The 70564-nt window shown below is 48.9% G+C and overlaps 2 protein-coding genes and 1 non-coding gene across 5 annotated transcripts in view; 1 reads left to right on the forward strand and 2 right to left on the reverse strand.

The window, feature by feature from the left end:
* Nucleotides 1-14486: 14486 nt before the first annotated feature.
* Nucleotides 14487-54534, reverse strand: CHRDL2 (chordin like 2). 3 transcript variants are annotated; one of them, XM_032259067.1, is made up of 12 exons: nt 53910-54534; nt 35295-35407; nt 30002-30095; nt 27812-27954; nt 25559-25652; nt 23766-23821; nt 22889-23057; nt 21400-21594; nt 20738-20911; nt 19516-19570; nt 15263-15355; nt 14487-14647 (listed from the first exon to the last, which is right to left on the reverse strand). In XM_032259067.1, exons 1-12 carry the CDS (start codon nt 53989-53991, stop codon nt 14557-14559), a joined length of 1359 nt encoding a protein of 452 aa, XP_032114958.1. In that variant the 5' UTR covers nt 53992-54534; the 3' UTR covers nt 14487-14556. The 3 variants fall into 3 exon arrangements, with proteins under 3 accessions (XP_032114958.1, XP_032114959.1, XP_032114960.1); XM_032259068.1 differs by lacking the exon at nt 19516-19570; XM_032259069.1 differs by lacking the exons at nt 19516-19570; nt 53910-54534 and having other exon boundaries at nt 35295-35429.
* LOC116537130 lies at nt 33298-33360 on the reverse strand. The gene has a single exon (XR_004262971.1). It is a non-coding gene; the product is annotated as a small nucleolar RNA SNORD43 (small nucleolar RNA).
* A 15765-nt stretch (nt 54535-70299) lies between the features above and the next one.
* The window catches only part of RNF169 (ring finger protein 169), a 99770-nt gene continuing 99505 nt past the window's right edge, over nt 70300-70564 (forward strand). Inside the window, exon 1 of the mRNA XM_032259070.1 lies at nt 70300-70564. This exon is cut by the window's right edge and continues 278 nt beyond it. Coding sequence (XP_032114961.1) covers nt 70341-70564 — 224 coding nt within the window. The 5' untranslated portion in view covers nt 70300-70340.

The following is a 70564-nucleotide window of genomic DNA, read 5'->3' on the forward strand; positions in this document are numbered from 1 at the left end:
GGTATGGGGGCATGGTTGGAGTGGATGCGCAGGCTCCACCTTGAATGAACCCACCGCAGAGAATTCACCATGATGCCAGAAAGAGGAGAAAGGAACACAGGTCCTCACCGAGAGTGAGCCTGGGGTGTCTACAGAAAGAATACAGATGGGCACTTCCCAGGGGTGGTTGTGAGGGCCCAGCACAGACGGGTGCCCTTGAGGGAGGTCAGCGACTTCACATCTACTGACCGCTATGGCCCTCCCCTCCACAGACCCCGATGGAGCCTGTGTGAGGGCCCGGAGGAAAACGACAGCTCTTGCCTTATTTTCCCACTCCAGGAGTGGGCATTTGTGGCCCCTGAGGGATAGGGAGGACTACTAGAAGCTATCCAATAGGGAGCAGCAGGGCTTCCCCATGAGCTCTGCGAGGGCAGGGGTCTACCTAGGTAATGTGTCCAGGGCTGTCACCGAGCCCAACCAAAAACAAGGCGCTGCAGCAAAATTGCGTGTTTCTGGTCCCGGGGCCTCCAGTGCCCTCTCAGCTCTCCTCTGTGGTGGCATCCGGACAGGAGGCTTCCAGGAGCACATGACTGGCCTCCTACAGGCCTGTCCCCACTGACCCAAAGGCAACCCGAGGCCTCCTGAGGCAGCATGGGGAGACTTCGGGCCCAACTTTGCTGATGACAAAGTTAGTAACTTCCCTGATCCTCAGGTTTCTCCGTATAAGCTGAAACTGTTCCATTCTGTGAATCTATGTGAATGCACAGCAGAGCTCTGTGCACACAAGCAGGTGTTGCCATTAGCCTGGAAAGCAGCGGCCTGCCTGTCCAGTTCAGCTTTGTGGGCCCAGTATGTGGCACATAATAGGTGCTCAGTAAAGCTTTTCTCAATAAACTAACAATGGAAAAGGAGCATTCTGAGAATCATTAATAATGGTCATTCCATCAGCCAGCGGAGAGGGAGACCCAGGACCTGGTAGAAATGGCATGAGGCCAGCAGACCCCTGAGAAGGGACCTGGGGAAAGGCTCAATAATCTGGGCCTCAGTTTTTGCATGTGTCCAATAAAAGGGTTGGACAAGGGGAGCTTTCGGGTTCCTTCCTGGCTCTGAGGATTTGCTGGGGGTGACCATATGCCCACCCCCACCTGGGTCCATAATGATCATGGCACAACTCTCCTGGCTCTGCCCTCCTCCCGCAGGCTTTCCTTCTTCATTTTGGGTTATTTTCATTTGCAGGAATTTAAATGCTGCTTTGGTCTCTTTCGTACATTTGTGTCCTGCCCTCCACCCATTTTGAGAGCTCCCTGTGGGCAGTGCCACCTCCTCAATCCACCTTATCTCCAAGACTGTCTTCCTCCTGGCATCACACATCCTCCCTCTCCTCCTCATCAGTTTGGGACAAGCCCCATCTTCATGAGGGTCTCTCCCCTGGATCCCACCCAAGGCTGTGGCTGCCCTGTCCCCTGGGGGAAGAGGGCAGAGTGACATGTCTGCTGACAGACTGATGGCCCACACTCCAAGGGGAGCAGGCCAGCAGCCGCAAAGGTGCAGTCTGTGCCAGGTGGGTCTTGCCAGCCAGAGCTATTTTTAGAAGCCATGTTTGAAAATTTTGTGTTAATAGTGTCTCTGTCCAAGCTCTGGCTCCCAGGGCTTAGGGACGGAGAGAGCCTTGGAGAAACCCTCCCTCCTGCCTTGTTCTCCTCCTCACAGGTGGCTGGGATCAGTGGGGGCCTCCTATGCAGGTCAAAGCCCTCCTAGCCAGCCATCTGCAGAGACAGGGCAAATGGGGGTTGGGGGTCTAGGTCAAGGGAGGAAGAGAGACACAGAGCTGAGACTACCAGAGGACCAGTCTTGGAAGGGAGGCAGGACCCCTAGCCACAGGACACTGTCGGTGCCATGTTACTGGATGGGCACTGTCAGATGCTTTGTCAGTTACTTCCTTAGGCAGTGAGCTGGGGCCCCCCTCAGGCTTCTGTATTTCTCTGACCATGCCCATTCTCATCCCAAGACCTCCAGCCAGGCCTTGACTGAGCTCTGATCTGGAGGCACTAGAGGAAACACTCCCCCACTGCATCTTCCTGGGCCCGTTTATGAAGGGAGGGACCTGGTGGCAGAGAGGGGAGCAAGCTAATACAGTCCCATCCTCAGGGCTCTGGGCCTGGCAGAAAGGGCCAACGCCGTGAGTGCACCATTACCACCGTGATGGGTATGAAGAAGTGATGGGTGCTGGGAGGGTATAACTTGCTGAGCAGAGAACTGAAGGATGAGTAATCCAGTGAAAAGTGAGTGGAAGAGAGAACCACAGGGCGGGTGCAAGTGAAAAGGCCACTAAGATTTGGTGATTCAATGACTGTAGAAGGCAGGAGATCCTTCCCACGGGGGCTCCCAAAGAGGAAGTTCCCATCTTTTCTTGGTTCCCACCCATCCACACAGACCTGCTCCTCTGCCAGCACTAGCGATACTCGGACCCCACCCTCAATGTTCATGCAGCCCAGAAAAGGCAGTGCCACTCCTGCACACTGAGGGACCCTAACAACCCGGGCTAGAAGGCAGCTCAGAGAACCCCCACTGGTTCAGTCTAAGGCTCGGCTTCAATAACCCCGCGCTGGGAGCTCACTCTCAGCGGGCAGCTTGATAGGCAGTGAGCGGGCTCTGAGCAGGAACATTCTCCCCGCGACACCCACCTCCTGTGGCCCAGCTGCCCCGAACTCTGCTCTCCCTCTGCTGCACTCTAGGCCTTGCTCTTTCCTTTAAACCGTGAGAACTTGGGCAAGGTGTTCAACCTCCCTGGGCCTCTTCTGTAAAATGGGGATATTAATAGAGCCGGGAGGATGACATACAACCAAGTGGGAAATGTCCCAACCCAGGCCCTGGAATACAGCAAGCGCCCAACAAGCGTTCATTCCTAGAGACACCGCCATTATCCTGTGAGAGAAGGGGAAGCTGAGGCCCGAGTGGGCAGGGCCTTGCCGAGGGTGGCCCCGGGGAGCGAGCGCGGCTGGGCGGGGGCCGTGGCCTCAGGGGCCCTCCCCGGGCTGGGCACCCCCTCGCCGCCCGGGCACCGCTCTCGGCCGCGCTTTACGAGCGAAAACAAACACGGCCCACAAGCAGCCCCTGTGCGACGCGGCCCCGCGCCCGCCAGCGCCGCCGCCTCCCGGTCAAAGCCGGCTTTGTGCCCGCCCCGCCGCCCCCGCGGCCCAGGCGATTTTAATTAGCGTCTGGGTCTGCGCCGGGAGGTGGGAATCAAAGCCCCCGTTCTTCCAGCGCCCCCACCGCGGCCCCCGCCTCCCGGATCCCCGCGGCTCCGCGCACCCCTGCTGGCAGCCGCGGGAAGTGGAGCTCTCCAGGGCGGCTGTCTCGAGTTCGAATCTCGCCTTTTACAGCGGAGGAACCTGGGGCAAGTTACTGACGCTCTGGGCCTCCGTTTTCCGTTATTAATAGCATTCGCCCGAGCCAGGCCTTAGAGCGTTGCTGAGAGATTTACATAAGAAACCGAAGCTCAGCAGGTATGCTAGCTCTGGGGCAAGGGACAGAAAGCCTTTCTAGGGGACAGTGGGCTGCGTCTTAGGTGAGGTTGAGGAGGGGTCCCCCGGAGCACAGGAAAAGGCAGCCCAGGCAAAGGGAACGGGGGAGAAAACTCAGGTGCGTTGCCTTCTCTAGACCCGGGAGCTCAGGTGGGGGAGGCGAACTTCCACCTGTGTGAGGTGGAGCCACGGGAGGAGTTTCAGCTGGGCCGTGGAAGGCCAGCTTTGCTCTTTGGAAAGTTCACTTGCGCTGCTGTGTGAAGGAGGGGTCGAAGGGCTGAGGCTGGAGGCAGTGACTTGATGAGGCCTGTGTTGGGCTGAGGCACCCCCAGAGAAAGGGGCAGGACGGAGAGACCCTCAGAGGTAGGGCTACATCATGGGCAGCGTCCTCCCACTGGGGTTTGGGCCTTACACCCTTGAGGGCTTCCTGAAGGATAGACTGGCCCTGGGTCACAGGGTGCTGGTTTCAAAAGGCCAATTGATGGCCCCGCCTCACATCTGCTGAATCGGAACCCTTGGGTTTAGGGCCCTGGAATCCACAGCCCCCTGCTGATTCTGTTACAAGAATGAGGGTGGATGAGCCTTAATCTGTAGGAACCGTATAATCGCTGGTCCCCATGCCCCCAGCACCAGGACTGAAGTGCGACGTTTGTTCCTACCACTGAGCCTCGTTACCCTCACAGGGCTCTGTGTCTCCCAATGAGCCTCAGTTTCCTCAGTCATAACATGGCCATGGCCTCACATCAACCCTCTCCCCTATGGATATGGGAGACTCTCAGGTGCCCTTGAGGGGGAAATGCCATCAGAGGCAGGAAGACCCTAAACAGTCCTGTCTTCCACACATTGCATTCACCCTCAGAAAGGCATTTTTGTGCATGACTGCTGGGTTCAGCACCCTTTGAGAGCTCCCTGTGGGCAGAGGAGGGGGGTCACTGGAGTGTGGCTCCCCACTGTCTTCAGAATAAAGCTCTGACCCCTCAGCCTGGTGTTCCAAACTGGGACCTGGCTACATTTCCAGCCTCCTTTCTCAGTGCCCCCAAAACTACCCTCCACCCCTGTTCAATCCCAAACACCCATGCTTTCCTGCTGCTTTGCCTTTGCCTAACCTGTCCCCTCCTTGGAAATATACTTTCTCCCTTCACTCTCCCCCATTTTCAAATAGCCATATGTTGTTATTTCTTTATGACCATGTCCCACCCTGCCCCAGTAGGGGTGCTGTTTGTCTCTTGTAAACTCCTTCTGTACTCTCTACTACTCTGTTAAAGCACTGACTGCCTTCTACACTGGTTAAGATCTTGGGTTTTGGGTGGATCACGAGGTCAAGAGATCGAGACCATCCTGGTCAACATGGTGAAACCCCGTCTCTACTAAAAATACAAAAAATTAGCTGGGCATGGTGGCGCGTGCTTGTAATCCCAGCTACTCAGGAGGCTGAGGCAGGAGAATTGCCTGAACCCAGGAGGCGGAGGTTGCGGTGAGCCGAGATCGTGCCATTGCACTCCAGCCTGGGTAACAAGAGCGAAACTCTGTCTCAAAAAAAAAAAAAAAAAAAAAAAAAGATCTTGGGGTTTGGATGTGAGGGCAATCTGGCTGTGACCTCTGTCACCTTAATGATCACAGGGTTGATTTGGCTGGTCTGGCTGGCTAGGTGGGTGTCCCCTTCCTCCCTCACCTCTCCAGTGCATGCCTCCTGAAGCTGCATACTTGGTCAAAGAGGATGACCTTCCTGATAGAGGAGGACTATTATTCTGTCCAGGGTATATGAGGAGCTATGCTCCCCTGTTAGAACCTCCAAACAAGCTCTCAAGATCTTGGGTTTGGAGATTTATAAACCTCATTTGTGGCCCTGACTTCATTACTGTGTGACCTTGGAAAAGTTCCTTAACCTCTCTGAGCTTCCATTTCCTCCTTGTGATTTTCAAGGAAATTTGGGGACATAAGGAACGGAACATACTTGGAGCAGTGTTTGGGCAGTGCAGAGTAACAGTTAAGAGTGCAAGCTCTTTCTTGAAAGGGGAAATGGGTGAAAAAAAAAAAAAGTGCAGGATCTGACCTACAGTGCATGGATTTGAAACCATACTCCACCTCACTCATTAGCAGTATGATCTTGGGTAGAATCACTAAACCCTTCTTTGCCTCCATTTCCTCAACTGTACAATTTGGATAATAATAGCGTGGCAGACAGATCCTAGTCTGGCACACATAATGTTCACACCCTATATTATCCCTGTTTTTGAATGTGAGCAAGACCTGTGATTTGCTTCTGACCACTGGAATATGGCAAAGTAGATGTAATTAAGGTTCTAAATTATTAGATTCTGAGTTACTCAAAAGGGAGATTATGCTGAGTGGGGCTGATTTAGTCAGGTGAAATTCCTTAAAAGAGGAACCAGACCCTCCCTGGAGTCAGAGGCTCTCTCTGAGTTCTGATTTTGAATAAGGAAGCTGTTATACTGCAAGAAGGCCTGTGAGAAGGCCACGTGGCAAAGCTGTGGGTCACCTCTAGGAACTGAGAGTGGCCCCTGGCTGTCAGCCAGCAAGAATACCAGGGCTTCAATCCTGCAACTGCAAGGAGGTGAATTTTTCCAACAACTTAAGGGAGTTTGGAAGTGGATCTTTCCCCAGTCAACCTTCTGATGAGACCACAGTCCTGACTGATGGACTGTAGGCTGGTGAGACCCCAAAGCTGAGAACTGTCTGTGCCCAGGCTTCTGACCTACAGAAGCTGTGAGACAATAAATATGCTAAATTTGTGGTAATTTGTTACTCAGCATACAAAACTAATACAAACAATATCCACCTTATAGGGTTCTAATGAAGATTAAATGAGGTCACGGAGGTGAATAAAGCCTTGGCCTGGTGCCTGGCTCATGGGAGATGCTCAGTAATCAGTAGTAATTAGCTGCCAATGCTATTATGTTTAGGATGTAGCACTTTACAAAGATACAGTTTTAATCATCAGCTTATTAGCATGTTTTAAAAAATGGTAGATTTTGTAGGCAGGAAACCTACATCTGAAGCATAGCAAAAGTGCTTTGAGATCTTGACCTTGCTGGACCTGTGTCTGTTAGAATGCAGCAGGCTGCAAGTACAGAAAACCTGACTAACAGTGGCTGTCTTAGATTGGGATTCCTAGAAACAGAGGTTGAGATGAGGAGTCATGTGAAAGTGATGTGTTAGGAGGTGTTTCCAAGACAAACCAGTATTAGGGGAGTGGAGAAGTGGGAAGGGAAGAAGGCAAGGCAAGGGTGTGATTCAGGCCAAGTCCCACAAAGGGGAGCTTGGCTCAAACTTGTAGAGGAGCTCCGGGGACCATGCAATCACTCCTCAGAGTCATCCACATCGGTGCAAGGGAGCTGGAGGATTGGCACCTCCATATCATCTCTCTGAGCTAAGGGCCACCTGGGGTGGAGTGGGGGTGGACATTCTCAGACTATTCTGGTTTTCCGTGCTTGCTGGCAAAGTGGGCTTGGACAGCCTGAGGGCAGCCCTCTGACAAAGAGAAGCAGGTGCTGGCTGTTGGGAATAAACGCTCACTGGAGCTGGTGTGCATGGCAATGGTAAAAGGATAACAGGCATTGTGTGTGGGTAACTGGCAGCGCTGCTACAGTGGCATAAACTGGAAGGACATCTGTTGTTTTCTTAACAAGAAATGTGGAGGTATGTGGTCCCCAGACTGGTTGAGTGTAGGTCATCAAGGTCATTGAGGACTCAGCTCAGGACAGCCTTCCTCAGCATCCTGGCTTTTATCATTCTCAGGTCTCAGGATTGTAAGATGGCTGCTGCAGCACCAGGGCTCATGCCCTTAACTGGTAGCACCTGAGGCAGGAAGAAAAGGGAGGGCAGCAGCAAAAAAGCTTTCTCTTCACATGACTCTCCCCTACAGCAGGAAAATCTTTCCTGCTCACTCCACCAGCCCTGGGTCATGTCACCAGCCCCAGACTAGTCAGCGACAAAAGACAGTTGGATTGCTAAGGCTGACTTAGGTCAGTCATGGTTCACTTCAAGTGCTGAGCACCCATCCGTATGGGGTTCTGTTAGCAAAGAGGAGGTGGGGGAATGGCTGCTGAATGGGCAGCCAATAGTGTCTGCCACTGGGCATCAGTTTTCCACATCTGAGAATTATACCTGCCTCTGAGATTTGTGGTGAGGATTTAATGAGATCACGTGCGTGTGAAAGGCCTTTATCACCTGCGAAGCACAACAATGCTGATTTTAATTGCTATTGAAATCCATGCCCTTCCTTCCCCTTTGCACTGTCAGGGGCCGTGTGTGACTCATCGTGGCTTCGTGGCTTCGTTGATTCTGTCTTCTAAATAGCTGGCAATCCCACCCACTTCTTTCCTCTCCGTTGCCACACCCTAGTCTAGATTGCCACCATCTCTGTCACTGGTAGCTGCAATAGCTTATTAATACTAACCAATTGCCCTGCTTCCATTCTTGACTCCTTCCAAGTCCTTCTCCCACAGAAACCTCAGGGATCTTTGTAAAACACAAATCTGTTTGAGTCACTCCCCCGCTGGAAATCATTCCAGGCTCAAAAATAGGTGAGATATTCAAAATAACTACTGGTTTGGAATAGGCCCTGGGCAATCAGCATAGGCCCTGGCGTTGCCAGCCCTGCCAGCCTGTCCTTCCTGATATCAGCCCTGTTCTGGTGGCCCTAGAGAAGCAGCTCTGCTGCCTCTGCAGGCTTCTCTCTAGAGCCCGTGCCCCTCACCCCCACCTCCTGCACTACCCACTTCCACTGCCCAATACTACTCTCTTGCCAGGCCAGACTTCTTGCTGTTTTCCAGATGTCTGACATACAGTAGGTGCTCAGTTAATGGTTGTTGAGCTGTGGGATGATTACTGCTACCACTGTTACTCCCATTACCACTGTTACCACTACCATTACTGCCTCTACCACCACCAGTGCCACGCCTCCCATTTGCAGGGCCCAGGCAAGAATGCAAATGGAGGCTACATATCATAATATGTAATAGATCACATGTGATATGACATGTAGTCTCCGTTTGTATCCTTGCCTGTCACTACTCTTGCATGTTGCCAGGCTTCTGACCTCACTGTTTCCTAGGCCTGAAACACAGCTTCTCCACTTTCCCTGAATAATTCCTTAAGGTCTCTATTTGGATGTCCCCTCATCCAGGAAACTTCCTCTGACACCTCTCTCCCCGCCCCCTGGCCGTGGTTTCTCTCAGCCCCCCTGCACCTTCTTCTGAGTGTTTGTCACTCTCTGTTGTCATGGTTTGCATCTCTCTTTCCCTCTCCAGACTGGAGGCTTTTGAGGACGCAGTTGGACGCAGAGGACAGTTACATCCCCTGTGCTGGTAGTAGTAGGTAGTGATGGTGGTGAAGGAGGGCAGGACCACCTTTTAGCACAGGAAAGAGGGACCCCCACCCTGGGCCATGCCCTCTGGAGGGCCCCAGTCTGATCCATTTTCAGCTACGTTCCTACCCACAGCCCAAGAAGTCCATGGGATTGAGGGGATGTGTACCCCACCTCCCTCTGGACCACACTGGGAACCTAGCATCCTGGAATTCTCTGCCCAGGCAGCCCTGAGTCTGCTTCTTATACTGCAGTCCTCTTCCCTAGGTCTGTTCTCTACGCCTGAGGGGTAGTTTGCTGGGGCTGTCTCTCAATGGGAGGATCATAAAAGCATTTGTGGACATGTTTTAAAACCACCATAGATATGCAGATTGGGGTGTCCATACATGTGTGTATGGGACCCCTTACAGTAGAGGATGGAGGTGAAATGAGGAAAGAAGTGGGCCAACAGCTGGAAGCCAGGGGTCAAGGGTTGGCTGTCCCTGGGTTTATATATTCTGGCCAAGAATTCATAAAATTTTACATTTGAATTTGGCCTTCTAGGCCGTTAAGAAGTTATATTTGTCAAGGTAGGAACACAAAACATATTCATGTAATAGTATAAATATTTAGGATGTAGTAGGTAGTCTCCACATGCATTCTTGCCTGGGCCCTGCAAGTGTAACGGGCGGTCCTGGTGGTGAAGGGGACAGTAATGGTGGTGGTGGCAGGAATGGCAGTGGCAATGGTAGTGGTGATCATTCAAGGGTTGAACAACCATTTATTAAGTGCCTACTATGTGTCAGCAGTCAACCACCTCTTACCACGGTTGCCTTTACCATCATTGTCATGCAGACTTCCTTCAGTTAGCATATATTGAGTGCCTCTTGTGGTCTAGGGACCACGCTAGGGGCTGGAAGTGCAGAGATGCTAACATGTGGTCTCTGGTTCCAGACACTTACTGTCCTGTGGGAGAAACAGATCACTGCAATATGAAAGGATGAGTTCCACTGGCAAGGAGCCGATAATGCAGGGGCAGCCGAGGACTAGGTAGGGCTTTCCTTTTTTTTTTTTTTTTTTTGAGACGGAGTTTCAAAAAAGATAAGCCTTACCCCTGCAAAGCCCAACCTCTGTTGCCCAGGCTGGAGTGCGATGGTGCGATCTCTGCTCACTGCAACCTCGGCCTCCCCGGTTCAAGTGATTCTCCTGCCTCAACCTCCCAAGTAGCTGGGATTACAGATGTGTGCCACCATGCCTGCCAAATTTTGTATTTTTAATAGAGACAGGGTTTCTCCATGTTGGTCATGCTGGTCTCGAACTCCTGACCTCAGGTGATCCACCTGCCTCAGCCTCCCAAAGTGCTGTATTATAGACATGAGCCATCATTTTATCTTTCCAATCTTGAAAGATAAAATGAAATTGTACAGGCATAAAATAGGGAAAGGCATTCCAGAAAGAGGAAATAGCTTATCAAAGGCATGGAAGAGAGGACACAGGTCCAAGAAAGTTGTAGCAGGCCGGGTGTGGTGGCTCACGCCTGTAATCCAGGCACTTTGGAGGCCAAGGCGGGTGGATCACCTGAGGTCAGGAGTTCAAGACCAGCCTAATGAACATGGTGAAACCCCATCTTTAAATAAAAAAAAAGAAAAAGAAAAAAGAAAGTTGTAGCAGTGGTGGTCTGGGAACAGGGCTCCCTTTGGTGACCACTCCCTGTGTTTGCCACCCACTCCCTTACTTTTGGGGTGCTGCTCTTACCCCACTCCAATCATATGATGCTAGCACCTCATTCCTAACTACCCAAGACTGGCTGTATGTCACCCAGTGTGGACCAGTCAGAGTTCCTCCCCAAAGCATTTCTATTGGAATGGGAAAGGAAGATCCTTTGTACCCGATCTGGTTGGGAGCTCTTAGGATGCTCAACAGTGCGTAGTGAGTTGTCTTCTTCTTGAAAGAGTTGGTTGGAAAGAAGGTGTGGCTATTCAGGGGCAACAGAGTTGAGAACAGAGAGAGAACATTCTGATAGTGTCAGAGTCCATTATTCAGGTCTTCTTGCAGCCCAGATCCATTCCATCTTGGTCAGATGATACAGCAGGACCCTTGGGTGTTGCTGGGAGATAAACCCAAGGGTTGGACTGAAAAGGCGGCAGGAATCAGATCATAAAGGGTCAGGGAGTGCCGGGGAGCTTTAGTGTCATCCTGAGGACAAAGGAAAGTCATTTTGAGAGGGGCTTAATAAGGGAGAGGCATGGTCAGATTTGTGTTTTTGAAAGACCATTCTGATAGGCAAGACTTCCTGGGAAGGGGCAGGATTGGGGGAGGAGAGGCTGGTGGCAGGGGAGCTGGTGAGAAGGCTGATCTCCTCCGCCCAGATGTCACCGGGCAGGAGAGGCCTGGACTTCGAAGTGAGACCCTGTGGGTACCAATCACAGCCCCATCTCCCAGTTGCTGTTTGACTTTGGGCAAATATGTGAGCTCAAATGTATGCTGGGGAAAGATAAAGGCGGGATAGGTGAGAGAAATCAAATTTTATGTGGTCATTAAATCAATCTTGAGCTGGGTACCAGAGATCCAGGTTCTAATTCTAGGAAGTCTGAGAAAATGCCCTATACGTAGAAATCCATGCCAACCCATCCCCTTTCCAAACTCAGCCAGTCTCCTACAGCAGTTCCTGCTCACATTCCATGAACTGACTCTGATGGAGGATGTGGCAGGCAGGGGGTGTCTTCCTCGGACCAGGGTGAGGGGAAACAGGGTGGCTGAGCCAGCCCAAGAGAGAGATGCCATTGTGCCCGGTGGGGCCCCAGGCCTTCCCTCACCCCCAGGCTAGCCCTAAACCACAGGCCACGTCCTGTTTCTCAGAAATACTGCCATTTCCCAGAGCCCAGCATTCATGGGGGGACAAGGGGAGGTGACGTGACAGCTGTCGGAGGAGGAGGAAACATCCCCAGGAACCCTGGAGGCTGGGCCTGACATCATGAAGGATGATCACATTTCAGGGCCAGAAAGCTACCTGGGAAGGCTGAGTGGAATGGGGGCTCTGAGCCCAGGTCTGTGGTGCCTGCCCCTGCCCAGGACCCATAAGGATACAGATTCCTATCACATAAAGGTAGAGAGTGGAAAGGTGGATGACAGAGACTGGGAAGGGTGTGGGGAATGGGAGGATGAGGAACACTGGGCTGAAGGTACAGACATGCAGTAAGACAGAAGGATTCAGTTCAGCGTTTGATAGCACAGTAAGGTGACTGTATTTAACAAAAATGTATTCAGGTGATGGATACCCTAAATGCCTTGACTTGATCACTACACGTCATATACATGCAACAAAATTTCTCATGTCCTCCATGAAGTTGCACAAAAAAATTAAATAAAATTAAATCTTTAGGATATAGAATCGTAGGCCTCCGTTGGAATCGAACTGCCCATGTTACTGTGACCTTCTCTCCCTGGAGCCTTACTTAGTTCCCTCGTCTGACATGGTTAACAAGCACCACCTCACTGGGCTGTGTAGGGATTGGATGAGACAATGTATTTGAATGTACTTCGTTAACCAATGGGCGGGATGTCACTACCCCAGCTGGAGCCCACTCTGTGCCCAGCCTGGCTACCAGTGGGACAGTGGATCCCATGGGACTCCCTGATGGAGCCTTGGGAACCCCATGGAGGGCAGGGCTAGTCAGCCCTAGCGGACCCACACTCCCCTCTGCCCTGTCACACTCATGGGGAGATGAGTAGGGTTATGCAGCAGGTTAGACGCCAAGGAAGAATGGATTTAACTCATCCCGAAATCTTGTATTCCTCCATCCTCACTCCTGTTTCTCCTGACTCCCTCTCCTGGGGCATCGCCTCATCACCAAGACTTGCTCCCAGCCGACAAGCTGTCTTCCTCAAGCCCCTGTGCACAGTAGCCACGGCCCCGCCTCTCTTCTTTATTGCCAGCTTTTTCAAAACACTTGTCTGTCTCATCACTTCCCAGAAGCCATCTTGGCTCTCAAAACCCAGCTCCCACCTCTCAGCTCTCCTGACTTAGCTCCCTGCTGTGGCCATTGGAGCCTCCTTGTCTCCTTGAAGGTCACATTGCCAGCCTCACTCCTGGCCCTCTCAGTGCCCTGCTCCCCCACCTGTTCCCTGTCCACCATGCCAACCCTTTGCTGATGCTCCGGGTCCATCCTGCTCCTACTCTGTTTACTCCTCCGTCTCTCCCAGGCCAGTGCACCCCCTCTCCCAGCTTTAGTTACCACCTACAGGCCAATAGCTCCCAACTCCCCACCTCTAGCCCAGCTTTCTCTCCAGACCTATCATATACGCAGAGGGCTGTGGATACTTCCTGAGCCTCAGTGTGTGCTCAGCTGAAACTTCTGGCTTCTCCTCCCAGAAGGTGTCACCAAGTGAGACACCAGGTACACACTTGCTCCCCACTCTCCCTCAACCCTAAATCTAGTCCAGTCAGCAGACTACTGTCCACCATTTCTGGGGAGGGGGATGGAGGAGCCATGGTTGTGAGAGATTTGAGACCAGCTGTTCTAAGGAGAAAACCCCACCTGGGGCTGGGACACCTGAGTTCTAGCCCTGGCTTCAGCACACCACTGTGAGGCTTTGGGGAAGACAGGTGGTGGTCCTGAGCCCATCTCCTCCTCTCTAGAGTATGCGTAGTGCCTCTTCTGTTCGCCTTTAGTGAAATCAAGGGCATTAAAACATCTTTGAAATTATAAGGATTTGTACATGTGTGCAGGATAAATAATTGATGGTGTATTTATTTTATTATGGTTATTTTGTGAGATGGACTTTTCCTCTGTCACCCAGGCTGGAGTGCTGTGGCATGATCTCAGCTCACTGCAACCTCCACCTCCTGGGTTCAAGCAATCCTCATGCCTCAGCTTCCTGAGTAGCTGGGATTACAGGCATACACCACCATGCCTGGCTAATTTTTTGTATTTTTAGTAGAGATGGGGTTTCACCAAGTTAGCTAGGCTGGTCTTGAACTCCTGACCTCAGATGATCCGCCTGCCTCGGCCTCCCAAAGTGCTGGGATTGTAGGCATAAGCCACTGCCCCTGGCCCTAATGGTGTCTTTAATTGTAACTGCTGGGCCTTTTTCTCAGAGCATGGTGCCAGGCTGGCAATCTGATCACCCAGTCTTGGAAAGCCTCTGAGGTGAGGCTCTCTGGGCTTGTGGCACTGGCCATGCTGTGGAACTGGGGACAGAGTGCTAGCCTGAAGTGAGAGATCTGGCTTCCAACTCCAGATATGCTGCTCAGCAGCTCTGCAGCTTCGGGCAAATGACTGCCTGCTGCTCCTCACTAACTCCGTTTCCTCATGTAGGGTGTGAAGACAGTGGTGAGAATCCCAGGAATATTTGTTGGGAAAGTGCCTTAAGGCTCCGTGAACGCCCTCCCCTGGCTAATTAGAGTCATTCCTCTTTCTGAGGCTCAGTGTCAAAGAGCTGTGGGGGGGGGGGGGCTGCCGGAAAAAGCAGGAGGCGCTGCAGTGGGGGGCCTGGGTGAGGGGGCTGGGGGAGCTAGCCCTGGCTCCGGTGACAACTCACTGTGAGGACCGGGACCATCTGTCCCTTCTGGATCTCAGGGTTTCCACCCCTGTAAAATGGGGATAACGAGGCCTGCCTTGCAGAGTCTCTGGGAGAGCATGGCGGAGACTGGATATGAACCCAGAAGGCAGGGCTGAGGGTAATGCAACTTCTTATTTATTAATATATAACAACAACAATGATAAAGCTCATATCTGCAACTGTTTAGGTCTTTGTTATAATGTCTTGGTCACTTTGTCTGGACTGGCCGTGACCTTCAGCTCCGGGGTCTGGGCTAGGAAGATGTTCCAGTGACCTGCGTGGAGGAGGGCAGAAGAGAGAATAGGCGCATGTGTCTGCACGTGCACAACAGAGGCAGTGCTGGGCACTGGAAGAGCCCTGGGCCGGGAGGAACTGCAAGGGTCAGGGTTTGGAGCCCACAGGGAGCATGGAGATGACTGTCCCATCCCATGGCTGGGGCACATGACCCAGCTTTCAAACAACCAACACTAGGGGACAGAGCTGCTTTCCTGACACCTGTTGGTAATACTCCCCCTCTGGGACCTTCCCTCCCCGATGGGAAGCCCCACCTGGGTCCATCTTCCTAAAAGTAAGGTATAGGAGGAAAGTGGGAAACGTTCCAGTAGAGAGGGAGGGGGCAGCACCCAGGTTTGGGGGCTTAGATCTCCCCTCTCCACAGCCCTGTCTCCCCCCACCCCCAACACCAAATCCAGCCAGCTCTGCTTCACCTTCCCGCTCTGGAGTTGGGAAATCTCTGGCGCAGACACCCACTGGATTCCTGTGCTGGGAACTGACGTCTGTGGCTGACAGCCCCTCCTCCCAGCACCAGCAGCCTGGGAACTCCCGGAGAGGCTCTGGCCTGTGTCCCTGCCTTCTTCCCCAGGCCCTGTCCCTCAGCCCAGGCTCCTACCTTCGTGGGGGCCAGTGAGCAGCCGGAAGTGCTGTGCCTCTTTCTGGAAGTCTTGCTTCCTGACTTTCTTGATCTGAGTCAAGTGGAAGATTCCTGAGGGCAGAGATAAGGACATGAGCAGGAAAGGCAGAAACTTAGTGAAACTGCGTGACTTAGCACAGAACGGACTCAGTCACTCCCTCCCCTACCCCTATTCTGATCAGACACAAAATCCTGCTGATGACATTTCCTCAATCTTTTGAATCTATTCTCCTATCTCGTTGCCACTGTCCTCATCCAGGCCCCTGTTGTCTTGTCTGGGTCACTACACTAGAGTCCTAACCCCTTTCACTCCCCCTCTAATCTGCAATCCTAGCTGAGGTCATTAGCACATGTAGCACCACCCTGTCATTCCCCTTCCCTGACGTCCTGTCGCCTCCACAGTGAAGCCTATGTCCTTCCGCCTGTTCTCTCTGCTGACCCTGCTCCTGTCACCAGCACCATCCTGCTCTCATAACACCCACTGTCCCCAGTGCAGGGAGGGAGGGAGGGGGAAGGCAGGAGGGAGAGAAGGGAGAAGGAAAAAGGAAAGGAGAGCAGGAAGGGAAGGGAGGAAGGAAGGTCGCTGGCCCCTGTGGACTGGTCACACTTTTCTCAGGGCGTAGAATGTATGATAAAAATCAATAGTCATGCTTATTCAGATACCAAAGATCTAGCAAGTGGCAGAGTTACACTGCCTTGCCTGTGCCCTAGCCCTAACCAAATACTTGACATCCCCCGAGGAGGCCAAGCCTTTTCAAATGCCATTTGCTCTACTGGAATACTTTTTACTATTGCCTTCTACTTCTACTATTTTTATTTTGTTTGAAATGGAGTTTCACTCTTGTTGCCCAGGCTGGAGTGCAGTGGCATGATCTTAGCTCACTGTAACCTCCGTCTCTCAGCTTCAGGTGATTCTCCTGCCTCAGCCTCCTGAGTAGTTGGGATGACAGGTGGCTGCCACTATGCCTGGCTATTTTTTATTTTTTTTTTAATTTTTAGTAGAGACAGCGTTTCACCTTGTTGGCCAGGCTGGTCTCGAACTCCTGACCTCAAATGATCCACCTGCCTTGACCTCCCAAAGTGCTGGGATTACAGGCGTGAGCCACCATGCCCGGCCACTACTCCTGCTATTGACACCAAATGAACTCCTAAGCCTTAGCTGGGAGTGCTCCAAACCTTAGCTGGGAAGTCTTCCCTAATCCACCCAAGGCAATTCCTCCTTGGGGCACCCACAGCACCTGGCTTCTGTCTGTGATTGTGCCTGTTTCTAATGTGTCTACTCATTGTATCTACTCCTGCCTCCTCTACCAGACTAGGGACTCCCAGAGGGCTTCCTTCTCTGGGTTCCTTGAGCCTGGCCCATATTAGGCATGTAGAATGAATGAATCGCTGGATGGTTAGGTGGATGGATGGATAGATGAACCCTAGGCCAGGCCCCAAGGGGGAATGAGGTACTAGCTGGATCCCCCGATGTTTGCATCTCATGGGGAGCTGGCCACTGGCACCACACATGGCTTTAAAGCCCTGAGCACATGGGCTGTGAGGTTGTACCAGCTGTTACCCACCAAGGTCTCTGGCCAGAAAGAACAGATGCAACTAGCAAGGCCTCTGCTAGGCCAGCACTACCTTTAAGAAAACCAAGAACTGACCCTGCTTATGGGAATCAGCGTGGCATTCCCACCAAGGGGAACAGAAAGCCCTGATCCTGGCACTGAGTTCCAGGAATCAGGAAATGTCCAGCACTGTTCATGGACCCCCAGCCCTGATGGCAAGGACCAGGATATGGAAGCAACTCCAAAGACCCAGGGGCTCTATCATACAGCAGGCAACAAGCATGGGATGAGATGGGGATGGGTCCTTCTGCACAGGCCTGCTGCTGCATGCTCCCAGGTCACAGAAGAACTGAAGAGAACGTGGGAGGGATGAGGGTGGGTTCCCACACTGTAGTTTGTAAAGCGTAATTGAAAGGACTGGGTCTTTGGCCTGGAATCAAGAGCTAGCCTGAGGGTCATGGTTGTGCCTCTTGCCCTTTGAAGGGCTGTGCAGGTCTGAGGGCAGGTAGGCTCTATGGATCCTCAATGCAGAAGTGGCACCAATGGGTGAGTCCAGGGACACAGGATAGGCTCAGCTCAGTGTGAGGTCAGATGCCCTTTGGGCTGAGCCATTCACAGTGTTGGAAGTGAAGTCTGGAGTGGGAGTGGGGGTGTGTTCAGCCAGGCGCCAGACACCATCAGGCCATCAGGATGCTGCAGGGGGGCTTTCTCTTAGGCAGGGCTTGGAATTGAGAACCCTGACATCTTTTCTACTGTGAAACTTTAGAATCTAAAAGATCCTTAACCCTAAGCCAACTATCTGCTTAGATTCTGGTGCCTGGGGCTGACCCCTCGTGGTGTGGCCTCACCTAGCATCTGCCTGCTCACTTTGTTTCCTCGGATTGGGGAAATAGTGAGTGTTTCCCACTGACAACCGTGGGGAGTGTTTGTTTTAACTCCCATGGTCTGGGATAGGGAGGGAACAGGGAGGCTGATGGGGCATTCAGGCAACCACAGGGTCGGGAGATGGGGTGTACTTTGCTAGTGACAGGATGGTAGGGCCTGGCATTGTGACGTTAATTGTTTTTCCTTTTCTGCTGGGCCCAGTGACGATGAGATTGGCCATGAGATATGCCCCCACTGTGCCATCTTGGCATGGCTTGGCCATCCTCAGGCACCTCCCTAAAAGCACAAGGTCACCTCTGTGGAGGTGACACTGGGGACAGTCAGATCTGGATTTGAATCTTTGCTTCACTGCTTAAACTGTGTGACTTAGAATAAGTCATTTGACCTCTCAGACTCAGTTTTCTTACCTGCAAAATGGGGGCATTAATATGTACCCCTTAGGTTTCTTGAGGACTAAATGAAGTACGTCATACATAGTGCCTGCCACACACCAATTACAGAGCCCAGGGCATATGAGCGTGAACTCTGGAGACAGCGTTTAAGGTTCTCACTGCCATCCTGGCTGCAGTGTACCCTTCTTGCCTATTTATTTTAATTTTTAGTGACACTATGTTCATTGCCTCTTTAAATCATTGAGGCCCATCCTCATGAAGCCTTCCCTGACCAGCTCAGCTCCCAATAAGCTCCTGCTGGACTCAGATCACTAAGCCATGACCTCCTAAGGACAGAGGCTGGCCCATTAAGCTCTGTGACCCAGCACTTAGTTGGGGGCAGCAGAGGGAGAGAGGCCACAGTAAACAAGTGACCAAAACCTGCTCAGGGACTGATGGAATCTTTTCCTTTCTTTGTTTTTTTGAGAGGAGTCTCACTCTATCGCCCAGGCTGGATGCTGTGGCACAATCTTAGCTCACTGCAACCTCCTCGTCCTAGGCTCAAGTGATTCTCCTGCCTCAGCCTCTTGAGTAGCTGGGATTGCAGGCACCTACTACTGTGCCTGGCTAATTTTTGTATTTTTAATAGAGACGGGGTTTCACCATGTTGGCCAGGCTGGTCTCAAACTCCTGGGCTCAAGCGATCCACCCACCTTGGCTTCCCAAAGTGCTGGGATTACAAGCGTGAGCCACCAGGCCCAGCCAGGGCTGATGGAATCTTAAGCCTCAAAAAATCGTAAGGATTATTGAATCTCTAAATGCCCAGCTACAGACGGAATCCCCACCAGCCTCTGTTTGCACGCTTCTCATAAGTGGAGCTTGCTCCTTCCCTTCCACTGGAGAAGGCTCTAAGTGTGAGCAAGTTCTTCCTCTCATGGAGCTGCAAGCTGCCTCTGCATTTCTCACCAACCCGATGTGGTAGAATGAGAAGACTGACATTTTTAGTGCCTGCTGTATGTCAGGGGCTGCACCGATGTCATGTCAGTTAATCCTCCAAAAACCCTCTTTCCCACTTCTTAAAAGAGAAAACTGAGGCCCAGCGAGAACATGTGATTGCCCAGGGCCACACAGCTAAGATATAGCAGAGTCTGGATTCAAACTGGCAGAGGTGGGATTCAAACCCAAAGCCCCTGCTTGTTGTTTGACCCTTGCGGTCACTCAGAATATGCCTGCTCCCTCTGCCTGGGGCAGCCCTTCAGAGCCACGAAGCCAGCAGTCCTGTCCCCCTGAGTCTTCTCTTCTTCAGGCTGAACAGCTCCACTTCCTTCGTCCATTCCTCCTACGACAGGGGGCAGAGTAGAGCAGGGAAAGAGCCGCATCTGACGCCACAAGACATGGGCTCTAGCTCCCGTCCTCCACTTACTGGCTGTGTGGCCTTGGGCCAGGTACTTCACCTCTCTGAGCCTCAGTTTCCTCATCTGTAAAATGGGGATAATAATACCTAACTCTCAGGATCGTTGAGGATCAAATGAAATAGTGAATGTGAAAGCACTTTGTAAACTCCAAAGTGCTACACACATTGGTTATTATTATCATCATCATTTTCTAATCATCATTCCCTCTTCCACCCCCACCCTGCCAGCCAAAACCATCAGTAGAGGAAAGGAACGTTAGAACTAACTCACACTTAAAAAGAGTTTAGTTTGGTTGATGACTTAACAGTTCACTCTACCCAGAGGACTTATGTTTTACAAGAAAGGTCACGAAACTGAACTTTCAGTAATTCCCTTATCAATGAAACCCCTCGCTGGGCGTGGTGGCTCATGCCTATAATCCCAACACTTTTGGGAGGCAGATGTGGGAGGATTGCTTGAGTCCAGGAGTTCGAGACTAGCCTGGGCAACTTGGCAAAACCCCATCTCTACAAGAAATACAAAACTTAGCTGGGCGTAGTGCCTCACAACTGTGGTCCCAGCTACTCAGGAGGCTGAGATGGGAGGATCGGTTGAGCCCAGGAGGATGAGGTTGCAGTGAGCCAAGATCATGCCACTGCACTCCAGCCTGGGTGACTGAGACCCTGTCTCAAAAAAAAAAAAAAAAAAAAAAAGTAAGAAAAACTCCTCTTGACCTTCAACTAGTGATAGGAGCAGACTGGTGAAGAGGATGGGTTTCTTCTAGAATGAGAACTACGGTTCTGATGTCCACTTACCTGGGAATGATAAGATCCACCTCTTAAAAAAGGCTGAACACAGCCAGCCTCCAGGCCCTCCTACTTTGAGGATGCTGTGAGGGCCCTCCTGCCTGAGAAGACCCCCCGAGTGCTGAAATCCTGCCATTAGACATCTGTCTATTTCTCCAGGGCAGGCATCACCCTGCCTGGCTCCTCGCAAGGTGCAACAGCACCTTCACCCCAGGAGAGGGAGCACTATCGAGCGTTGGCAGCAGTGGGAGGAGCTTATCAGAACTGTAGAGAACCACAGTCTGGCCCATTATCTCTCTGCATCTTGGAATGGGGGCTCTTAAACCTGGAGGGGCAGTCAGAGGCACTTGATCAGCAAAATGTCCATAAGGTCCCTGTGGGGTCTGGGGCACAGGAGTGGGGACCGGCCAGAGGTACGCCCTGCTGGGAGTGGGCCAACGCTCACCTTTTACCAGCTTCCAGAGGTAGATCTCCACCAGGTCTGAGGCCTCATGTTCCAGGGCAAAGCGACGCAGGTTGTCTGGGCTTGGGGTTACCGATGTGTGGACAAGGACCCGGCCCGGCGTCTTGGGACACTTGGTAGAACTGATCTCACCGTGGCCAGGGTCCGCTTTATCCTCTGGAGAGACAAGAAGCTTGTGAAGTATGTATTCAATTCAATACATATTGGCTGTACCTCTCAAAAATTCTAATATTTGGCTGGGCATGGTGGCTCATGCCTGTAATCCCAGTACTTTGGGAGGCTGAAGTGGGTGGATCACCTGAGCTCAGGAGTTTGAGACCAGCCTGGCCAACATGGTGAAATCTCATCTCAAAAAAAAAAAAAAAAAAAAAAAGACTCTAATATTCTAACATTTTGTGACTTCATGGAATCCAGAATATGTTAACAACCTCTGAATCTATTATCATAACACTTCATGGTTCTATCCAATTAATATTTTCATCTGGCATTTTCCACTCCTGTGTTTCTGACACGCCCTGCATTCTGTGACACTGATGCATGCCCCCTTCCATGTCTGAAATGTTCTAAGTGTCTGTGGCCCTGGGGACAGAGACCCAGGGCTCACTCTGACCAGCGCCCTCCCTGCTCCGAGTGCCCCTGTGTACCTGGGCAAATCTTGCAGCATTTCCCAGCCACTTTCTCGGGGTGAAGGCAGGGGTACTCGGTGGGGCAGGTCACACGCTGGCAGTCCTGTTGGCCATCCTGACAGGTGCATAGGATGCAGGGCAGGGGGCCGAAGGCACGAAAGGCTGGGTGCCACACCTCCCCGTGGGAGTACGTCTTCCCGCCATGCACGCAGGCTGAACAAGGAGGGTGGGAAGGGAGGAGGATCAGAGCCTCAGACCTGGCCAGGGCCTCTGGCCCAGCAGCGGGTGGGGTGGGCCCTTTGGGAGCCCTTGTTTTACCAGTCCAGCCCAGCCACACTGCCTGCAAAGCACAGGTTAGGGTATAAAACCATCTCCTCTCCCCGACAACCCCACCGCAGCACTTAGAGCTGAGACAGGCCCAGAAGGAACTTGCTGAGATGGAGATTCCTCCCCTACCCTTCAGGGCACTTTTGTGGGAGCAAAGAGAGTGCTGATCTTGTGGTAGAACTGAGATCAACTTCTGTTACCACCTGGCCATGTGAGCCCTGGCAGGTCCCTTCATCCCTCTGCCTCAGTGTCCCATCTGAACAAGGCAGGGCCAGCACTCAGTAGCCCCACAGCTCTTCCCTCTCCAGCAATTGGGGTGTCCTGCAGTGAGGCCTCTTTTCTCACCTTCTGTGGCCATGGCTGCCCATCTGGCCTCCTTCCTTACTTCATCTCCACTGTCCTCCTGCAGCCCAGCTCTGCTCCCTCCTTCGTCAAAATCCTTCCCTCAGCACACTTCCTTATATTAAAGTCATTTATTTACATGTCTGTCTCCCCAAGTAGTCTATGAGCCCCTCAAGGGCAGAGACCATTTTCCATTTTCCATTTCCCATCTATCCTTTCTGTCTCCCCGTCTCCCCAGCAAAGACATGGTAGATGCTTAAAAAAAAAATCTTGTAGGCCAGGAGCTGTGGTTCATGCCTGTAATCCCAGCAGTTTGGAAGGCCCAGGTGGGCAGATCACCTGAGATTGGGAGTTTGAGACCAACCTGACCAACATAGAGAAACCCTGTCTCTACTAAAAATATAAAATTAGCTGGGTGTGGTGGCACATGTGTGTAATCCCAGCTACTCAGGAGGCTAAGGCAGGAGAATTGCTTGAACCTGGAGGTGGAGGTTGCAGTGAGCTGAAATCACACCATTGCACTCCAACCTGGGCAACAAGAGCAAAACTTTATCTCAAAAAAACAAACAAATAATCTTGTACTATTTCCAGGACTAGTTCTGTCTCTAAGTCAATACTCTGAACCTCAGTGTCCTCATCTGTCAGATGGGGGTTTGAATCTGGTGATCTTTAAGAGTACCTTCCTTCGGTTTTGATGCTCTTCGAGTCTACAAGCTCATGGCCAAGTTGGAATTGGGGAACTGCTGAGTGGAGGGTGCAGAGGGGTCGGGGTGAGAGGTGGGAGCAGTCAGGGCCCCACTTCCCTGCCTCACAGATTGGAGGAGGGTCTGGTTCCCACCTTTCTTATGTTTCTCCTTCAGGACAATCTTGACAGTTGTGCTGCCTGCCCCCTTGGGTCGAAAGTGGCGAGGGAGGAAGCTCAGAGGGGCGCTGAGGCCAGTGGGGGCTGGGGTGCCTGGACCTCTCCTTCTGCCACCATTGCTCAAACACGGATCCTGAGGATGTCTCTGCAGGTGGAAGGAAGGATGGTCACTGACTGAGCATGGCAGGCCCCAGCTGGAGCCAGAACAGCAAGACAGGCTGCAGCAAGAGGCTGTGGGGAGACCCCAGCATGACTTCCCAGAGAAGAGGGGGCAGAGGCCAGGGATAGAAAGATCTGGATGAGGTCTAAGATGTTTTCAGACAGTCTGACCTTTGAAAACTCTCAGAGGATAGTGATTTGGAAATCCAGCCTCCATGAAGCCCTTCTTGAGCCTCGTCAGAGCCAAGGCTTTGGGGCTGGGATGGGCAGAGCGTGCTGAGGTCTTGATCTGGCAGATATAACTGGTCAGGGATGTGGAGAACTTCATATTTGAATGGCCCAAGATAGAGGCCATTGCCTGGGAAGAAGGTGCCTGGACTAAGGGGAGACGCAGGCTGTAGATGGAACAGTGTCAAAGTGTTTCTCAAGAGGAAAATGAGGAAGTTTGGGGCCTGCTGCTGCCCTGCGTGGTGACCTGCTTCCCCCAGGCCTCACCTTGCCCATCAACCATGATGGGACCCATGACGGGAGGCTAGGGAGAGGGGCTGGAATATAGTGGGGGCTCATGTAGCCGACCCAGAGGACAAACAAGAAATGAGGACAATAACTGGTATTGCCTGCCTCAGAGTCATAAGATTTAGGCCCTAGATCCCAGCCCCCTGACCCCACCCTATCAATAAGGCTGTGCACTCACCATCCCGTGGAACGACTGTACACTGTCTTCTTCAGCCAACTGCTCACTTGCTTCATCTGAAAACTCAAAGGGAAGCTGGGTCAGACTCAGGCTCCCAAGCCTTGCTGCCCAGAGCCCTGAGGCCTCCACCTATAGGCTCTGCCCTTTCCCAAGGCCTACTGCCACAGCTGCAGCCCCGGCCCACAAGCAGCCTCCTTTGCCCCAGAGGTGACTTCTTCCACTTCTCATTACAGCCTCTCTTCATCCTAGTTGGGTTGATGAAGTCCCTACAACTGGGTTGCTGCCTCGGTTTCCCTGTACTGACCTCCTGGTCACCATTAGGACTGAACTCCTTGAAACAGCATTTTGTTTAGTCCTTACTGAGAGCTCACCTCTCTGGGACACTGGGCCATATCCTTCAGTATTTACCATGGATGGCCAAAGGCACAGAATCCCATCCCTGCAGCCTGCATACATGCAGTTTCCTAGGCCGCCACCGTACACAGCCACACTCTTGAAGTCACCAGGCCTTGGTTTATACTCCTAGGACCCTATACTCCAGCGCTTTGGCTCTTCCAGCCTGAGCACCCTGCCAGTCCCCATTCCCCTGGGAAACCAGCACAGAAAGCCCTTTGGAGCCCTGCAGCTTCCTAAACCCGAGTGGGCCTCTCTCTCCCTAGCCCTTGCCTCACTCCACAGTCTGGCTCCCACCAATCATTCCCGCTTCAAAGACCCAGAACATTGGAATTAGACTGTGTTAGCAGTCACAGGGTATAGCTGAGGCCCAGGGAAGGAAAGGAATTTGTGGAGTTAGCTGGAAGAACCAGGACTAAACTGGAGTCACCTGACCCCTAGTCCAGTGCTCCTTCCAAACGCCAACATCTGGGGATACATCCACTATGGAGCACTCCCCTACCTCAGTGCCACCTCCTCCAGGAGGCTTTCCTTGACTACCCCAGCCTGCAGGGAACAGTCCGACTACTTCATTCTGCTCAAGCCTAGCCTGCCCTTCACTAACTGATGTGTTGCCTTTCTGTTTTATGTAGAGGTTCTACCTGGGTTCTGTATAACAGACATGTTCTGAGCTCTGGTGAGCCCAATACTGTGATCAGCTCTGCTGTGAGGAAAGCAGAATGAGACGGAGTCCCTACCTATACTAGACCCCTTTCACATGCCACTTACGGTCCTCTTGGCTCATCTGATTGCAGCGACTTTGTCCCTCATGGCGGGCACTGCAGCAGCAATCCCCCACTTCCCTCCAGCTCAGCCTCACAGTGCCCTCCTCAAGCCTGCAGCTCCTATCCACATCCCCTGCCCCCACTCCTTACCCCAGCCCACTCCTGCCTCTGCTCCCAGGCCTACTTAGCACCCACCCATGCATGCGCAGCAGGGAGGTACCACCCATGGATGAGCCTTTGACTCAATGGAGAGATAACCAGTGGCGTGTGGACATATTCTTACTGCTTCCTCAACCACCCCCAGACTTTGCTGAGAAGCAGGGACTACCTAGAGCAACAGGTCACACTTGGTTAGCAAGTGGAGGCCAGCCCCTGCATGTAGTCCTATATTGCTTCTCTCTCCTTGCCTGCTTCACTCCCCTTTTCCCTCTTTCCTCCCCCTAGAACTGCATTAAAAAATAAGTGGCCCATCGGCTTCTGCCAGGCTCTGCTTTCTTGGGGGCGCAGGCTCAGCCACCACCCTGGAGGAAGGAGCAGTCTGCCACATGCTGGGTGTCCCCTGCAGTTCCTCACAGCTCTAACAATCTATGGCTAGGCCCATGGAGTGAGCGCTGCCAGATGGAGGGACAGACTCACCTTTGCAGGCCTGGCAGCAGGAGTCTGGCAGTGGGAGAGGTGCGGGGCAGCCTGGTTCAGGGCAGGTCATGAGGCCACAGTAGATCTGGCCCTCCTGAAAGATAGAGCAAACTGGCTGGGAAATGAGCTCTGATGAGGACTAGACTTGCGGGCTAGGAACACCTCTTTCCTTGGGAGCAAATGGCCTTGAGGTCTCCCCTAAAGTGGAGAGGGGAAGCAGCAGCATCTCCTGGGCAAGGGGCGGCCAGCTCAGAGGGGAGGTGGTCCCCCATGCCCTCCCAGCCCTATTTCCAGGCCCTGCAGGAAACATCCAGCCTTCAGTTTCTGACTTACTCACAGCCAGGCTGTCCCTAGGCTCTCACTGCCGACTGTTGAGGTGGGATTCTCCCCATCCTACAGTTGAGGAACTAGAGCGGGGCCTGAGCTGTCTGTCTCAAGTCAGAAAGACAGTTGGGGCCCAGTCTCCAAGCTTTTTCTACTGAAATCAGTGTCATGGGAGGGGGACGGGTGGGTGATACCTGGGCTCATCTTGCTCTTTACTGAAAGCCCTTGGTCTCCAACTTCGGGATCCAGCCTTGAAAGGCAAGACTGCAGGGGAAGGGGCTTTTGGGGGTCAGGGATCAGGTGACCTTAGGTGGTCATTTCTTTCCTCTGGGTCTGAGATTCCTCCTCTGTGAAGTGGGGGTCACACCCATCTGGAGGGCGCAGATCCAGCAAGGGAATGGTTGTGAAAAGCACAGGGCACAACGTGTCTAGGAGGAGGTGCTATTTCCTTGAGACCTTTCCCTGTTCCCTTTCCAGAGAGTCTGAGAAATGAGGATTCTGGTCCTTTGGGTGAGGCCAGAAGTAAAGGCAGCCTCATATAATCAGGGATGAGAACAAAGAAGGGGAGACCCAAGTACCCAGGGAAAATGAACAGAGGAATCCTGAGAAGGCTCTCACCACCCACCACCAGCATTTCTGTCTCTCCCCACAGCCTCCTCCTCATCCAGGCCTCATCCCACCAGGACAGGCAGCAGGATGTGGGGAGAAGAACATTGGCTTTGGAGCTAGGTGGCCTTGGGCCTGAATTCTAGCTCTGTCACTTACTAGCTGTGTGATCTCAGGCAAGTCACCTAACTGTTCTGAGCCCCAGTTTTCTCATCTGAAAAATAGAAATAGTGATATCCTTCTCCTAGGGTCATTCGGAGACTGTATATAAACCAGGCATTTCTATGAACCTGGTGACACAATAGACTCGACCACTGCAAAAGGCTCACACTCTGTAAAAGGTAATTGCTTACTAGGTTGATTTATAAGTAGTCACTCATTATTTGCAGGCTGTTTGCTCTACAGCACAGAAACTTTAAGATTCAGAGACTCAGACTGATGGGACTCTGTCACTGAAAAGATGGGGAGGCAGGCCCAAAAGAAGTGACTTGCTCGAGGTCACACAGGGAACTGGGACAGTGATGGAGCTCAAACACAGGTTTCTGATGCCCAGTCTGCAGAGAACATTAGTGATCACTTGGTCAGGCTCCCTTATGCACTCAGAGGAACTGAGGCCCAAGTGTGGTGATCAGGTGGTAAGGAAATCAGGAGGGCAGGGGCGTTTTCTGCCAATTCATGGATGAGTTGCCAAGCCCAGGGTTAAAAATGACGTGCTGAAAACCACCTGCAAACCTATAGGAAGGTCATGCCTGGACCCCAGCTCCCCTACAAGGAGGAGGCTAAAGACTTTCCAGAGTAGGCCCTGCTCAACTTCAGTCTCTGTCCCATGATAACAGTGTTGAGTCAGCCCTGCCTGTCCCGGGGTCTAGCTCTAACAATAGGCAGGAAGAGTTTAAGTAGCTTCAGGTTAATTTCCATTTGCTACAGATAATCTGGCCCTGTCTCTGTCCCCCAGGACTGATAACTGATCATTTGCGCATTCATTCTTTCATTCAACAATCATTGCAGATGTCTTCTGTGTTTTAGGCCCTGGACTGACAGCAGCAGAGGATAATGAAATGAAATGCATATGTTTCCTCCCCTCAAGGAATGCAGCATCTACTGGGGGAAACAGAGGCTCAGGAAGGTGTGGCAGCTCAGAGAACGGTCACCTGACCCAGCTAGGGACAGGACATTCCAAACCCCAGATGTTCCCTTCCCCCTGAGCCCATTCATTTTGCTTTGGCCAGGAGGAACAATCCCCCTAGTCCACAGTCCACGCTACTGTGTTCTTTGCAGGTCCAGAGTGCTGGCCTGTGCGGCAGGAAAGGCAGGAGTCCTTACGGTGCAGCTGCAGAGGACACACTGGTTGGGCAGGCGGGAGGGGAACAGCTCATGGGCACTGAAGATCTCTCCGTGTTGGTACATGGTCCCATTGTGCTGGCAGGACTTTGGAGGGGCCCGGAGCCCAGAGGGAGTGTGAGGTTCTGCAGTAGGGGAGGGCCGGGAGGAAGAAGAAAATGAAGTTTCATGTGAATCTTAAAAAAAAAAAAAACTTTGCTGAAATTAACAAGGCCACTTTTCTGAAGATTTTGCATCTGACCCCAACTTGACATTTAAACCAAGCTCTGGCCTGGCCTTGCTAGCCATTCCCCATATCAGCTAACTAAGAGGTCCCTCCCTCCCATGGCCCCTACCACAGACCTCCAGCCCCCTCAGTGTCTGAGCCAGCCCCAACCAGAGCAAGAAGAAAGAGCCGGCAGCCTCAGCTTCTGCTCAGTGGGGCCTGAGTTAGTTTATCCAGCATTGAATGAGGGCACATGAAGCACTTCTCAGTGCCAGGCACTGTTCCAGGTGCTGGGAATACAGCAGTGAGCAGAAGAGTCCCTGCCCTCACGGGGTTACATTCTAGTGGCGCCGGCTGGGATGATTGTCCCTGTGATTGTATAAACTTCTGTCATTCACTGGCCCCTAGAGCCCCCCTCCCCATCACCTGCCTCATCCTGCCAGGTGGAGGGGTAAGCCTCTGGTCCTGAGAGAACCCACTCATTCATTCAAGACCCCTTTATTAAGCACTTCTGTTCTAGGCACCATGGTAGGCAATGAGAATGGTGCAATGAGTAAGATTCAGCCCTTGCCATCAAGAAACTCAAACTCAAAAATTAGGGGTGTGGTGGCTCACACCTGTAATCCCAGCACTTTGGGAGGCCTAGGTGGGAGGATTATTTGACTCCAGGAGTTCAAGACTGGCCTGGGCAGCATAGTGAGACCCTATCTCTACAGACTTTTTTTTTTAATTTTAAAAAAGAAGTTTGAAGTCTAATTAGGCAGAAAGATAAGCCACAAGCAATGATGCTGTAGCAGGTAAGGGCTAGGGCAGACGAAAGCACAGAAGTTGTGACAGCGCAGAGGAGGAGCCTCTAACTTAGCCCGGGAAGGGTGGCTGGGAAAGGCTTCCTAAAGGGCCAATGGTTAGGAGAGTCTTGAAGAACTAGTGGAGCTGAGCAGGCAGATGGCAGGGGATGAAAAGAGAGGGAGTGAAGATCATTTGCGCCACAACAGGCCTGGGTCTAGCACAGGGGCAACTCCCAAAGTCAGCAAGAAGAGCTGTGGCCCCTGCAGTTAGCGTCAGACAGAAGGACACTCCCCCACTGTGCAGGATGCAGCTGAGAGCCACTGTTCCCCTCAGGGACCCGGAGCCCGGAATCTCTATGACCCATGTCAGGACCACGAGTCAGATCCCTACTGGGCTCCCCCTGGAAAAGAAGTCCCACTCCACACCAGCTCACAGGAAAACTCTGATTCCAGAGCCCGGAGCCCAGGCCAGAATCTGGAGCCTCCTCTTCGCCACTTCATGCTTCTAAACAGCAGTTTTCCTCTCAACTTCCCCTCCCACCTCCAAGTTGGCCTCCCCTCTGCCTGCTCCTCACTGGACACTTGATTTTACCAGTTTCCTTTCCAGACTACCTCTCCTTCCTCTGACCTCTTCTTTCTAGAATCTCATTCTCTGAAGCCCTTAGAATCTTAAAATCATGAAATCATAGACATTTAGCATCAGGACACATAGAGTCCCTGAATCTCAGCACCGGGAGAATTCTCAGAGAACAGGACCCAACTCCTTTTGTCCTTCTCAGCCCCTGCAGTGGTAATTCTAGGGTCTCTCCATAGGACCTTCAAGCTCAGGATCACTTACCTTCACTTCCCAGACTGCGCCCACGCCCTCCAGCTCTGGCCGGCACGAGAGAGAGTGGAGCCCATGTGTGCCAGGTGAGTAGGCCAGGTGAGCAGGCCAGGTGAGCAGGCCTGTTTCCTGCAGCTACTTTCTGCATGTCGTCCCTCCCTTGCTATGCATGCCTGCTTAGGACATGAAGTCTCTGCTACCCCAGCACTGCCTGGGGTCTGGGATATTTCCTCGTTGAGCACCTTTGTGTATCTACACCTCTGCCCCTCTCCTTTCAGGGGTCTCCCTCAGCTAGGCCACATTGGGAGTAGGAGAAAGGCCAACGGGTGATGAGGAGGAGCATGACTACTTACCCACACACCTGGGACAGCACTGCTGTGGCTCCGTCACGGGCTGGGGGCAGTGGACAGGCGGGCAGTGGAGGCGGTAACAACTCACATGGGCGCTCTGAAGGGGACACAAGGTTCAGCCCTGGTTCAAATAACCATTGTCTCCCACCTGTACCTGTCCTTCCCCAAAACTCCTACCCCAACTGCAGAACTCTGTACTTGTCATAAACCTGTGATTGGACTGAAAACAATTAAGTGTGCCCAGTCCCTCCCCATCCCTGGCTGCCAAGGGGAGTTCACTTGGCCCTCACGTCCATGTGCCTCCCTGTTCATGGGCTTGCTCAAACACTGTGTCCCCTTCACAGAGAAAGACATGTAAAAGCCTAGAGCTGTTTGACATTGATCTTGATGCTTTGACTGTGCTATTTTAACTCTGGGGCTTGATCCTTTTAACTGTGGGGCTGAACCTTGTGGTTCAGAAAGGAATGAAACATGAGGACAGGTGACCAGGAGGGAGTACAAGACTAAAAACCTGATGTAGAGAAGACAGATGGCTTTATGATCCACCCCCTAAATCTCTAAGAGGTTTGGGCAATCCTGGACAAAGCCTCTGGAGATGGCACCAAAGAAGGAGGGCCCTGAAGTTCCTTCTCTTTTCAAGTATAGCAAGTGAGAGAACTGGGCAGGGGAATGTATGCAGAGAGAGATGAGCAGAAATGGAGGGAAAGTGGCCACCACCCCTTGTGAGGGTCTTCCCAGCTCTTCAGGCAGGTTTTTGGCCCCTCATCAGCCTTCCTGCACTTTGTTCTTCGCTCTGTTACAAGGGTCACTCTGCTGTATTGTGATGAACCATTTACACCTGTGTCACTGATTCAACCAGGAATTCCAAAGAACAGTCAGCATGGGGCCTTGCTCCAAGTTAGTGGCTGCTGGAGTCTGAATGAATGCATGAGTGAGTGAAATAATGAGAGTAAGGAAAGGAGGGGTCAATGGGCCTCTCTTAGATGAATCGAGCCTGCTTTGTTCAAAATTCTGAAGTTGGCAAAGTTTGTTTCTAGTCCCGCCTCTTGCCTCACCACTTGTTGCTTCCCCCTTCCCTCTCCCTGGACCTGAGTTCCCTGGCAGTACTTCTCCCAGAGGGAGCCTCTTTCCCCATGGAAGACCCTAGACTGGCCCTGGGCCTTCTGGGGTCACTGCTTCCCAAGACAGCCAGAGGTAATCGTGAGGACTAGTCAGTGCTAAGGGGCATCCCAGGGTCCACAGGATTGGTCTGAGCTCTAACAGGGGCCTTCTAGAGGCCCAACACACATGGGTGCTTCCTAAATGTCTAGAGGATAGACTGAGGTGCCCAGATGAGAAACTAGGATGGAGTGTAAGGAACTGTGTGGCCTGAAGAGTTAGAATCAGTCTCTTCATTCTGACCTTGGAGGAGCCAAGGATGGTGATAATTATTAGCACCACGAAGCAGGAAATAAGATGGAGACAGGCTAGCAGCAAAAAGGCAGGTGGGGCCCTTGGAAAAGCCCTTTGCAGCCACAGGGAACCTCTCAGGAAAGTCATAGCCTCCATTTATTGAGTGGCTTCTGAGGTAGGGGCTTTATATTATATAAAAATCATCCTACTTCATCTTCTCAACACCATTAGAGGTAGGTACCATATTATTAGTCACATTTTTTAAATGAGAAAAGAGCCTTTGAAAGGTTAAGTTGCCTAAGATCACACAGCAGGTAAAAACTGTCACCAGGGCCTGTGCATTTTCCATGATGCTGAGCTGCCTCTGGTGGGTAGGCGTGGACTCATTCATGCTCAATATTCGCTGCAGATGTACTGGGTGCCAGGCGCTCTTCTGAGCAGTAGGGATGTAGCAATGAGTGGGACCGACAAGGTTTCTGCTCTCCCAGAGCTCACATCCTAGCAGTGAAAAGTAGGCTTATTAAACAAGTAAGCAAGGGCCGGGTGTCATGGCTCACGCCTGTAATCCCAACACTTTGGGGGGCTGGGGATCACTTGAGGTCAGGCGTTCGAGACTAGCCTGGACAACATGGCAAAACCTCATCTCTACTAAAAGTACAAAAATTAGGCAGCAGTGGCACGCCTGTAATCCAAGCTGCTTGGGAGCCTGAGGCAGGAGTATCACTTGAACCCAGGAGACAGAGGTTGCAGTGAGCCAAGATTGCGCCATGGCACTCTAGCCTGGGTGACAGAGCGAAACTTGATTTCAAAGAAAGAAAAAAAGTAAGCAAGTAGGAACAAGAAGATTTCAGATGTTAAGTTTATGATACATAATAAAACAGAAGGCCAGGCGTGGTGGCTCACGCCTATAATCCCAGCACTTTGGGAGGCCAAGGCAGGCAAATTGCATGAGGTCACGTGTTTGAGACCAGCCTAGACAACATGGTAAAACCTTGTCTCTACTAAAAATACAAAAATTAGCCAGGCATGATAGTACATGCCTATAATCCCAGCTACTTGGGAGGCTGAGGAACAAGAATCACTTGAACTTGAGAGGCAGAGTTTGCAGTGAGCCAAGATCGTGCCACTGCACTCCAGCCTGGGTGACAAAGCAAGACTCTGTCTCAAAATAAATAAATAAATAAATAATACATCGAGGAATATTATTTCATTAACAGGGTAGACTATTTTAAAAACAGCTGTCAGAGAAGGCCTGACATACATGTTAAGGAAGTAACATGTATGTTATGAACTGGGAGATGAGAAGGAACTGTTCATGAGAAGATCTGGGGGAAGAACATTCCTGGTGGAGGAAACAAGTGGGAACAAGTTTCAAGTGTTGGAACAACCGACAGAGGTCAGTGTGGCTGCAGCGGAGTGAGCAGGTATGAAATGAAATTGGAGAGTAAGGCTGGGCGCGGTGGCTCATGCCTGTAATCCCAGCACTTTGGGAGGCCAAAGCAGGTCAGATCACAAGGTCAAGAGATTGAGACCACCCTGGCCAACATGGTGAAACTGCATCTCTACTAAAAATACAAATATTAGCCAGGTGTGGTGGTGCACACCTCTAGTCCCAGCTACTCAGGAGGCTGAGGCAGGAGAATCTCTTGAACCTGGGGAGCAGAGGTTGCAGTGAGCTGAGATTACACCACTGCAGTCCAGCCTGGAGACAGAGCAAGGCTCTGTCTCAAAAAAAAAATAAATAAATAAAAGTAAAAATAAAATTAAAGAAAAAGAAATTTGAAGAATAAGACAGAAGCAGAGCCCTCAGCGGGCCTGTTTAATGATTTTCTTTTGGCTAAAAAAAAGGTCTTTTGGTTTTTTTTTTTTTTTTTTTTTTTTTTTTTATTTTCTCTCCTTTTGTCCCTGAATTAGAACATGACAATCAACACACAGTCTCTGTATGCCTGTCCGTGAGTTCAGCATCTGTTATTGGAGGGTTTTAAGAGTGGAATGACATGATCAGTTTCATGCTGAGAAAAGACCATTCTTGCAGGGTATGGTGGCTCACACTTGTAATCACAGCACTTTGGGAGGCCAAGGCAGGTGGATTTCTTGAGCTCAGGAGTTTGAGACCAGCCTGAGCAAATCCCATCTCTGCACAAAAGACAAAAATTAGCTAGGCATGGTGGCACGCACCTGTGGTCCCAGCTACTCAGGTGGCTGGCATGGAGGATTGCCTGAGCCTGGAAAGTCGAGGGTGCAGTGAGCTGAGACTGCACCACTGCACTCCAGCCTGGGTGCCAGAGTTAGATCCCGTCTCAAAAAAAACAAAAAACAAAACAAAACAAAAAACCATTCTCACTCCACATGGAGGATGGATTTAGAGGGGGAAACAGGAAAACCTGTTAGGAGGCTTGTGTGGCAGCCCAGGAAAGAGATGATGGGTGATGGTGGCGTGGATTACGGGGAGCAGTGATGGTGGAGAGAAGTGGAGGGATTGAGGGTTGATTTTGCAGATACCAGCTAAAGTCCTCTGGGTTGAAGAAACTGTATGTGAACTCTGAGAAATGAATTAACTCCAATGGCTCAAAACACTTGGACTTTGTCAACTGGACCACATGATATGTCTGGAATTTTCTGTTATGATTTCCTTTCTGTTTTCTGGCTATATTTCATAAAGTTTTTCTTGAAAAGGCTGATTGGCCTCAGATGTGCTAAGGAAAACCGAGGGGAGACAGTCATGGTGGGGGTTGTGTCCCCATTTCTACTTGGGGCCAACACTGTAGAAGCAGTGGGGAGTCAGAGGAAAAGATCCCAGGAAGAGTAAGACCCCAAAGTCAAAGCCAAGAGGGGGCTAGCTCCCCACTCCACCTCCCCACAGGATCTCCTCCAGACCTCCTCTTTGCTCCCACCCCAGAGGGCTGAGTTTTAATAAGGGAGACTCTTAGAGGCCTTCTGCATTCCTCTCTCAGCTCTGTGTGAAGAAAGAGAGGGTCTGGGAGGCTGGTTCTGGCTGGAAGCTAGCTACCCCTCCCTCCAAGCACCAACACCCAGACAAAGAAAGCTGGGGACATCCAGACTGGGCGTCAGGCAGCTGAGCTAAAGCCAAGGGTTTTTCAAGCCTCCTAAGCCACTTCCTCCTCTTTCTCCTATCCAATCTCATGTCTTACCTATGAATTCTGGACCACGTGGATGTCTCATTTATTCTACCCAGTTGATTTTACAAGGCCCTGTGGAGGTGCTGGAGAGGTAGGGTGTGGTGGGGCAGGAGGAGACGATAAATAAAGACATGGTCTCTACCCCAGGTGGTTCAGCCTTTGGCAGGGAATCGTACCAGGCGTGAGTGAGGGCCCAGCAAGTCCTTGTCTCAGAGGTTCAGTCTGGGAGGGGCAGTAACCATGCTACCTGGCCAACAGTGATCAGGGAAAGGGGCAGAGAAACTCATGTGGGAACCCAGAAGAAGAAATTTCCAGTGGAGGTCATTTTCCCATTTGGGTAAATCCTTGAGGAACAAATAGTTGGGCTAGTGGGGTTGGGGGAACACGTCCTAAGGCAGGGCTGAAGTGGCTGGAGGAAAAATATGTGAAAAGGAAGGAATGAGAGATTAGGTCCAAAAGGCTCTGTCTTGGGCTGCATGGGAAGCAGGGAGGCTGGTACTAGCACAAGGTGGAAAGAAGGCTGGGATATGAGATGGGAGACCAGGGTCCTCATCCCAACCCAGCCACTGATGTTTGTGTGACTTTGGGAGGTACACTGTAGCCATCTAATCCTATATATTGAGTACTGAGTGGTGAAGTGGCTTGTCCCGAGTGCCTCAGCTGCCGCTGACAGCACAGCTCTAGAAGGCATGCATGGTCCTCCTTCTGAGGTGATTCTCTGGAGGGTTCTCACATCCCTGACACAGGTGGCCAGAGGAACCTACCTCCGAGCAGGTACAGCGCAGGCAGTACATCAGGCCTTGTGGCTCCAAGTAGGGGTGCCAGCTGTCGCCAGGGGAGTATCTCTTCCCATGGAAAAGGCAGAACATGTCTGGGCCTGGCAAACCAACCAGTGCCATGTTAGTCCCAGGAGGCTCCAGCCCAAAGACCCTGTCTCGTTTCTCCTTCTTTCCGGCTCTAGAAGAGATGTTATCTGGGCCACTCAGGCAAAAGAGAATCTGCAGGACAACTTGGCATGCTCTCCAGGCAGGGGGCCAGAATGTCTGAGTCTGAATCTCAGCTTGACTGCACCCTTACTGTGCGACACTGGGCATGCCACTGACCCTCTCTGAGCCTTAATGTTTATATCACAGAGCAGTTAGGGAATAAAGCAGTGAAATGCTGTACAGGTTTATGTTGTGGTATCAACGTTAGTTATGATTAGACGAATGAGGCCCAGAGAGGATAAGTTACACCTGAGGCCACACAGCAAGTCAGTCATCAGGCAGGGATGACAGCGCCAGTCTCCTGACTCAGTCCCGCGCTCCTCTGTCTTCACAATCACACTTATTTCCTTTTTATTTGTCCCATTTGGGCTGTTAGTTAGTACATCACCACACACTTCCCTCCGTCTCCACCCCCTCTCCTCTCCCATCCCCCTCCCCCATACACACACACAGACACACTCTCTCTCTCTCTCTCTGGGTCCTGTGGCCCACCTTTTGAACAAAGCCCTCCTGGTGTGAAGATCACCAGCCCCTGTATAGAGGAGGGTTGGCAGGGATAGGCCCAAGCCACGTGCTGGGAGCTTTCCTGATTTCACACTGTACCATGTCCTTACATTTCAGTGAGCCATGATGGAAAGGCTGTTAGGAAACTAACTTTCAAGTAGCCTTAAAAATGGTCGTTGCTACTACCGTGATTTGTGATTGGCAATATCAATGGACTTTTTTTGCAACTGTACATCAGTCATCAATATTTGGATGAATGCTTCTAAGAACTAGAATCGTGTGTTCCATGGGTTGGCTATCTCTCCTGCAATCCTGCTTTCCTGAAACCTCTGCCTCTCTCACCTCCCATAACCCATTGATCCACTCCTGCTCCCACCTCCTATCCACTCACCGCCCAGCCCTGGGTCACACCTCCCAACCTAGCGCTGCAGTCTCATGCCCCGCCTCTCTGCCTCCTGCCCCATCCTCGCCAACCCTCCTCTACACAGGGACCTGGTGCTCTTCACACCAGCAGGGAAAAGCACGCCATTGCCTGAGCTCTTTTCAGGAGGAACTGGGAGGCCCAGCACAAGCTAAGTTCCAGTAAATGTTTGTGGAATTAAATATGGAGAAGGGAACCAACATTCATTGACTATCTTCTCTTTGCCGAACTCCTTACAGAAGTTAGTTAATCTCATTAATATTGTTGTTTTGACCATTCCTCAAGTGAGATGAGTGCCCAAGGCCATGCCAAAAATTAAACTGAATGCTTGTAAAGTGCTTACCTAGTCCAGTTTCTGACCCTTAGTCGAATGCTATTATTATGATAATTGTGGTAACAGTCACAAAGCCGCTGCAAAGTGGACGTTGTCATCTTCTGGAAGAGATGACAGTATGCGTCTTGCAGTGGCTTTGTGACTGTTACCACAATTATGAGAAGGCTCACAGAGACTACGCCACTTGCCTAAAGCCCTCTGCTAGGATTTCAACCCAGGGCTCCTGCCTCCAAAGCAGAGCTCCTTTCTCTTCGCCTCATCTCCTATGGCTTTTCACCCAATCCCAGGGCCTAAAGGCTCAACTGCCTTCTGCTGTCTCTGCCATCAGCCACCATCCCCAACTCCTTATTTTATTCTCTTAGTCCCCTGTTGGTCTAAAATGTAGAAGTTGTCTCTTATGCTTCCTCCTTCTCATTTTCCAGAGTCAAGCATCTTGGAAACATGGGCTCTCATATTTCCTAAATCACATTCTCTTAGACTTTGAAACAGAATCTCAGAGCATTGAAAGCAGTAACGAGTAGGGTGTGGTGAGCAGGGGGCTCACATTCAGGGCAGGAATTCCCTCTCCATCACACTGGGGGTTGGGCTGGTGTGCAGCCCCCACCTGACACATGCCTCCAGGAGCTCATGGGCCATTCCTAACCATTAGGAAATTTTCTTTGTAAGGAGCTGGAGTTGGCCTCTCTCTGGTTCCTGACATTGTTCCTTTTCTGCCCACTTGGGCTTCCCAGAACAAAGATTTGAGACTGCTGTCATGATGCTTTCAGTCTGTGCTTCGAGGGCTGCTGGGAGTAGGAACACATCGTTTAGTTCTCTCACCGTTCCTTGCCCAGCTCCCCAAAGTGGAAGAGCGATCAAAGTTTGTCTCTCACATTCCCAGCAAGCCAGTAAGGCCCGGCTGGCCCGTATCAAATGAGCTGTGTTTATCTCTCAGCCTCCACTGGCAGAGAGGGTGGGACATGGGCCCAGCTGGGGTGCTGGTGAGAGCCAGCTCAACTCTCTAAGGAGTGAATAATTTCCTTCTTCCTCAGTCCCCTCCTCCCACCAGGGAGGGGGCAATTGCAACACTGCCACCACCTTAGGTCCAGCCTGTTGCTGAAGAAGCCTTGTCCTACCTTCCTTGGGGCGGCCCTGTAGCTGAGGTCCCTGTGCCAGTTGGCACCTCCTTTACCTCACTGCCTGCTCAGAGCATGAAGACAGAAAGAGTGTCTCAGCCAACACCCAGGCAGGAGGCCCCTTCCCCCAACCAATAGACCTGGCAGAGGCTGAGAATGTGGGGGGCCTGGCAGGAAGCCTCTGGTGGCCACAATCCCCACCCCACCACACCCTAGAAGGTGACAGGCACAAGGGTGGCATGGCCTGGAGCTCTCCCTTCCTCAAGTGAGATGAGTGCCCAAGGCCATGCCAAAACCAAGCAGGAGGAAGAACTGCCAGGTGGCGACAGGCCGCCTCTGTTCCTGCAGTCCTGGCACTAGCCCCAACCCTTGAACATGGCTAATGGAAAGAGCTTTAGTTCTTTAAGCCACAAGTTCACTGTGTAACATTCAGAGACTCATCCTCTCTTCTCTGAGCCTCAGTTTCCCATCTGCAAAATAAGGGGAGGGGGTAAGCTATGATCTTCAAAGATTTTCTGCATAGTTTATGAATCCATGATTTCAACATTGGAAGACTCCAAAATTCTAGGATTCTAAGCTTCAGGATTTCGAGAATTCCATGTTTCTAAGAACATATATTTCCTTAGAACACAAATCTACCATAATTGTCCAATGCTGTGGTTCTAAGATTCCATCATTCCAAGATGCTATGATTCTTGGATGTGTTGATAGTCTCATACCTCCTAGGCTCTCAGAGCCTCCGAAGTGGGTTAGGATGAAGTTCAGGGAGCCAGTAGGACCAATCCGAGGTGATGCTGTGAAGGAGGTAAAGTGTGTCTCTCACATCTCACTCCCTTCTCATACACTCCCTTTGGTCCTCTGTGGCGTTCCCACCCCTGCCCTGGTCTTGGGCCTGCCCTGATTCCTCTCCCACCCCACCACCATGTCTCATCCCACCTGTGCTCATGCCTCTCTCCCCATCTCAGAGGCCAAGCATGCCTTTTCTCAGGGGCCTTTTGGAGTCAGATCAGCTGGGGTTCAAATTGTGGATTTGGCTTTTATTTGCAGCCTGAATTTAGACAAGTTACCTAACCATTCCAGTCCTCTGTTTCCACATCTATTAAATGGAACTAGTAACAGTCTTTACCTCTCAGAGTTACTGTAGAATTAAGTTAGATAATATATGTAATATACATAGTACCTAACATACATTATGTGCTCAACTAAATAGTAGGTTTAAAAAAAGGGGGAGGATCCAAGATAGCTGAATAGGAACAGCTCCAGAGCACAGTTCACAGCAAAAACAATGCAGAGGGTGAGTGGCCACTGCATTTCCAAAAAAATTTTCACTGCCCACAGGCCAGGAGATTCCCAGACTGAAAAGCGCCATGAGTTTTCAGCACGGTGGTTTCAGCTGGTGCCGGCTTGGCGCACAGAAACACACAAATCTGGGCGGCCATTTCAACTGGCACCTGGAATGCCTAGGAGACAGAGCCGCCCATTCAACTGAAAGAGAGGGGGCAGAGACGGAGCCAGGAGATCTGGCTCAGCAGGTACCACCCCCACAAAACAAGCAATCTGAAACGCTCTGGATGGAAAGTTTCCCAGCAAGTGCAGCTGGACCCAGGAAGGTCCAGCTCAGTGTGGGGAAGGGCGACCACCACTACTGAGGTAGTTCACACAGCAGCTGGGCAGAGCTTCTGCTGGCAGACTGTGACTAGACTAATCCGTGAGGGGCAGGGCATCTATGAAAAAAGGCAGCAGCATGACAGGAACTTATAAATAAAGCCGACCTTCCTAGGACAGAACACCTGGGAAAAGAGGCGGTTATGAGTTCCGCTGCAGCAGACTTAAAAGTACCTGCCCAGCAGCTCTGCACAGAACAACGGAGCTCCCAGCACAGCACTTGAGCTCCTATAAGGGACAGACTGTCTCCTCAAGCAGCTCCCTCACCCTGTATACCCAAAGAGACACCTCATAAAGGAGAGCTCATGTTGACATCTGGCAGGTACCTTTCTGGGACGAAGATAACAGAAGAAGAAATTGGCAGCAACCCTTACTGTTCTGCAGCCCCTGCAGGTGAGCCCCAAGGCAAGCAGAGTCTGCAGTGGACCTCCAGCAGTCCTGCAGCAGAGGGACCTGACTGTTAGAAGGAAAACTAAGAAACAGAAAGAAATAACTCATCATCATCAAAAAGAACGTACCCTCAGAGATCCCATCTGAAAGTCACCAACTACAAAGATCACAGGTAGATAAAGCCACTAAGATGGGAAGAAACCAGTGCAAAAAGGATGAAAACACCAAAAACCAGAATGCCTCTCCTCCTCCAAAGGATCACAGCTCCTCACCAGCTAGGGATCAAAGATGGATGAAGAATGAATCTGATGAATTGACAGAAACAGGCTTCAGAAGGTGGATAATAACAAACTTCTCAGAGCTAAAAGAATGTGCTAACCCAATGAAAAGAAACTACGAACCTAGAAAAAAGGTTAGATGAGATGCTAACTAGAATAAACAGCTTAAAGAAGAATATAAATTATTTGATGGAGCTGAAAAACAGCACGAGAACTTCATGAAGCATACACAAGTTTTAATAGCTGAATCGACCAAGCAGAAGAAAGGATATCAGAGATTGAAGATCAACTCAATGAAATAAAATGAGAAGGCAAGAATAGAGAAAAAAGAGTGAAAAGAAATGAATAAAGCCTCCAAGACATATGGGATTATGTGAAAAGACCTAACCTACATTTGACAGGTGTACCTGAATGTGACAGAGAGAATGAATCCAAGCTGGAAAATACTCTTCAGGATATTATCAAGGAAAACTTCCCCAACTTAGCAAGCCAGGCCACCATTCAAGTCCAGGAAATACAGAGAACACCACAAAGATATTCCTCAAGAAGAGCAACCCCAAGGCACATAATCGTTAGATTCACCAGGTTGAAATGAAGGAAAAAATGCTAAGGGCAGCCAGAGAGAAAGGTTGGGTTACCCACAAAGGGAAACCCATCAGACTCACAGCAGATTTCTCTGCAGAAACCCTACAAGCCAGAAGAGAGTGGGGGCCAATACTCAACATCCTTAAAGAAAAGAACTTTCCGCGGTGGCTCAAGCCTGTAATCCCAGCACTTTGGGAGGCCGAGGCGGGTGGATCACGAGGTCAAGAGATCGAGACCATCCTGGTCAACACGGTGAATCCCCGTCTCTACTAAAAATACAAAAAATTAGCTGGGCATGGTGGCGCGTGCCTGTAATCCCAGCTACTCAGGAGGCTGAGGCAGGAGAATTGCCTGAACCCAGGAGGCAGAGGCTGCGGTGAGCCGAGATTGCGCCATTGCACTCCAGCCTGGGTAACAAGAGCGAAACTCCGTCCCAAAAAAAAAAAAAAGAAAAGAACTTTCAACCCAGAATTTCATATCCAGCCAAACTAAGCTTCATAAGCGAAGGAGAAAGAAAATCCTTTATGGACAAGCAATTGCTGAGAGATTTCGTCACCACCAGGACTGCCTTACAAGAGCTCCTGAAAGAAGCACAAAACAAGGAAAGAACAACCAGTAACAGCCACTCCAAAAACGTACCAAATGGTAAAGACCATCGACACAATGAAAAAAAATGCATCAACTAATGGGGAAAACATCCAGCTAGCATATGGCAGAATCAAATTCACATATAACAATATTAACCTTAAATATAAATGGGCTAAATGCCCCAATCAAAAGAAACAGTTGGGCAAATTGGATAAAAAATCAAGACCCATCAGTGTGCTGTATTCAGGAAACCCATCTCATGTGCAAGAAACACATAGGCTCAAAATAAAGGGATGGAGGAAGATTTATCAAGCAAACAGAGAGCAAAAAAAAAGGAGGAGTTGCAATCCTGGTCTCTGATAAAATGGACTTTAAACCAACAAAGATCAAAAGAGACAAAGAGGGGCATTACATAATGGTAAAAGGATCAATGCATCAAGAAGAGCTAATGATCCTAAATATATACACACCCAATACAGGAGCACCCAGATACATAAAGCAAGTTCTTAATGACCTACAAAGAGACTTAGACTTCCACGCAATAATAGTGGGAGACTTTAACACTCCACTGTCAATATTATACAGATCAATGAGACAGAAAATTAACAAGGATATCCAGGACTTGAACTCAGATCTGGACCAAGTGGACCTAACAAACATCTACAGAAATCTCCACCCCAAATCCACAGAATATACATTCTTCTCAGCACTGCATGGCACCTACTGTAAAATTGACCACGTAATTGGAAGTAAATCACTCCTCAGCAAATGCAAAAGAATGGAAATCATAACAGTCTCTCAGACCACAGGGCAATCAAATTAGAACTCAGAATTAAGGAACTAACTCAGAACCACACAGGTTCATAGAAACTGAACAACTGGCTCCTGAATGTCAATTGAATAAACAATGAAATGAAGGCAGAAATAAAGATGTTCTTTGAAACCAATGAGAATGAAGAGACAATGTACCAGAATCTCTGGGACACATTTAAAGCAGTGTCTAGAGGGAAATTTATAGCAATAAATGCCCACATAAGAAGCAAGGAAAGATCTAAAATCGACGCCCTATTGTCAAAATTGAAAGAGCTGAAGGAGCAAGATAAAAAAAACCCAAAAGCTAGCAGAAGACAAGAAATAACTAGGATCAGAGCAGAACTGAAGAAGACAGAGACACAAAAAAACCCTTAAAAAAAATCAGTAAATCCAGGAGCTGGTTTTTTGAAAACATCAACAAAAGGCGATATCACCACAGATTCCACAGAAATACAAACTACCATCAGAGATAATTACAAACAACTTTATGCACATAAACCAGTAAACCTGGAAGAAATGGATACATTCCTGGACACTTGCACCCTCCCAAGACTAAACTAGGAAGAAGTTGAAACCTTGAACAGACCAATAACAAGGGCTGATGTTGAGGCAGCAATTAACAGCCTACCAACCAAAAAAGTCCAGGTCCAGATGGGTTCACAGCCGAATTCTACCAGACGTTCAAAGAGGAGATGGTACCATTCCTTCTGAAACTATTCCAAATAATACAAAAAGAGGGAATCCTTCCCAACTCATTTTATGAGACCAACATCATCCTGATACCAAAACCCGGCAGAGACTCAACAAAAAAAGAAAACTTCAGGCTAATATCCACGATGAACATAATTGCAAAAATCTTCAATAAAATGCTGGCAAACCGATTGCAACAGCACGTCAAAAAGCTTATCCATCACAATCAAGTAGGCTTCATCCTGGGGATACAAGGCTGGTTCAACATATGTAAGACTATAAATGTAATCCACCACATAAACAGAACCAAAGTCAAAAACCACATGATTATCTCAATAGATGCAGAGAAGGCCTTCTACAAAATTCAACAGCCTTTTATGCTAAAAGCTCTCAATAAACTAGGTATTGACGGAATGTATCTCAAAATAATAAAAGCTATTTATGACAAATGCACAGCCAATATCATACTGAATGGGCAAAAACTGGAAGCCCAATTTCCCTTTGAAATCTGGCACTAGATAAGAATGTCCTCTCTCACCACTCCTATTCAATATATTATTGGAAGTTCTAGCCAGAGCAATTAGGCAAGAAAAAAAAAATAAAGGGTGTTCAATTGGGAAGAGAGGAAGTCAAATTGTCTCTATTTGCAGGTGTCATGATTGTATATCTAGAATACCCTAGCATCTCAGCCTCAAATCTCCTTAAACTGATAAGCAACTTCAGCAAAGTCTCAGGGTACAAAATTAATGTGCAGAAATCACAAGCATTTCTATACACCAATAACAGACTAACAGAGAGCCAAATCATGAGCAAACTCCCATTCACAATTGCTACAAAGAGAATAAAATACCTAGGAATACAACTAACAAAGGATGTAAAGGACCTCTTCAAGGAGAACTACAAACCACTGCTCAAGGAAATAAGGTCACAAACAGATGGAAAAACAGTCCATGCTCATGGTTAGGAAGAATCAATATCATGAAAATGGCCATAGTGCCCAATGTAATTTATAGATTTAATGCTATCACTGTCAAGCTACCAGTGACCTTCTTCACAGAACTGGAAAAAAACACCTTAAACTTCATATGGAACCAAAAGAGAGCCTGCATAGCCAAGACAATCCTAAGCAAAAAGAACAAAGCCACAGGCATCACGCTACCTGATTTCAAACTACATTACAAGGCTACAGTAATCAAAACAGCACGGTACTGGTACCAAAACAGAGATATAGACCAATGGAACAGCACAGAGGCCCTGGAGGCAATGCCACACATCTACAATCATCTGATCTTTGACAAGCATGACAAAAACAAGCAATGGGGAAAGGATTCCCTGTTTAATAAATGGTGTTGGGAAAACTGACTAGCAGTCTGCAGAAAGCAGAAACTGGACCCCTTTCTGACACCTTACACTAAAATTAACTTCCGATGGATTAAAGACTTAAACATAAGACCTAACACCATAAAAACCCTAGAAGAAAACCTAGGCAAAACCATTCAGGACATAGGTGTAGACAAGGACTTCATGACTAAAACACCAAAAGCATTGGCAACAAAAGCCAAAATAGACAAATGGGATCTAACTAAACTCCAGAGCTTCTGTGCTGCAAAAGAAACAATCATTAGCGTGAATCGGCAACCAACAGAATGGGAAAAAATTTTTGCAATCTACCCATCTGACAAAGGGCTAATATCCAGAATCTACAAAGAACTAAAACAGATTTACAAGAAAAAAACAAACCCTTCCAAAAGTGGGCAAAGGATATGAACACTTTTCAAAGGATGACATATATGAGGCCAACAAATATATGAAAAAAATGCTCATCATCACTGGTCATTAGAGAAATGCAAATCAAAACCACATTGAGATACCACCTCATGCCAGTTAAATTGGCGATCATTAAAAAATCTGGAGACAACAGATGCTGAAGAGGATGTGGAGAAATAACAACACTTTTACACTGTTAGTGGGAGTGTAAACTAGTTCAACCATTGTGGAAGACAGTGTCTCACCTCCTCAAGGACCTAGAAATAGAAATTCCATTTGACCCAGCAAACCCGTTACTGGATATATACCCAAAGGATTATAAATCATTCTATTATAAAGACACATGCACACATATGGTCATAGCAGCACTGTTTACAAAAGCAAAGACGTGGAACCAACCCAAATGCCCATTGATGATAGACTGGACAAGGAAAATGTGGACATGTACACCATGGAATACTATACAGTCATAAAAAATGATGAGTTTGTGTCCTTTGTAGGGACATGGATGAATCTGGAAACCATAATTCTCAGCAAACTGACACAAGAACAGAAAATCAAACACCACATGTTCTCACTCATAGGTGGGTGTTGAACAATGCGAACACATGGACACAGGGAGGGGAGCATCACACACTGGGGTCTGTTGTGGGGGCCGGTGGAGGGACAGCGTGGGGGCAGTGGGGATGTCAGGGAGGGATAACATGGGGAGAAATGCCAGATGTAGGTGATGGGGGGAATGGAGGCAGAAACCACATTGCCATGTGTGTACCTATGCAACAATCCTGCATGATCTGCACACGTACCCCAGAACCCGAAGTACAATTAAAAAAGAACACATCTAGGTGCTGACCCCAAACTTCCTAATAGTTGGTTTCCCATGGTGTTTCTTTGACTCCCAGAACTCTCTGTGGTCATCCCCAGCCACCTATTAGGGGATGAACATCATAGCACACACTGAGGCCAAATCTTCCAGTCTCATCTACAACAGCACCAACTCTGTTTCTGGTGGCCCCTGCACTCTTCCAGCCCCACTCACAAGCCAGATCAGCCTGCCTCAACTCGCCTCATGCCCACAGACCTTGGGCTGGGATACAGAGATGAAAGTGGCTCCGAAATTGGAGGAGAGAATGGGAAGGCAGGAGTGAGAGGCAACAGACCAGTCTGGAAAGAGAAGTAGAGGCTCATGGAGGGCTCATGCCTCCAGGGAGGCAAAGGAAACCCATGGAAAAGCTTTAAACTTGGGAGTCCCATGATCAGATTTGCAGGTCTTTGCTATTGTAAACAGTGCTGCTATGAACAGATTTTAGTCATCACTTATCCCACAGGAACGGAGAACAGATTGGAGGGCAAGACTGGAGGCAGAGAGACCAGGGAGGGGCTGCTGCAATCATCCTGTTTTGGGATCATGCTGGGCCTGGACCAAGATGGAAGCGGTGCTGATGGCAAAAGTATAGATTTGAGAAACACTTAGGAGGTACAGTGGGCAGGCTTTGGGACAGACTGGATAGGATATGGGGGGAGAGGGTAAAGGAGCAGTCAAGGACAGGATTGAGGTTTCTGGACTGAACACATATGAGTGTGGGGCACTTGGCATAATAGGCATTAAACATTATTATCATCAGTAATACACTAGTCCCCCTCATCCTTGGGTGATGCATGCCAAGACCCCCAGTGGATGCCTGAAACCACAGCATGTACTCAACCCTATGTAGACCATGCATGGATTTCTTTTGCCTTCTTTACAATTTCACAGATAGAGAAGTCATCCTTACTGTAGATCTTAGCAACCTCAGTATACCATTTTTTTCCTTTCCTTATTGAGAATTTTTACCTTTTTACTTAAAGAAAGCACTTGATGGCTTCTCTTTGGCATAACCAAATTGCTGGCATTGCTGCTCTTGTGCTTTGGCGCCCTTATGAAATACAATAAGGGTTCCTCGAGCACAAGCCCTGCAATACTGCAACAGTTAATCTGATCACTGAGACAGCTACCAAGTGACTAACGGTCAGGTAGCATCTACAGTGTGGACATGCTAGACAAAGGGATGACTTACGTCCTGAATGGGACAGAGAGGAATGGCAACAGAATTCCCCATGCCACTCAGAATGATGTGCAATTTAAAACATATGAATTCTTTACTTCTGGAATTTCCGATTTAATATTTTGGACCAAGGTTAATCACAGGAAACTGAGACCTCAGAAATTGAAACCATGAATATGGGGGGGACTGCTACAGTAATATTACTTCCCGTTACTCATTTATTTATTGAACTTTTTATATGTCAAATATTATACACATCCATGGGCCTAGTACATGACTTAAATAAAACAAAGTCACCTCCCGAAGGAGGTCATAGCCTAGTGAAGCAGACAGATAGATATAATACATACGGTCTGACAAATGCTGTGATGTGTGAGCATAGGGTCTTCAGGCGAGGCTTTTCTAGGAACATGCCTGAGCTGGATCTTGGAGAAATTAACAAGATGCAGGAGGGAAAGGACTTCTCAGGCAGCGGGCGCTGGATGCAACGCACAGAGGTGGGAGTGGATGTGGTTCATGAAGGACACGGAGGCAGCCTTTCCTATGTGCAGGATACTATCTCCCTTTCCCACAGGAAATGTCCACTTGGATAGGCCACAGCCAAAGCGCTGTACCTGTCTCAACAGACTTAAAGTGACTGGACTTAGTTGATCTAATCTGAATTCAGGACAGCAGTGTTTACCAGATTCCAAATGTCACTGTGTCATCTGCAGCCTATAATCAGCTGGCTCCTGCCTGGTCTTTCAGCAAAACTCTTTGTGGTGGCCCTGTTTTCAGTCTCACCTCCTCTTGCCAAATTCCTCACCCTTCCACCAGCCTCCCCAGCCTTCTCCCACTGTGCCTTCATATATGCTGTTTTTTCCACCTGGAATGGGATTCTCCATCTCCAATGTTTGACCCAACTTCTTCTCATTCTTCAAAAGCCAGCTTAGGTGCCACCCTTTCTGTGAAGCTGCCCCAAACTCCCAGCCACTGGCCTTTCCTGCAGAACTGAGTTCAGCCCTCTATTACAATTTTCATCACAAATGGATTAGAAGTAACTTGTTAAGTAAGCTTTGCTTCCTAACTAAACTGTGAGCTTCTTGAGAGCAAGGACCAGATCTCATTAAATTTTGTGCTCAGTGCAGAGCCTACATAGAGTTGGTGTCTAATGAATGAAATTGATGATGAAAAAACAGAGTTATCAGAGAGGGAGAGATTCTGGAAGAGGAGCCAATTGACAGTCCTTAATCCTGGAAGCCTCTTTTTTCTTTTTCTTTTTCTTTTTTGAGATGGAGCCTTGCTCTGTTGCCAGTCTGGAGTGCAGTGGCATGATCTCGGCTTACTGCAACCTCCACCTCCTGGGTTCAAGTGATTCTCCTGCCTCAGCCTCCTGAATAGCTTGGACTACAGGTGCACGCCACCATGCCTAACTAGTTTTTGTATTTTTAGTAGAGACAGTGTTTCACCATGTTGCCCAGTATGGTCTCCATCTCTTGACCTCATGATCTGACCTCCTTGGCCTCCCAAAGTGCTGGGATTACAGGTGTGAGCCACAGTGCTCAGCCCTGGAAGCCTCTTCAACAACAACAAAAAAGTAGTTCATTATATGGGAAGAGGGCCAATTCCCTTTCAGCACTTTTACCTTGCCACCTAACAGAAATTAGCTTCTGACATTCCCCCACTTTCCAGCTCCCTGCCATCTGAACACTCAAACCACTGGCCAAACCAAATGACAACATGTGCAAAAAGGTCAGGAGCCCACAGCAGCTAAGGGGATGAGTGATTCCATGATCTTCACGCATAAGTCAAAATTTCCAAACTGTCTCCATCCAAGTTCCAAGTTCATCCCACAGTCTGGCTTGAAAGTCTCATGCTGTGATAAAAGGTCTTTTAGGGGGTCAATCAGGAGGGGATAATGCAGTTGGGAATTCTTCCCCAATAGGAAGCAGAAAAGACAACTAGAAAGAAGCTTCTGGGCTGGAGGGGAGGCTGGACAAGACCCTGGAAAGGGCATCAGGAGGGGCTGGGGTGAGAGGAGAAAGGTCTGGAATTGTGGCTGGCCTGTCCCCAGCCTGCAAGAACTCAGGAAACCCGAGTGAGCCAGGCTGCCCAGGAATGTTGAACGTTTACGTCTCTTCCCTCACACCCACACAGCCGTACTTTCTCTATTTATTTATAATATCCTCTTCACACAAACAAACTTATTCCCTTCTGAGACATAAGCTCTGCTCTGGGCTCTGGCACCCGATGGGAGAGGCCTCTAAAGAAAATCAGAAGAAAAACCTCAGCTCCTCAGTGGCTGAACTGTGCAACCCAGGGAAAGGAACTGCATTTCTCTGAACCTGACTTCTTCCTCTGGCAAATGACAGACATACAGGAGCATAGAAGAGCCTCTAAGGAGAGAACTGTCAAACCAGGGAAGGCAGCTCTGTTACCTGTTAAGGGGCGGGAAGCAGGGAGAAAACTTCACATTCTCTTCTGCTTTGGACATATATGCTTAGATTCATAGAATCATAGAAAGCTAGGGATACAGAGACATCTAGTCCCCTGTTTCCTCTCTGGGAAAGTGAGTCCCAGAGAACGATCAAGACTTGCCTAAGCCTGATTGACTCCAGCGCAAACTTCAATGCCAGTCGTCAGATCTGGAGAGAATGCTTACAGGGACACCCACCCCCTACTAGGCAGGGCTAGAAGAAATGGCTTTAACTTGTAAACAGAAAGATTCTGGTGAGATACAAGGGAGAACTCCTGAGTAAAAGAATGAGGATGGGGTCATTCTTTACAGCCTGGACAGAGGCAGGGGGATGCCTGAAATGATCTCTGCACTACACCTCCCGGGGGCACCACTGTCACGCCAGTCCTTCCTTTGAGAATCATAAGGATTCCGGGTCCCTTTCCCAGAGCCCGGCGCCATGGTCGGCGGCTGGGGGAACTTGAGAGGCCAGTCCTGGAACAGGTGCAACAGCTGGAGCAACTGCGCAGCTGTTGCCGGGCTCAGGCTCAGCCTGCACGCCCGCGAGTGAGGCAGCGACCTCTGCTGGTGGGAGAGGAGAGGTGCAGAATGGCCCAGTCAGTCCCAGAGAGAAGTCACCTGGAGCTGGACTTCAGGCCTTTGCTTGGTTGCTCCCACCGCCTTACACATATCTGCACAGGGAGATGGGGATGCCACTAAGCTGAACAGAAGAGCAGGGTCCCCGCTGGCCAGTATCCCACTATCTCCACTGCCCCAGGCCATCGAGACACTTTTTTTCTGGAGTCTATGCATCTGCCTGTCTACTCCTCCCTGGCAGGGCAGGAGTACTACCCTCCCCGCAATCCCTATTCCAAAAGCCAGAGTGGACTCGGAATCGAGGCAACCACATCTTTGGATCTTGGAAACTTGGGATCACGAGGTGTGAAAACTAGAATGGTCCTCAATAATCATCCACTTGAGTCCAACCATCTCACTTTACAGGGGGGAAACTGAGATGCAGAGAAAGGCAACTTGTTCAGGTTCACAGCTGGAATTGATGGCACACCCAGGGCTGGATCCCTGACTTTCTGGTTCCAGGTTTGCCCTCTGCATCACATCCGACCAGGGGAGCTCCTTTCCTATCCCATGCCTGAATCTAGGATCTGGAATCCATCACCTGGGAATGAAAGCTTCAATTTCCAGAATACACAAAACCCTTGAAGGAAAGAATAGATGAGTTTTGTTTTGTTTTGTTTTTTTCTGAGCAGGGTCTCACTGTGACACCCAGGTTGGGGTGCAGTGGTGCAATCACAGCTCACTACAGCCTCTATCTACTGGACTCAAGCAATCCTTCCACCTTAGCCTCCTGAGTAGCTGGGACCACAGATATGTGCCACCATGCCAGGCTAATTTCTTTATAATTCTAGAGGAAGGGTCTTGCTATGTTGCTCAGACTGGTCTTGAACTCCTGGGCTACCCATCCACCTCAGCCTTCTAAAGTGCTGGGATTATAGGTGCGATCCACTGTGCCTAGCCTCATATTTTTACCTGGTAACTGACTCTCTCCTGAAAGCAGGATTGGATGGAGGGAGGGATGAGAAAGCAGAGCATACTGGACACCTGCAAGGGACAGTTAGGGAAGAGAACAAAGAGAGGAGCTGAGAGGAGTAGGGCAGAGGGCACTGCAAAGAGAGGTAAGAAGCTAGTAGTCCTCTGGTGGATGCTCATCCACAAAGGGCTGAGTGTCTAGAGTGACCAGCATCACATATGTCTGCCTCAGCCCAGGGCTGGGACAAGTACCGGTCAGTAACCAGGTCAGGGACCCAGGCTGGGAAAGGGATCTTGTCTGGGGGTGGAATTAGTGTTCAACCTGTGGCCAAGGTTGGATGATTAGGGCTTGGTTTGTGGCTGGAATTGAAACTTAGTCTGTATTGGGATTAGGGCTCAGTCCATGGCTGGAAATAGAACCAAAGAGAATAATTTTTGTTTGAATAGCTTTGTACTTCAACTGAGGAGTAAGCTGTCACCTGTGCTCACAGGCCTTTGGCATTCTTCAGGGCTTGGACACCTCAGGAGCCTCCTACCATACAGACTTGAAATTTCCATCTGTTGGCACTGTTTCTGAAAGCACCTATCACCAGATTTTCGACCCACAACAGGCTTGAGATCTCACTTAAACTAAGATGAGGACCTTTGTAAGAGACCTCCAGATAGTATCTTGGCAAATGACTACAGGAGCCTTTCTAGATTAATAGGTTATCAGCACTAGAGAAAATGTGGCTCAGATAAAGAAGTGGTCTGTCCCAATTCACACAGCCAATAAGTGACAAATTGGGGTCCAGGATCCAGGCCTGTTCTGTTTTTGTTTTTTTTTCCATGTGTGAATTTTTATTCTCACAAAAAGACAACAATGTCTTCTCACAAACAAGTATTTGCTGGTTTATTTTTTTTTTTTTTAAGAGATGAGGTCTGACTATGTTCCCCAGGCTGGCCTTGAACTCCTGAGCTCAAGGGATCCTCTCCCTCTCGGCCTCCTAAGTAGCTGGTGATTGGAAGTACAGGTGTGTACCACTGTCTGGCTTTTGTTCTTTTCTTTAACAAATTTGCTGTGTGACCTTGGGCAAGTCACTCTTCTTTTCTGGGCTTCAACTTAACTGTAAGTATAGGTAAATCAATGGGTAGAAGCAGAGGGTTTTTGACGGCTTCGCAGCTCTAACAGCCAAGAATCTTAACATTCCCCAGCAAGTGCCAGTCCACCTCACCCTAATGAGTTGGCTCCAAGTCTTTTTCTCACATGTCTGGAGCTCTGTATTTACAAGGCTGTAGGGGAGATGGAATACTGGCACTGGTAGCACTTGCTGAGAGGTACAGAGCTGAAGGCCAGGGAGGCACAGAAGAGGGAGATCAGTGGATCAAGTCACCCGGGAGAGTTTGCTTGAAGAGGTGTGACCTAAGCAAGGCTATGAAAGGCTGACAAGATATGGGAAGCAAAGAAGCGGGGTGTGGATAGGATAACAGTCTGGTTCTAGGACATCTTTCCAAGTTGCATCCAGGGCGATGATACCTGGATAAAACATCTCAGGGACTAAGAACAAGGTGTCAAGTGGATGGAAGGCAGGCATGGAGGGCATCCTGTGTAAAGTCACTTTTAAGAAATAGAAGGCAGGTGTTAGGAAGAAACCCTCAAGGTTCAAGGAAGGGGAAGAGACATTTATTGAGTACACAGCATTGTGCTGGGCACTTTAACCTGTTATCTCCTTTAATCCTCCCAAGAACTCTTCAAGTTCTGGATTAGTATCTCTCTTAGACAAATGAAGAAATTGAGGCTCAGGGAAGTTATGACTTACAAAAAGTCACACAGCTACACCGGGCAGAGCCAAGACTTGAACCTAACTCTGAGCTAATTCCATTACTTGTTCTATGTAATGGAAAGACTTCTATGAGTCTCACGTTGCTGGCAGGCCAGAGACACTCAGCCTGCTCTCATGAGCAGAAACAAGACTGAAATGAAGTCCAGCACTACTAACTCCAGAATGTCACGTGCAAAAGAAAGGCATAGATGGAGCAGCCGAGCTGTGGAGAGGAAAGAGCACCATACTAGGAGTCGGGAATTTGGGGTCTTAACTGCAGGCTGTGCCTTGTATGACCTGGAGAAACCCACTGTCCGTCCTTGGCCTCAGTTTCCCTATGGGTATTTCAGGGTTTGAACGAAGCCGTTTTCTTCTGATTAAGAGAATCTGGTTTGTTTTCTCATCCTCACAGCATTCTAAGAGATTGGCTGCGCATGGGCAGGGGGCCCACCAGCCTATTGTGGGGGCAGTGAGGAAACTGAGGCTCAGACTGATGATATAACCTGTTTGATGTTACACTATATCTATGCAGAAAAGCATAATTAAGGAACTGATTTTTTTTTGGGGGGGGGAGAAGCTATCAAGTGCCAGTCTTGTGCTAGCTGCGTTACCTATTTTTTCTAATTTAATTCTATCATCTAAAAATGGAAGGATTATTACTTCCATTTTATAGATTAGGAAACCCGGGGTCAGAGAGGTGCTCTCCATGACCGCCTCTCAGCAGCTGGCATTTCCAGGGCTGGGATGGTGAAGACCCTGGTCTATCTCACTGTGCCCTGCTGCCTCCCAGAGTCTCAGGCTGCAAATTCAGGGTTCCTTCTAGACACCATGGGGCACAGAGTAAAGCACAGGATCTGGAACTAGAGTCCTGGCTTTGGATGGCTTACTAGCTCTGTAAGTTTTAGCAAGTTCCTCCTCCTTACTCAGCCTAAGTTTTCTCACCTATAAAGTGCGAATGATAATACCCACCTCACTGGAGAGCTGCGAGGATCAAAAGAAAGAAATGGGAAGCTTATCCTAATTACTCCTCATTTCTGTCGAATGGCTCTTTCCAAAGGCAAAAAGCCTTTTCTTCTCCATCACACTCCTTACCTGTAGCCAGACATAGCCAACTCCGTCCTAGGAGCAATAAATCCTACTCCAACCCAAAGCACGGTGCCCTGCCCTCTCCCGCGCTGCCCTCGGCGCCCCTCCACAGGTCCCTGGCAGCAGCCCTCTCTCAGTTCTGAGTCATGCCGAGTTCCCTTGGTCCCCCGGCCCGCCCGTACGGGTCCTCGCAGGAGTCTCCACCCCTCTGGCACAGGTGCTGCCTGGACGGCTGTCAGAAGAACTTGGGGTCCGGGTCCTGGCGCTGTCCTGCACATGCCAGGGGCCACGTCCCTTTTCTGCCCACCCAGCCTCCGGGTCTACTTACGGGCTCGAGCGTGGGAGTCCAGGGGGAACCAGAGCAGCGCGAGTCCCAGCAAGAAGGAGAGGACTCTCACCTCGGGAACCATCCTTCCTTTCCCCAGGGTCAGGCCGCTGGGCGCTGGGCTGGGAGCGGAGTCAGGAGAAAGTGAGACGAAACGGACACTGAGGCACAGGGGCACAGATCAACCCACAGACCCCGGGAGGGCTGCTCCTAGAGCGGGGTCGGAGAAGGGTCGAGAAGCAGCGGTGAGCAGGAAAGGAGGACGGAAAGAGAGATCTAAGGTGGGAAAAAAAGAAAGGTGGAACGAGAACAAGGGAAAGGAGGAAGAGAGATGGAGAGCCGGAGGAAGGTCGGCTAGAAGGGAGAGACGATCAAAGAAAGGGGGAAGGTGAGAAGGAGAGGAGAAAGCAGGGAGAGGACCGGCGTCTGCCTAGCGCACAGCGCAGGGCAAGGCGCGCGGGACCAGCGGGTGTTCCGGGCGCGCGGGCTAGAGGCGGCCGGCGCCCCCTGCTCGGTGGGCTCGGGGTCGGGCCGCGGGGGCCTGGGGCCCGGCGGGGCGGCGGTCCCGGCGGCGGCGGCGCGGCTGCCGCGGAGGGAGGCTGAGCGCGGGCCGGTTGTGCTCGCCAAGGGCGCCAGGCGCCGCGCTCGGGCTCATTTGTACTTTGCCGCGGGAAGCAGGCAGCCCGGCCTGGCGCTGGCCTAGCGCTGGCGCCTCCTCTGTGGCACCGCGGGCTCGGTGGATTGGCCACCGGAGAAACAGGCCCACTTTTTCCCCTCCTATCTCGTGCGGGTCTCCTGGACGGACGCTCCAGGCGGGGCGCCGAGTGGAGGCGAGGGGGCTGCGGAGGGGGAAGGGGCCACCCGGGCCACGGGGTTTAACCCCTGACTCCCCGCGACGTCCAGAATGCAGGAGGGCAGAGTCGAGGGAGACGTCAGGTGGAACTTTCAGGTGGGGAAGGCTGAGCTGTCGGGGCTGCGGGTACCAGGAAAGCTCTGGGTAAGGCGCTCGGCGGTGAGTGCCCGGAATTCGGCAGATGGCTAGAATCAGAACACTGACATTCTTCATTCAGTTTGTGAATGTGCTTCATTCAGCACGCCACCTGAGAGTCTGTTTCCCTAGCTCTAAAATGGGTATTTTAAGATTTTAAAATATCTTTGCTATCTTCCCACGATTGTGCTAAGATGAAATGAGATAATGAACAGCGAAGCACTCACCCCCCCCCCCCCAATTAGAAGGGGTCCTAATTCCAGGTGCCTACAATACCAGTTGCCCCAGTCCCCACTCCGTCTGCCCATGCCCCATTCCCAGGTTGAAAGCCAGCCCAGAGAGATCCTGTGCCTTCCCCTGGACGTCTTCTTCTGTTCCCCACTCCCACTCCCAAAACAAGGCAAGATCTCTCCTTTGCCTTTGCAGGTGAGGCCTGCATCTCTCTGGGAGTGATGGTCACCTTCAGTCCTCTTTAGGGAGAGCTGGTTGTCAAAGAGCTGTCTTTCCTGTCAGAAGGGGAGCTCCTTAAGGACAGGGCCCTAACACCTCCCAGCCCACAGCTGGTGCTTCATCTCTTGTGTTAAATGAATACCTGCACTAAAAGGATCCTAAGAAGAGAATAGCCAGCTCTGGCTGGACCAGAAACACACAAGCTCTGAAATCAAAAGGGCAGAGTCATTGTCCTGACTCCATCCCTAACCTGTTGGGCCACTTTGAGTAAACACATCCATCTTTGCTTTGGACCTCAACTTCCTGCCCAGCTTCTCTTAAAGAGCTACTGGAGACTCCAAAGAGTGCCGGGGAGTGGGAAGGGATGTTAAGCCATATCCCACACTGGTAGGGAATCATATTTCCAGGTTTAAATAATTGGCTAGCTGGCTGTAAAGGTATCTTTCTGGCCCAAGGCTGGGCTCCCCATTGCACTGTGCTTTCAGGCTATTACCCCCCAGATCCCCACCCCCCAACAGAGAGCAATAGGAGGAACCAGTGATCCCCAAACTGGCCCTTCCCAGGGCTCTCATAATCGGGGACAAACATGATCTGCCCAGTGCCTTTCAGGCTTAACTTCTACTCTAATGTGGCCAGTCTCTTCCTTTCCTTTGGGTATTCTTTATTTTAACAGATAATGCAAGCTTATGCATGTCACCATGCTTCTCTTTTTGCCTTTGCTTTCAGGGAGCTCAGAGTTAAACCCCGTGCTGCTTAATTGCATAAACAATTTCATCCCAAGGGTCTGGGACAGTGATCTTTTTCTTTCTCCATCTTTGCTTAAAATGTGCTGTGAATATGTATTCATGTCTTAGATGTAAGAAGCTGATTAAGATGGGTTCCCATACATCCTGCTCATCATACTTCAGAAAAGGCCTCCACCATCTCAGCCTTCCTGTCAATCCCCATTATCCCCAGAGTTCAGGCCATCTTCATTCCTTTTTTTTTTTTTTTTGAGACAGATTTCACTCTTGCCGCAATGGCGCGATCTCAGCTCACTGTAACCTCTGCCTCTGGGTTCAAGTGACTCTCCTGCTTCAGTCTCTCAAGTAGCTGGCATCACCATGCGCCACCATGCCCGTTAATTTCTGTTTTTTTAGTAGAGACAGGGTTTCGCCATGTTGGACAGACTGGTCTCGAACTCCTGACCTCAGGTGATCCACCCGCTGTGGCCTCCCAAAGTAGCACGATTACAGGTGTGAACCATTGTTCACCTGGTCATCTTCATTCCTTACTTGAACGTTCCCAACAGTCTCTTAACAGGTCTCCTCCCCCTAATCTGGATCCCTCCTATCTATTTTCCTCACATTGCCGTGAAAACTATGCTGATCATTTCTGCTGACAAATCTGATCACATTACTTGCCTACTTAAAACCTATTATTCACTCCTTATTGTTTATAGATCACAATATAACATTTTCAGCACTGAATTGAACACTGCACGTATTTTAGTTCCGATCTGCCATTGCCACCTACCCTACACTTTCACCAACCGCTCACTTCCCCAAACTGGCCATGTGTCGTACCTCCATATCCTTGTACGAACTTTCCTTCTGCCTGGACTCTTTCTCTTCCTCCATCTAGTGAATCCCTTTTAACTTTCCAAGGATAAGGATCAGCTGAGTCACCTCCACTCTGAGATCTTCCCTGAGTCCCCCAGGCAAAGTCAATGTTTAGTCTTTGTATTTCCCATAGCACTTTGAATTGTAGCTATTGGAGTGTTAAGTATTTATTTGCATTTTTACCCTGCACTGTGAGTGCAGGTACCTTTTAAAATTTATACCTGTATTTCTAGCAGTTAGCAAAGCCTAAATTGCATTTATCACACAAAGATACTGAATAAATAATTGCTACATGAGTGAAGACCTCAGTGATTAGAAAAGCCTTCAACCCCCTATTGGCCTCAGCTTTAGTCAGTGGTTGATATAAGAAAAAACACTTGAAAGTTTCTGTGTCCGGCTGGACAAAGTGGCTCACACCTGTAATCCCAGCACTTTGGGAGGCTGAGGTGGGAGGATTGCATGAGCCTGGGAGTTTAAGACCAGCCTAGGCAACAAAGTGACACCTCCTACTCCGTCTCTACAAAAAGCCAAAAAATTAGCTACTCTGAAGGCTGAGGCAGGAGGATTGCTTAAGCCCAAGAAGTTGAGGCTGCAGTGAGCCGTGTTCACACCACTGCACTCCAGCCTGGGTGACACAGCAAGACTGTCTCAAAAAGAAAGAAAGAAAGAAAGAAAGTTTCTGTGTCTTCTATAGAATTACTATTGAGGAGAGTTGTCCATATGTTATTTAATATCCTTTTAAAAAGAAGACTGAATAAATTCTTCCAAAATCTAGTCAGGAAAAAAAAATGCATCTATCCATAGCAATTTGTTGCACCAAGAGTTTATCTGGCATCTGCTTGCTTCCTTCATAGGAACTTGCTCATTGCCTGCCAAGGCAGCCCATTCCACTGTTGGACAGCTCTGTTAGAAAGTTCTTTATACTAAACTGAAATCTGATTCTCTGTGACTGCCTGCGTTGCCCCTTGCACTGTCCCTGGGGCTATACAGAACAAGCCAAGTCCTTTTGTCTTTTCGAGCTTTCTAGAGATTTGGGACAGAGAACCCCTCTGCCATACCTTCACCTTTACCAGTCTGGGTCCCTGGGCCCCTCATGCCACATTAAACATTTTCTTCAAATGTGCCAAGCTCTTGGCCCTCCATGCCTCTGCACACGCTGTTTCTTCGGCCTGGAATGCCCTCTCTGTACTCACTCTTATTTGTCTGGCAAGCTTACTTATTTTTCAAGGGTTAAGGTAATTGCTAACTCCCTCATTCAGGCAACAATTATTGAGTGCAAATTCTGGGCCAGGCATAGTGCTAGGTGCTAGGGACACAGTGGAGAACAAGACAGACACTGACACGTATATTCTAGATTCTCTGAATCCTCTTTGCTGGTCTCTGAGTTAGCTCCATTTCTCCTCCATACTTCTTCCTTATAGCAGTTATTACATTGCATTTTCAATGGGTTTTGTGACACTTCCTCTAGAGTGAGTTCTTTGAGAACATAGACTACTACTTATCTAATACCTTCCTTAGCCTTCAGCACATAGCTTTACACATATTTGCTGCTAAATAAAGGTTCATTGAATAATATCCTAGATCCTTCAAACAGTCCTCTTTCAACATGCTATTTGTGACGAAAAGGCCGTCTCCTCTGCCGCAGCTGCTTAATTATGTAAACTTAGCAAAGCGATAAGGATCATAGGGATCAGTGTCAAGGAGAGACTTAGCCTAGTCTGCTTAGCTCTGTCCATAAGATTCTAAAAGAAGATTCACCACAAGAAGATTACATAATAGAGACTCTATACCAGTGGTATGTTTAACAACTGACTCTCCAGGGGAAAAAATGTTGTGTTTTTTACAGTTGCCAATGTCTGTGGTGTAAATACTCCCACTGTGGCCAATTCACGCTACAAATGTGACATCACTGAAAGCGCAGTGGAGAAGAGGCACCTAGTGAAATACCATTCTATGGTAGTTCTTCCATATTGACATAGTAGATGTAAATAACTTCAAGAACATTGAGAGTAGTAAAGTAATTAGGAAGTGATGACTCAGTTTTTATTACCTCTGTTTTAAACGTAACTTATTTAATTTTTAGGAATCACTGTGTTCAATAACCAGCTTGCAACATTTCTGAAAATTTAACAGCTGGCTCTCCTTAGCTGGTTAAAGCCAGCTCTATGATACACTGCTTTTACATGATTAGGTACTAAAAAGCAATGAACAAATAGACTCTTTAAAGGTGGGTTCAGCCAGTGGTGGTGGCGTGTCTGTAGTCTCAGCTTCTCTGGAGGCTGAAGTGGGAGGATCACTTTGAGACCAGGGCAACATTGTGAAACCCTGTATCATTTAAATGAATAAATAAATAAGTAATAAAGAAAGAAAGCTGGGTCCAATTTATTTACATTAGGAGGAAAGTCTTATTTAAAGGACCTTCAAAGTTAATTTATTTGTGAACAATTCCTACCCTATTCCCACCCCTCAACTGAGTCAGTTACTCCCCTATGTAACAAATATTTATTTAGAACCTACTATCATTTTAGTATTTATTTGGCTCTCCAGATATTGTACATATAGTTGGCCTAAATAAAAATGTTTGTAGAATGGATGAGTGAATCCTCAACACCTCAAATAGTGCCTGGTGCATTGTGGGTGTTCAGTAAGTATCTATGTGAGTGAGTGAATGGATCGTCTTAAAGTGAGGTTCATCCGTATTTATGTGGGTTTCCATATGATTACGTGAATATTCCCAAGTCTTTTTTCTCCCTTATTGACCCTCTGTACCCAGGACAACCTGTACACAGCAAGAGGAGGAAGTATCAGGAAACCAGAATGGGGAACACAGCCCTTAATGTGAGAGAGTCCTCATGAGGAAAACTGAGTGGGGACATGGTGTTTTCAGCAGAAGACATGGAGTGGGATCATCATTCTTCTAGAGCCTTAAGCTCTGCCATTGGCCAGAGGCCTCCTCTATTGGGGCATCCTCACTTACCAAGTATCAAAGAGAATGGACCTTGCTCTCTCACCTCCTCCACATTTGGGGAGCTACTGTAAAGCAGTTTGTTCTCAGAGACTTCTTTCAGTAGGTCTGTGAGAATGCAGTTAGGGCACCAGAAAACAGTGCCATACAACTTGGATCACAGTCAGAAGGTGGCAGGCCCTGTATCCAGTCAAAGGTGGGAATAAGAAGCCACCAGAATTATCTTTTGAAAATGTAAATCAAGCCAGGTGCCATATATCATGCCTGTAATCCCAGCACTTTGGGAGGCTGAGGTGGGAGGATTGCTTGATCCCAGGAGTTTGAGACCAGCCTGGGCAACAAAGGGAGACCCAGTATCTATAAAAAAACTTAAAAATTAGCTGGGTATGATGGCGTGTACCTACAGTCCTAGCTACTTGGGAGGCTGAAGCAGGGGTATTGCTTGAGCCTGGGAGGTCGAGGCTGCAGAGAACCATGATTGTATCACTACACTCCATCCCAGATGACAGAGCAAGACACAATCTCTGAAGAAAAAAAAAAAGGTAAATTAGTGAAGTCACTTCCTTGCTTAAAACCTTTCCATTGCACTTAGAATAAAATCCAAAGGCCGGGTGCAGTGGCTGATGCCTATAATCCCAACACTTTGGGAGGCTGAGGTGGGAGGATCACTTGAGTCCAGGAATTTGTGACCAGCCTGGCTAACATTGTGAGATCTCCATCTATACAAAAAATTTAAAAATTAGCCATGCATAGCAGCACATGCCTGTAGTCCTAGTTACTCTGGAGGCTGAGGTGGGAGGATTGATTGAGCCTGGGAGGTGGAGGCTGCAGTGAGCCTATATTGCACCACTGCATCCCAGCCTGGGCAACAGAGCAAGTCCCTGTCTCAAAAATAAAAATAAAGAATAAAATCCAAATCCTTTGCCAAATATGTAAATCCTTCCATGCTCTGGCCCCATCTACACTCTGACTTCAGACCACTCTCCCTGTGCTCACTGCGCTCTAGTACAAGAGCCTTCTTTCTGTCCCTGGGATACATCAAGCTGCCTGGTCCCTACTCAGGGTCTTTGTCCTTACTAGTTCTCCTGCTTGGAATGCTCTTCCCTCAACCTTTTCTACAGATAACACTTCATTCAGCTCAATGTCATTTCTTTAGTGTTGTTTTCCTGGTCCAACCTATGTAATGATGCCTGCCTTTTAGTAATTTTCTATCATATTGCCTTGTGTTCTTTCCTTCATGTCACTTATCGTTCTCTTGATATATATTTTTCCACTTGTATATTATGTGTCTCACCCATGAGCATGAAAGCTCTGCAACAGCCTAGACTTTAATCTCTTTCTTCCTTTTCTTTCCCTCCCTCCCTCCCTCCCTCCCTTCCTTCCTTCTTGACAGCATCTCACTATGTTGTCCAGTCTGGTCTGAAACTGCTGGGCTCAAGCCATCCTCCTGTCTTGACATCCCAAAGTGCTGGGATCACAGGTATGAGCCACCACATCTGGCCATGGACTTTAATTTTTGATCATTGCTATATCCCTAGTTCCTGGAACATTGCCTAATACATAGCAGATTTTTTGCATGTGCATGTGAACTTGACTTCAAGATTTTGTTTTCACAATAAAAAAAAAAAAGATAAAGCTTTGAACTAGATCACTTGGCTCTTTTCTTCCTATCTTCCCCCAGTTGAAAATGCTTGTATCTCTTAATAGTCAGCCTTCTCTTAGCTCTGTAGTTGGGCTCAATGCACTCAAGGCTCAACACAATCTTTTTTGTGGTTTTAACCCTTTTCTGGAAAATTGCTTAGCCTGCCCACCATAGCCACTCTGCTTCTTATAATGTCGCTTTCCCTGGACATATACAGGATCTTTACCCTTCTTGGACTGTGTCAGTTTGTGGGGTTGGTGCTGGCCTCACTTCATATGGAAAGTCTGGCAGGTTTTAGGAATATTCACCGTGTTTGCAGGAGTGCTATTGACATAGAAATGAATTTTTTAAAAAAAGAAATGGAGGATGGAATATTTCTCTGTATTATCTGATTCATATGAGGAGTGAACCCTAGATTCAAGACCCAGATCCTTGGAATTCACCCACATTAGTATTTTCATCATTATCATGATTACCCTCACTTTTATTCTTCTCCCACCACCATCGTTAACAGCAGCACTGCAGTGCACGTGGGAGTATTTAATGTTTGCCGAACGACAGAATAAATGAATAGCAACTTTACAGCTGACCTCAGACTTCCTTTTAAGTCTTATTTATTCCTCCTCCTCTGCCCTGTCCAGATTCTTATCTATACTATGTGAAGCTACTCAGAACCAGTCATTTTCACTGAACACATCATGTCTTCATGCCTCCATGTGTTGGCTTACTCTGCTATTCCTTCTATTTGGAATTCCCATTTCCCTTCTCTGATGAGTTCTCATTCTTCCTTTAGGACCTAATTCTGTATCCCATTCACTTCCTTTTCTGGGCTTCCATATTGCCTTTTCTATACCACTGTTAAATGCTCATCTCCTAAATTATAGGTTTTTGTTGTTGCATCTGTCTCCCTCCTTAGACAGGGAGCATCTTGAGGGCAGAGATGGTATATTTCATCTCTGTGTTATCAAGAACCATCACTGGACTTGCCACATAGCCATTTAACAATATTTGTTGAAATCTTCCTTTTTTGCGTTGGGCATACAGGCTGCCTGCAAAACAATGTGCTAGAGAGGGTGATGTACAATGTTGGTCAGAACATGGTCCCTTGCCCCAAGTTCTTATAATCTAATTGGGAGAGAATCTTTTCATAGAGAGATAGCATTAAAACTCGATGTATTCTAGAATTAAATATGAGACGGGAGAAAGCTTGGTGTGGAACACGTGTAAGAACTGGAGTACTGAGTCAAAACCTTTGTTTTCTAGTTTCTACTTTACCAATCACTCACTATGTGACTTCAGCAAATTATTTCCCCTCTTTAGACCTTGGTTTTCTTCTCTTGAAACAAAAATTTTGATTCGAAGCCTTGGATGATTTCTTAAGCCAGTTCTAGCTAGCTCTGACATTCTGGAATTTGGAAATCTGGGTGGAGACGACATAGGCTCAGTTTGCCCCCTGGTGGTAAAACTGAGCAACATCACAGACCCAGGAGACAACTGCAGGCGTCTCCCAGGGATGGGATTGCAGAGCAAACAGCCAAGTAAACAAAGGACTGTGGGACGATGACCATTCTAGAACAGAACCCATCAGGTTTCTCGTTGATCACTAGTAGATTGGTATAGAAGCCTGTCTTCCTTCAGGACGAAGGAATTTGGGAGATCATGCTTCCTGTTCTCAGCCTCTGGGTGAACCCATCTCCCATTTCTTTCTGCAATAGATAAAGTCAATCTCTGAGAGGCTATTTTGTAGCTCCTATAACTTTTTCTTCTACTCCCATCACAGTGCTCTCAGAAGAGGCAAATTCTCCATTTTGCTCAATGTAACTATTTGTCTATTTATTTATGACGAGCAGAGGTTTTCACTCTTCCCATTCTTCTCCTGGGGCAGGTCCACGACCTACTCCTTCTTGGAGACTTAGACCAGACAAAGTGAAGGTAGTAGGATTTCTTTGAAGAGACTGGAAACATACAGAGACTCTGCAAGAATAAGAAGTGTGATTTACACTGTAAAAGGTGAGCAATACTAGCAGATGAAGGTTTGTCTTCTAGATATTTCACTCTGAGTGCAGTTGGGTAAGGCCATTTGCCCGTTCTTTTCCTTCATATTCTCTGTATCTTGAACCTAAAAGATTTCTTAAAGCCAGCTCTATCCTCTTAAAAAACAAAAAAGAACAACTATACACTATAAATATGTACAATTTCTATTTGTCAACTAAAATTTAAACAACAACTAAATCAAAGAGGAAACTAACTGGTTGCTTAGAACTTGGGGCCAGAGCCTAGAGGAAGAATAGGAGCCCTGAGTACGGGGAAAAGAGGAAGCAAGACTGAGGGGAGGAGAGGGAGGTGCAGAGAGGAGGAAGACTAGTTGTCAATTATAAGTGGATTTATAGGCATCTGGAGGAGAAATGTAAATAAATTTTAAAAATGTTTTGCATCATCCATGTCCTTGTTTGTTAATTAGAATTTTTTTTTTATGACAAGGAGTACTTTGAAACTCACTAAACATGAGAGTGTAACTAAGGTGATAACATTCATTTACTCCACAGCAGCTGAAATGTGTCAAACACTGTACCGAATGCTGTCCCTTCTCAAACTGGCCAGCATCCAGACTTTGCCTTCCGTGTTTGCTGCTGAATTCTTAGCACTTACATAAACCTGCCACATAGTAGGTGTTCAATAGATATTTGTTGAATGAATGAATGAATGAATGAACATTAGCTGTACTATACTTTCTCTAGTGATATCTCAACTCTCTGGGGGTGGGATGAAGTCTGCTTAGATTCTTTTTATTATTCACTGATAATTATAGAATCAAGATTTATTCTTATAGAACACAAATCCAGGCCAGGCTTGGTGGCTCATACCAGTAATCCCAGCACTTTGGGAGGCCAAGAAGAGTGGATCACTTGAGGTCAGGATTTTGAGACTGGCCTGGCTGACATGGTAAAACCTTTTCTCTACAAAAATATACATACACGCACATACAAAATTAGCTGAGCGTGGTGGTGCATGACTGTAGTCCAAGCTGCTTGGGAGGCTGAGAGGCAGGAGAATTGTTTGAACCTGGGAGGTGGAAGTTGCAGTGAACCAAGATTGTGCCATTGCACTCCAGCCTGGATGACAGAGCGAGACCCCATCTCAAAAACAAAAACAAAAAGAACACAAATCCATTATCTACCACTCCCTTGGACCAAATATTAAATCTTTCAATAAGCCCCTAAGATCCTGAGTGTAGTCTTTTGTAAAATGGTGATAATAATATACTTACTTCACAGGTTTAATTTAGGTTTAAATGAGAGAGTTATATGGTTGCTTAGCATGGCACTTGGCACATGGTAGTTGCTCAATTAATTCTAACTTCTTTTCTTCTCCAATTTTCTAGCCTCATCTCTAACCTGATGTTCTAGCCACATCAAATTCTTTATCAGTCCCACACTGGTCTCAAACGTTTATGTCTTTGTGCCTTGGCTCTTATTTTCTCTCTGCCTTCCCTCATATCCATGTGGTGAACTTCCTTCCCTCGGCCTTCAAAAGGGAGCTCAAATGTCCCCTTTTCTCTGAAACCTCCCCAACTTCCTCCCACCTTTGTTCCCTGCTTCCACGGCACTCTGTTTATGTCTGCTGTAGCCCTTGCAATTCTTCTATAACTCTTTTGTTTTCTGCTATGTTTATTTCTACTTTTGCCTCTCTGTTAGGTTTTGACTTTGCGGGGCAAGGACCAAGTCTTATTTGTATTCATGGAGTGTTTGGAAAGAGCCTGGAGGAGGCTAGGAACATGACATGACACAAACAGGTGGAGGGATTAGATTTGAAAAAAGAATTATTTCTTCCTCTGAAACAAAAGGGAAGGAACTGAAGATGAATGATAGTAAGAAGGTAGCAAGAATCTTTAAAGCAAAATGGAAGGGGCCAAATCTCAGGGGGAAATCTGGCTTGAGGAAGGGTACAGGAAGAAGATGCCACCCAAAAAGATGAGGAGGCTAATGGAGAGGTGGCATTGGTATGGTCTGAGAGGCTGAGCCTTCTCCTTTTTAGATGTGTAAGGTCTCAAGATGGACCCAGCAGCACTTAAACTGGAAGAAGGGGTCTTGGGCCTGCAAGATGAAACAGCCGTGTTTCTACCTGGAACTAGGCTGAATGGCCTTGCTTATATCTGAGTCTTTCAGTTCAGCAAGGAGAATCTGGAGCCACCAGCTGAAGGTTTGCAGTGATGTGGATTAGGAGTGAGGAAGGGGTAGTGGTGGTGGTGGAAACATGCAGAGCTATCTGGGTGGAGGTGCTGTGAGAAGGATGGCAGGGAATTTTGACATCAATGCACTCTTCAGAAGGCAGCTGGAGTGGAAGCACTGGTACCTCTGGTTGCACTGATGTTTGTTCCAGTTGGCATCCTGCATTAAAGTGAATCTGTGAGTCCTTCTGCCCATGGTGGTCTGTGGTGCAGGTGGGGGCTTACAGAAAAGCAATTTGGTAGGTTCTACTCTAGGCTGGTGGCTCAAGCTTCTTGTATCATTTTATAATCGACCAAGCACCCTTGACAACCATTTTTAGGTGACACTTCAAAAACAACAAGCTAATGTCTCAGTTAGAGTACTTTGATGTAAACAACAGAGATTGTGAGTCATTTAAGAAAAAATGAAATTTACTAAAAGGATACAAAGAGTTGACAGGAGAACTCCAGCATCAGATGTGGAGAATGGGCTATAACCTAGGCAAGCTCTGCAACAGGAACCACAGCCAAGTCTGTGTCTCAGGTACAGCCTGGGACGGCCACCCTCACTGTTGCAGGGCCACCCCCCACTCCCAATCCTCACCAGGGCCCCACTGCTGTTGGATATGTACTGTCTCTGTTGCTATGAATACTTCTGAAATTGTCTCTATGTTTTCATGTCACTTGCTGAAGATTCCAAGCTCAGAGAATAGTAGCCAGGTGGTTGAGCCTGGGTCATGTGTCACGTGCTAGCCGTTAGAGGGCAGGAAGAGTAATATCCTTTCAGCTTAGGCCAGGCGTGGTGACTCACACTTGTAATCCCAGCCCTTAGGGAGGCCAAGGAGGGCAGATTGCCTGAGCTCAGGAGTTCAAGACTAGCCTAGTCAACATGGTGAAACACTGTCTCTACTAAAAATGCAAGAATTAGCTGGGCAGGTGCCTGTAGCAGGTGCCTGTAATCCCAGCTACTCGGGAGGCTAAGGCAGGAGAATTGCTTGAACCTGGGAGGCGGAGGTTGCAGTGATCCGAGATCGCATCTCTGCACTCCAGCCTGGACAACAGAGGGAGACTTTGTCTCAAAAAAAAAAAAAAAAAAAAAAAAGAGAAAAGAATATCCATTCAGCTTCAGATTTCCTAGTCTCATCAATACTACACAGAATGGGGAATTCACAAATAAGAGGTTTGGGCCAGGCATGGTGGCTCACACCTGTAATCTAGCACTTTGGGAGGCCAAGGCAGGCAGATCACTTGGGCTTGGGAGTTCAAGACCAGCCTGAGCAACATGGCGAAACCCCGTCTCTATAAAAAAATATAAAAGTTACCAAGTTGTGGTGTTGGGTGCCTGGAGTCCCAGCTCCTCAGGAGGCTGAGGTGGGAGGATTGCTTGAGCCCAGGAGGCAGAGGCTGCAGTGAGCTGTGATTGCATATTGCATTGCATCACTGCCATCCAACCTGGGCAAAAGAGTGAGACCTTGCCAAAAAAAAAACAAAAAAAAAAAAGGCCAGGTGTAGTGGCTCACACCTGTAAACCCAGCACTTTTGGAGGTGGAGGTGAGTGGATCACCTGGGATCGGTAGTTTGAGACCAGCCTAACCAACATGGAGGAAATCCCACCTCTACTAAAAATACAAAATTAGCCGGGTGTCATTGCAGGTGCCTGTAATTCCAGCTACTCAGGAGGCTGAGGCAGGAGAAGAACCTGGGAGGCAGAGGTTGCGGGGAGCTGAGATCGCACCATTGCACTCCAGCTTGGGCAACAAGAGTGAAACTCTGTCTCAGAAAGAAAGGAGGTTTGGATGCGTTTTTGTCAGTTGTCAATTTTCATCACAACCCCAGGGTACTAGGCTTGAAACTTTAGCATCATCCTCATTGCCGTTATCTTCCCACATAGTGACTCTCCAGGTTTATTAGGTTTGCCTTGCTCTCTGTCACCACTATTGCTTTAGTAAGATTACTCAGCAACAGCATAGAGGAGAGAAGAGGCTGGAAACTGGGAGTTGAACTTCTACAATGTTAGGGCTGGAACGGTCCTTTGAATTTATCTATTGTAGTGGTCTTACGTAGGAGTATTCATTAGAATTCTTATGGCATTAAAAAAAAATACACATCCTGGTATCCCCCAGCTGGGTTTCTGGGTTCATTAGATCTGAGGTGGGACCTTGATATATACTGGTGTTTCTCAGGTGCGTCCCGGGTTGAGAACTGATGAATTTCAATATTCTTGTTTTAAAGATGAGGAGATTAAGGCCCAGAGGGAAGTTGGCTGTTTGAAATCACACAGTGAGTTTAGAAGGGGCCAAGACCAATTCGTCTTCTGGTCCAGTGCTACTCACACTTCTTGCTTTTTCCCTCTGCTAAAGGAAATTTTCTATATTTATTTGTATCCAAGAAAGCATGCTATGTTTCTGTGGCTCAGCTTCTCCAACAGTAGACAGATTAAAAGATCCAAACCATAGAGAGTGAACAGCCTGCAAAAGCGGCCCCATTTCTAATGATGGTTGGCTTGATCTCTGGATCACAGACCTCTTTTGTCAGAATCCAGAAAAAATGTCCTCAAGAACCTTAAGTTGGGAGGGAAGTGGGGAGGACCCACTGATAAAGGACAGCCCAGCCAAGGCCATACTTCTATGACCGGCAAGATTCTGTCTGGGACTCTGTGCAAACAGCTCTTTGTCTCAATCATTCATTGGCCTTTCTTCAACTCTTGACTATCCTTTAGCATCTGGTTCTCATCTTGGGAATCAACCTCTCTCTCTTTTTTTCCCCTCTGCTCTCTGAGTTAACCAAATACTCTGCATTGGATTGGTTTACCACTAGCTCTGGGCAATCTCATCAAAACCCAGGGGTTCTAATGCTTTCTATTCTACTTATTTTTTTTATTTATTTATTTTTTTTTTGAGACAGTGTCTTGTTCTATCATCCAGGCTGGAGTGCAGTGGTGCCATTATGGGTCACTGCAGCCTCGACCTCATGAACTCCAGTGATCCTCCTGTCTCAGCCTTATGAGTGCAGGTGAGTGCCACCATTCCCAGCTAATTTCTGTATTTTTTTTGTAGAGATGGGGTTTCACTATGTTGCCCAGGCTGGTCTTTAACTCCTGAGCTCAAGTGATCTGCCTGCCTTGGCCTCCCAAAGTGCAGGCGTGAGCCACTGCCCCCAGCCTATGTTGCTTTTTTGATTTTTTTCTGTTTACAAAATTTGTGTTATCCTATAAAGATTCCCACTAGGAAATGCCATTTATTTAATGCTTTCCTGCTCCAAATCTATCCCTAGGGCAAAGAAAGCAAAGAATAGGAGAACTACTGTAGCAGAACCACCTTTCCATTAGAGAGGAGCCCTTCTTTCTCCCTTAACCTTTGCATCCAGAAAGGGCATTAGCGTCAAAGTCCCAGCACCTCTCCCTGGCTCAAGCAGGGGTGACATGGTCAGAGCTGGCCTTTATGAAGCAACTGGAAGAGTGTGGAGGATGGATTAGAAGAGAGGTTGAGAGAGGGGAGACAATCAATCTATATCAGCTACTTCAATAATCTAGGTGACAGATGATAAGATCTGAATTGAGCAGTGGGAATGGGATGAAGAAGTGGAGAAATAATCATTTTGACAATGGAACTGACAGGACTAAGTAATTGATGGTATGTGGGAGATGAGGGAGAAGTTCAAGATGACTAGGTTTGGAGCTTGAGTACCTGGGAGGATGGGACCTTTAATAGAATGAAGGACATAAGAAGAGCAGTTTTGAAAGGAGGGTGGGAGACAGTGACATTAGTTTCATACATGAGGGTTGCAGGGATCTATGAGGACGTTTCCATCAGGCAGTTGAATATGCAGGGCTGGACTCAGGAGGCCCGGGCTTCAGACAGCAATCTGGGAGCTCCCGAGGGAAGAAAATGTGGACTAGGGCAGCACGCAGAGTGACAAGGGGACTGGGGCCTGAGCCTAGAAAATGGAAGCCCCAAACACGGGAGACGGCACAAGGAGAGACTGAGAAGGAGCCAAGGAACTGGAGAAAAAAACAGCAAAGTGTGGTTTTACCAGCCAAGGGGGGCAGTTTCAGGAAGGGATGTGGAGAAGGGGGGATGAGGAGGTAGGACTGACAAGATGCTGCCCCTTTCGGCAGTTAGTTACTACGGTGGGCCTGGTTTCAGTCACAAAGCTACCCGCCAACCTTAGGAAAGCACGCAGGACCTCATATCAAATGAACACTAAGGCAGGTTTCTGAGTAACTCATATACTTCCCACTCACTTTCGCCTCAGTTATAAAGGTATTGCAGGATAAATGAGTATATCAAAGTTAAACATCACTCACAATTGCCAAGAAAGCCCCTCAGTTCTCACCTCTTTCAGTTCAGTGAGAGGAAACTGCAAGGATTTGAGAGTGTGGCTGATGATCTAATATATAAAGAATAACTAATAAATATTAATGAAGTGTCCCCTCTAGCCAATCAAGTCTGGGGAGAATCCTCTTTGGGCTCACGGTAGCCTCGCCCCTCATGAATATGTAGATAGCGCTGCCCGCCGCGCACTGCCCCGCCCTCCACTCTTCTCCCTCGCAACCGACTCTCCCTTCAAACGGGAAACAAGATGGCGGCGGCAGGTCCGAGTACTCGGGCCTCTTCCGCGGCGGCAACGGCCGCTCTGAGTCGGCGGGGACGACGGGGCCGCTGTGACGAGATGGCGGCAGCTAAGACTGGGGCCCCGGGCCCGACTTCTGGACCTTCGCTGTTGGTGTTGTCGCCGCCGTTGCTGCAGCCGCCACCGCCGCCGCGTCCGGAGGAGTCGGGCTGCGCCGGGTGCTTGGAGCCCCC

This window comes from Sapajus apella, unplaced genomic scaffold (genome assembly GCF_009761245.1).
Source record: "Sapajus apella isolate SASKATOON/1434 unplaced genomic scaffold, GSC_monkey_1.0 scaffold106, whole genome shotgun sequence".
In the NCBI taxonomy this organism is placed as follows: Eukaryota; Metazoa; Chordata; class Mammalia; order Primates; family Cebidae; genus Sapajus; species Sapajus apella.

What these genes read in the sequence shown, in the direction of transcription:
- CHRDL2 (XM_032259067.1), bottom strand. Translation starts at nt 53,991, where the DNA reads ATGGTTCCCGAGGTGAGAGTCCTCTCCTTCTTGCTGGGACTCGCGCTG. An exon ending in TGCGCTGTACCTGCTCGGAG is followed by an intron (nt 30,096 to 35,294) that starts GTAGGTTCCTCT and finishes TGTCCCCTTCAG; the next exon opens with AGCGCCCATGTGAGTTGTTA. An exon ending in GTGCTGTCCCAGGTGTGTGG is followed by an intron (nt 27,955 to 30,001) that starts GTAAGTAGTCAT and finishes CCCCTACTGCAG; the next exon opens with AACCTCACACTCCCTCTGGG.